Raw genomic sequence first — 65061 nt, forward strand, 5'->3', positions numbered from 1 at the left:
TTGACCTGGCTAACCAAGTTTTTTATTTGGAAAGATGAAGCCAATTTGTGAGTGCCATTCGTACGTGTGATATCGGTTGTGCGCTTGGAAGAAGGGGCGAGGAGAAAGGCAAGTCCAACACGAGGATCGCAGGTCAACAGCACCAAAATTTGCAGGGAATCAGGGATCCACATACCATCAACTTCACGATCAGAGATCATATGATCTATCAGATATATAAATATACAAGTTAAGTGGGCTGTTATCAACTTGCTAATGCTGCATCCTGCATTGATACGTGAGACTCATTGGATGTTCCTCCAGGAACGAGGGAGAAAAAAAAATGCTACTCCAACACGGTAGCAGTTGGTACAAGCAACAGCCACTCTCTAAAAGCGGGCAGAATATTCAACCTGGCAATGAGTAAAGGGTTGCCACCATTACAAACACTGAAGCAGCCTGATTTCCCAAAACACAATCTCAAACACGCAACCGTAGCGCTCTAGCGCGACCCAGCTCTCCCTCCTCCTCTCCCGCGACCATGCCCACACACCTGAGCCCATGCCCCACCGGAGACAAAGAAGAAAACGGCGGTGGCTAGGGTTCCGACAGGTTAGGGATCTGCTATCCGACGAGCTTAGAAGGGTTTTTAGGGTGGAGGCCATGATATGGCGGTGGAGGCGGGAGAGACAGCGGTGGGGCAAGGTGGCGGTGGCGGCGCCCGCTGGGACGACGGGAGACGGCGGTTGGATGGGGCTTGCGGCGGGGGCGTCGTGGCGGAGCTCATCGATGCGCCGCCCTATGTGTCGGGGACCAATATTAGGGTACCCGAAGAGGAGTTAATGACCATCAACATTGATTCATTCGCGCGACCAAGAGCGCGACTACACCACTTGCCGAGCTCCGCCTCGCCCGACCCCCGAGGGCTGGCTCCGCCTCGCCCAACCCCCGAGGGCTGGCTCCGCCTCGCCCGACGTCTGAGGGCTGGCTTCGCCTCACCCGACGCCTATGACGACATTACCACGATACCGACCTAGGAATCAGGCGAAGCAGATAAGGCAAGACGCTCGAGTCAACCGCAATCCCGAGGATCGTGCCCTGCACGCCTGCAGGAAAGTACCGTCATGATATGACAAGAAAGGCGCTTTGCAACGTTCCAGGCATGTCAAAGCCCAAAATAGTGTTGTAGGCGCCAACATTTGCCTCATAGTGTTGTGGGCGCCGCCATTTGCCCTCAGGCACGGATCCTGACAGAAGCTCACGACAACCACTACAGTCCAGGAGGAAACTCACATCACCTACGGTAACGGACGTGCAGTCACTGCGCCGTCTGCTCCCTGTATGGCCACGGATCAGCACCTTGGTCCACCGCGCCGCCCACCGGGGCGGGATGGGACGTGACAACTCGCTGACAATGCCATGACATGGCATCATCAGCGGGTAGACACTTAGCGTGGCCTTATCAGGGTCAGCAAACATGCGCCTAGTGTGGGGCTATCTCCATCACCGTCTGCCATGTCAGGGGGCCCGCACAGAGGAAAAGGAAGACCCGGCATCCTTGAAAGACTTCTTTTGCCTCTCATTTTTCTCTTTTCTCCCATCTATAATCCATACTCTCCCTTGGCCTATAAAAGGGAGAGCGTAGCACCCCACTAAGGGGATCGAATCAACACATCACGCATCACATCACACATAGCTGAGCAGCAACCAAGCTCTCAGTACCCATTCGACCTCTCCATCAGAGACTTGGGACATATCCCTCTCTCGCCCGTTTGTAACCCCTACTATGAACTTTTCAATGCTAATAACACGAGCAACAGCCATGAACTGGACGTAGGGACATTCTGCCCGAATCAGTATAAACCTTGTGTCTTTTTAGCACACCATCCGGGCCAAACGCGCGATAACACAAATTTACTCGTTGGTGTTTACTCGAAACACCGACACTATGATTAGGAGAGGATGGGGCCGAGGGGTGGAGGCGGGAGGTGGGTGGCGCGATGAAGTAATGAGAGCCGCTGATGGTGGAAGACGGGACGGGGGCAGGGGCAGGGGCGCACGCAGGAGGTGGACGGTGCGGTGAGGTGGCGGGAGCCTTCGGCCATCGGTGGTGAAGGGCAGTGGAGGAGGGGTGCCAGGGGGAGGGTGTCGTCGTGAGGAAGACGACGGGTCACGCGACCTGTCGCGCGTTAGCGGGTCCTTCTCAAAATGGGTTCTCCCCATATGCAACTTATTTAGCCATGCTGGCCTTCTCCATTCGCTACATCAAGAGCAGTAGAATATAAGGCAACACAAGTTGACAAGAGTCATTATAATCTACAGCTTTGTGATAGAAATAACCAAACATAATCAGGGATCAGTTTTGTTTTCTTTCCCTTCCCAGCTAAGAGTCCTACCTGACTACTGGATCCAAGGTTTGCGATTACATGCCCAAAGAATTTTGCGACCAATACAGATGAAGCGCGGCTAGAGGCGCGAAGGCCGCCAGCGCCTAGTCTTCGCCTTCCTTGATCGCCGCCCTGACGACATCGAGCACCGAAGATGGCCCTCTACCAAAGACTCGACAATTTCTTTCCTTCCAAATTGTCTAGGCGACAAGGAGCAGCAATGAGTCGAATAGGGGCCTGGATGCCAGGTCGATCCGACCCCTTTGTTGTATCCACCACTCGTTGAGTTCCTGTACACCGTCCGGTAATAGGGCCAGCAGATGTATGGGCTCCAACAGCGCGTGCCAGACTTGTCTAGAGAAGACGCATCTAAGGAACAAGTGGCACACTGTTTTGGGTGCCTAATCACATAGAGCACATGTGTCATCGTCTTGAAGGCCATGCCGCTTGCGACGGTCGCCGAGCCAGAAAAAGAGCTTTACCCGTGGTGGCGCCTTGGTACACCAAAGCTCTTTGGCTCCCAGGAGCCTGGTTGATCCTGCAAAGAAAGCCCAGTACGTCGAGGAGACCGAGTACGCCCCAGAGGAAGACCATCTCCACACAAAACGATCCGGTTGCAGCGGCTGCAAGTTCTTTCCCTTCCCCTTTGCTGTGGAATCTGCAACATGGCATCGTATTATGCCCCGACAGACTCTATCAGCATATGATAACTTGCAATTGCAACTCCACATCAACACTCAGAATCAAATTCAATTACATGATGAAAGGTCACAGTGTAATTCACAATTGATCTTCCAAGAGTAAAACAAGTGACCATCATAAAGTCACAACCATTAAAAAGGAATCTGTCAATTTCAAGCAAGTTCTCATTTCCACTACACCATCATATTGGAATGATTCCACCCCAGCATCCAAAGCAGCACGTGGCAAAATTGCGCAACAGCAGCTCTATTTCAGTGAAGTGAAGTTGACTTCTAATGTGAGATTCACATTCTGAAATGACTGATGCACAAAGATCGTGCTAAAGAGGAATTGCAGAAATATGCTTTTTTAGCAAAACAGGAGGGGCTTGCGCCCCTACTGAAATTTATTAGAAAAAAACAGGCAGAACAGAAAGTTCAAGGACTACGAATTACAAGCTACAGAGGACAGAGAAGAGCTCAAGAGACAAAGAAGGAAACAAAGAAAATAAGCATGATTACACATTCTGAAATAGGCATATTTATCTCTGCAAGAAAAAGGAGCTCCATGTTTTGAAAGATAGGAAATGGAAACATAAATATAAACACTTTGCAAGATTCCTTCTTGCCATAGCTCACAAAAAACAGTTACATTACTTTCTAAGCTAAAAGAATGGCAAGAAATGAAGCAAAACTACCAGCATTCCGAATGATAATTTGTTCCTCTACTCACAATAAAGTCACATCACATTACTTTCATTACATTTTCACAAGAGTGATTCATCTGCCTTCCATTGAACAGATTTATAGCCTTCCAATGCCAAAAGAACAACAGAGAATCAGCTATTGGAGGTCTCAGTCTTATGTTCTCTTGCCCACATCTAGAGCACAAGCATCAAGTTGCAAAAAAACTATTAGAACCTTAGTGTTTGCATAACTTAGCCCTACAAGTTCATTCGACAAAGAGATTGTATGATTCAGATTGTGAGATTATCTTTGTGTAGAAGAGTTCGCAAGGAACAAGCTAAGCTAAATTCATAACAAAGCATGCGACACCAGTCTGTTTCATGGTTCCAAATCCAACCAACCATTTGCATAATAAAATGTTCATCTAGATAAACATACTATCAACCCTCTAAACAGTGTAGATTTGTGCTACAGCATTTGCAAAAATTAGCAGAACGGATGAAGGTGAGGATTTTGGAAGTTTACATCAACCTCATGGCACATTTGATGGTGATGATGGTACATGTTCAAAATTATAAAAATTTCACCAGAACTCTTGTTGCATGGCATTCAAATACTCCATCCCTTTCACAATACAAGTCCCACTTGCATACTGTTGACAACAAAAAAATGACCATTTTGTGGAGTTGTCAAAATGGGAAACAAACTTCACCATTGCGTTCCTCTCATCGAGATGGTCAAAAAACATATATCGAATGTCTAATTCGAAGTTCGGATAAAGAAGTTATGCCCTCGGAAAGATGCCACGTTGTCGGAAGTTCCGACCCAAGTCGAGACTTTCGACTGTCGAAAGTTCCGACGGGTGTCGGGACTTCCGGGAAGCCTGAAGAAATCTGCTCGGGTGTCTGGGGTTATCCCTACGTTGGGAGTTTCGACAAAAGTCGGAAGTTCCAACTATCGGGAGTTTCGACCCAAGTCGGGACTTTCGACATACCTGACAAAAAATCTTATTCGGATCTGGCCTTTTGGATTCCGATCCGAACTGTTCCAAACTCATGGGAAACTTGGAAAATAAGGTTTGGAGAGGTTTCCTACTGGGATAAGACCACCCCCTCTATATACATGAGAGGATCATGGCCGATTGAGTTCCCATCTATCCAATGGACAAACAAATAAATCTATTACCTCTACCCCAACCCTTTTACCCTCTTCTCCAAAACCCATACTGTTCATCCTTTGATCCGACGACCAAGGATGGCGCCCTAGGCTTGCCGGCCGGCCTAGGGCAACCCGGTGACTTCCTTGCCCTAACGGGGTCTGTGGGGGTATTAACCCCTATACCCTTATGGCTAGGCTTGGGTCGGCCTGGATCAGGAGGTCCGGTCCACTAGAAGACAACGCACGGCCCGGCCAACCTATTTGGAGTCCTGCGCAAGGAGTCAAGGTAGATTTAGAGATCAAGCAAGATCCTGGTCGGTTAGAATAGGAATCCTTATCCGGCCACCTATGGCAATTGTAACTGGCTAGGATTAGTTTTTAGATCTGTAACCCTGCCCCCCAGACTATATAAGGCGGGCAGGGGACCCCTCTAAAAAACATCTCTCATTAACATATAGCAATACAATCAAACGCATGACGTAGGTATTATGCCTTCTTGGTGGCCGAACCTGGATAAAACCTCATGTCTGTCTTGCGTCACCATCTTATTTGTAGCTTGCGCATCTGTCTGCCGACAATCTACTACCTTGGGCATACCCCTAGGTAGACTGCTGACCATATTTCGTCGACAATGGCGCGCCAGGTAGGGGGTGTGCGTACTGCTCTCCAAGCGAACAAGATGGTCATCACCTCCGGCTCCATGGCTACACCGAATGGCCTCACGTTCACTGTCGGCCAGATCACCTGGACCACCGGCTCTGACGACTTCATCACCATGATCACAGAGGAGGCGCGGATTTAATCTGCGTCGACCACTACTTCACCTGCATCGGCTACGGCTGCGACCACAATGGACACAGCTCTGACCACGGTGCATCTGGCTCCGACCATGGTACATCTGGCTCCGACCATGCCCGCATCATCTTCAGCCACGCCGACAACCAGTCGTCTGCTTCCTCGCTACAAAGGGAAGCAGATCGACAACATCTACCTGCTCGACTCCATCGATCGGGTTGGCACCAAACTTGCTGAAACCCTAGCTCTGGTAAGTTCAATTCAAAGTTAACCTAACGAGCAGGTAACCGCTACCCACAACAGATCTACCCAACCAGCTTGGGCCAGTCGTCCTGCACAACTTGATACGGATCTCGTGGTCACATCTACTCCTAAAGGGCATTTCGCTCGTCGCCGGCCAACCCCCATGACAGGCCTCTGGCTCTCCGAGTACAAAGCCTCGACGGAGAACTACCAGGCCTAGCCCTACGGCCTGCAAAACGCTACCTCCAACTACGCGTATAATGTACAACGCTGCTCGGATCTATGTTTTATACATCGACCTCGGCCGAATCCACGCAACTTCGTCAACATGGTCCGGATTGAAGATTATCAAGAAGGATCCGTCCACACAGTCCAAGAGGGCGACTCCAGCTCCTCGTCTGACATCGCATCTAATGCCTCTATCCACACCGAGCTTCAGCATCATGAGGATGAAGGCGTCGAATACGATCTGGATATCCCAGACTACGCCCCAGGGTTCCCACAATTCCTGCCTTTCCCACCAAGGCGAGGGGATTTGATCAATGTTGTCAGTAATGATGAACCACCAGCAGTTGGCGAAATAGAACAAGAAAGGATCGCACGCGAAGCACGCAATATTGACTGATTTAATCGCCGACAAATCGAAGCCGAAGCAGAAGAGGAGGCACGACGCATAAGGGTCCAGCCATGCGACCTCAATAATGCTTTCGACAGGGTGGGAGACAAACAGGTCTTCAGGACTCCAAGCGCCAACGTAGCCATCGCTATGGCGCCAATGCAACGGCTACCCAATACCCCGGAAACCCAGGTGATTCACGATGATATACAAGCTTATCTGACGACTGCTATGGCTTAGACCGCAGAGATTGTAAATCAAGCCTAGGCTCCATCCGTCTCAGTCGAGTCAAGCCACAGCCGCTAGTACTCGAGTCGCTCACAGCCACCCAACCAACGTGGTTCACGCAACAATGACCCATCAGACAACCGTCAAGGCAGAAACAGTTGCCATGATGGTGGTCGGGACGACAACCGCCGTCGGGAGGACAACCACCGCGATGTTCAGGACGACAACCGCCGAGATAACCACGATAATCACCATGGAAACCACGGTCATAGGGTCAATTAGGATGGCAACTGGGATCACCATGATGGCAATAACGATCTCCATTGTTATCTCGGAGAACGCGATCTGCGCGATCGCATCAACCAGAGAGCCCAAGATCGTGCATCCCATGAAAGTCATCGCCGTATGGAGTACGATACTACCCACGGCCCTCCAGGCTTGAAACAGTTTACTTCTCACCTTCGCCAAGTTATATGGCCCAAGAACTTCAAGCTCGAGAAGCTTCAAAAGTACAACGGCAAGGAGAACCCCGAATTATGGGTTATGCTCTACGAAACCACGTGTAGATCAGCCATGGCTGACGAGCACGTCATGTCCAATTACTTTCCAATCGCCGTCGGCTATGCAGGCCACCAATGGCTGGTCAGCTTGCCGGCGAACTACTTTGATTCTTGGTAGGAGCTCAAGCAGGCTTTCATTGACAACTTCATTGCAACTTGCGAGCAACCAGGAAACAAATATGATCTGCAACGGATTCGAGATCAGAAAGATGAGCCACTGCGTGAGTATGTCCGGTGTTTCTCAGAGATGCGCATCAAGGTCCCGTCAATCTCCGACAGTGAGGCAATCGAGGCTTTCATCACTGTCCTCTGCTTCCATGACGCCTTAAGGGACAAGCTCCTCCGCAAGAGACCCGAATCGGTCACAGCTCTCCTGGCCATCGCTAAGAAATATGCGGACGCCGACGATGCTAAAAAGATAATTATCGAAGAAGCAGCAAGGGTTCCACGCTCCGACCACCCCCACACCACGACGACTACCGCGGCAACCGTGGTCGGAACGACAACTTTGACCGCCGCAACCAACGCAACGACTCCCGCGACTACCGCGACCAACGTAATCAGCGGCGTAACCGTCGTGACGATTACAAGGGCAAGCGTGCTCGGGAAGACGATGGCGAGGTCAACACCGTTAAAAAAGGTGGCAGACGTCGTAACTATGAAGACGACTACACCAAGGCATTGAAAGGGCCCTGCCAGCTCCATCCCAAGTCAAACCATACCATGGAGAATTGCCGCGTTCTCAAGTCTATCTACACGCGTCAACAGGCTCTGGATACATCCGACAAGCCTAATGACACCGAGGAACAGCGCAACGAGGACAATGATGATGAAGACGCGGATCCTCGTCACAAGTACATCAAGCCAACCGATCACGTGCACACCATCATCGGAGGCAAAGTGTCCGTCGAGACCAAACGAGAATGCAAGCTGCTTGCCCGCGCTTGTTTGAACGTGGCCAACATCGACAACCTCCTCACCGATCCGCGGCTCCCTCCTTGGTCTCACCGTGAGATCTACTTCAGCAGAAAGGACCAATGGACTGCAATACCTGAGCCAGGACATTTTCCCCTGGTCCTCGATCCTTGTATCAACAAGGTTTAGTTCGATAGAGTACTGATCGACGGTGACATCTCCATCGATATACTGTTCAAGAATAGTCTGCCCGCCCTAAAGATAACCTAGGCGGATCTCTAGCCATACGAGGCACAGTTCTGAGGTGTTCTCCCCGGACAGAGCTCTACACCTCTCGGGCAGATCATGCTACCTGTGCAATTTGGGACCCCGGACCACTTCTGCACTGACTACGTCAACTTCATGGTCGCTGACTTCGACGACACCTACCATGCTATTCTTGGCCGACCATCGCTCACCAAGTTCATGGCCATACCTCATTACAGGTATCTGGTGCTCAAGATGCCTACAGAGAAAGGAGTTCTAACCCTCAGGGGCAACGTATACGCAGCTTATACCTGCGAGGACGACAACTTCAAAATAGCAGAGGCTCACGACCTCTCTATTCGCATGGCCGAGACCATGCTCGACGCTAAGAAGACCTCAGCTGACCACCTAGAGATCCTAGAGCTAGAGGCTCCACGCAATAACATCAAGTCCAAGGAGCACAAGGTGATCTAGCTGGTCGACGGCGATCCTAGCAAAACGGCCCTTATCGGGGCCAACTTGGATCCCAAATAGGAAGATGCGCTCGTCAGGTTCTTGAGGAGCAACGTGGATGTGTTCGCATGGAAACCTGCCGACATGCCCGGTGTACCTCGGAACTTGATCGAGCACTCCTTGAATGTCAACAACAAGGCCAAACCTATCAAGCAGAAGCTACGATGGTTCGCTCACGACAAGGAGGCGATTAGGGTAGAAGTTACACGACTTTTGGTAGCCGGATTTATCAAAGAAGTGTATCATCCGGAGTGGTTAGCCAACCCAGTTCTTGTATGCAAAAAGAATAATGAATGGCGAATGTGCGTTGATTACACTGATCTCAACAAACACTACCCTAAGGACCCCTTCGGCTTACCTTGCATAGACGAGGTCGTAGATTCAACCACCGGTTGTGAGCTGCTTTCCTTTCTCGATTGCTACTCTGGTTATCACCAGATCACTCTCAAAAAGGATGATCAGATCAAGACATCTTTCATCATGCCTTTCGGCGCCTACTGCTACATGACTATGTCGTTCAAGCTCAAGAATGCCGGGGCTACCTACCAACGCGCCATACAGGCCTGCCTCACAGATGAGATAAAAGACGACCTTGTAGAGGCTTATGTTGATGACGTAGTTGTCAAAACCAAGGAAGCACATACCCTTGTTGACAACCTGGAACACACCTTCGCGGCCCTCAATACATTCCAATGGAAATTAAACCCAAAGAAGTGCATCTTTGGTGTTCCTTCTGGTATACTGCTTGGCAACGTCGTCAGTTACAACGGCATACGACCTAACCCAGAGAAAGTCAAAGCTGTCTTAGACATGAAGCCTCCCAAAAAGGTGAAGGATGTCTAGAAGTTTACCAGATGTATGGCTGCTCTCAGTCGTTTCATATCAAGATTAGGAGAAAAAGGACTACCGTTTTTCAAACTGCTCAAAGCATCCGAGAAGTTCGAGTGGTCGGAGGAAGCAGACGCTGCTTTCACATAGCTAAAACAATACCTTACATCACCTCCGATCCTCACTACTCCCAGAGAAGATGGAACTCTCCTACTTTACATTGTGGCAACTAATCAGATGGTCTCCACTACCATGGTGGTCGAGCGCGACAAGCCTGACCATGACTACAAGGTACAGCGACCAATTTATTTCATCAGTGAGGTACTTAATGAATCCAAGACCAGGTACCCACAGATTTAGAAACTGCTCTATGCCATACTGATAACATCTCAAAAGTTGAGACATTACTTCGACGGATATCGTGTGGTGGTCATGACCAAGTACCCTCTGGGAGACATTATTCGCAATAAGGATGCAAACGGGCGCATCGTCAAATGGGCAATGGAGCTATGCCCTTTCTCCTTGGAGTTTGCAAGCCGTACTACAATCAAGTCTCAGGCACTTGTCGATTTTATCGTCGAGTGGATAGACTTAAGCACGCCTACCTCTCAGGGGCCCGATGAGTATTGGAAGATGTACTTAGACGCTCTCTCAACATCAACGGCGTAGGAGCAGGAGTTCTTTTCATGTCACCATCCAAGGAGCAGCTCCGATACGTCCTCAGGATTTATTTCCCAGCATCTAATAACACCGCCGAATATGAAGCATGCCTACATGGTTTGTGCATTGTGGTCGAGCTCGGTGTTAAACGTCTCTATGTCTATGGAGACTCGGCTCTGGTCATCAACCAACTCAACAAGGACCGGGACACGACCATCAAAAAGATGGATGCATACTGCAAATCGATTAGAAAGCTGAAAGGCAAGTTCTATGGCATCGAGTACACACACGTGGTCTGGGACAAAAATCAAGCAGCAGATGCGCTGTCAAAGTTAGGATCATCCTGAGCCAAAGTCCCACATGGCATATTCGTCCAAGACCTGCTCACGCCTTCCATCGAAGAGGAAGATTCCATGGTCGACAAGCCTCCAGACCAGCAACTGGTGGCTACGGTTCCGGCGTCGAGCACCACCGAGCCACCTCCGACCACTCATGAGCCTGATTGGAGAGTACCTTTCATCAAGTACCTGACAGATGGCAGCGGTTACACTGATCGGACAAAAAATGAGCGCCTGATGCATTGCAGTAAGCAGTATCTGCTCGTCGATGGCAAGTTATGGCGCAAGAACGCAAAGGAGGAAATCTTGATGAAGTGTATAACCTAGGAGGATGGCGAACATCTCCTGGACCAAATCCACTCTGGCTCCTGCGGCAACCACGCGGCCTCAAGAACGCTGGTTGGTAAGGCTTTCCGAGCAGGGTTCTATTAGCCGTCAGCAGTAGCCGATGCAGAGAAGCTAGTCCGCCATTGTGAGGGTTGTCAGTTCTTCGCCAAGAGAATCCACGTACCAGCACATGAGATCCAGACAATACCAGCCTCTTGGCCCTTCGCATGCTGGGGACTGGATATGATCGGGCCCTTCAAACCGGCTCCTGGGAAATTCACATGTGTCTTTGTGCTGATCGACAAATTTTCTAAGTGGATAGAGTACATGCCTCTGGTATAGGCATCCTCAGAAAAGGCTGTCACGTTCCTCGACCAGGTCACCCACCGCTTCGGCATACCCAACAGCATCATCACTGATCTGGGTACTCAGTTCACCGGGAATGTTTTTTGAGACTTCTACGATGAAAGGAGCATAGTAGTAAAATATGTCTCGGTGGCACACCCTAGAGCTAATGGACAGGTCGAGCGGGCAAATGGTATGATTTTGGATGCATTGAAGAAGAGGATGTACAGGGAAAATGACAAAGCTCCCAGAAGATGGCTCAAAGAGTTACCAGCCGTGGTCTGGGGCCTCATAACTCAGCCCAGTCGTAAGACCGGCGTCTCACCATACTTTATGGTTTACGGCGCTGAGGCAGTCCTCCTAGCACGGGTAGAGAACTTCGACGAAGGCAAGGTTAATGAAGTGCGGGAGCTAGAAGTGAATAGTGCAGAAGAGAAGCGGCTCGATTCTTGTGTACGTACAGCCAAATACCTTGCTGTTTTGTGCAGGTACTACAACAAGAACGTTAAAGAGCGGTTCTTCGTGGTTGGGGACCTGGTCCTGAAGTGGAAGACGAATCAGGCTGGTGTCTATAAACTAGCAACTCCATGGGAAGGGCCCTTCATGATCAAGGAAGTCACATGACCAATGTCTTACAGGTTAGCTCACCTGGACGGTACGGACGTACCCAATTCATGGCACATCGACAAGCTTAGGTGTTTCTATGCTTAACTACTAAGATATGTACTCTTCTTGTACTTTTGATTTAATTCAATAAAGCTATTATGGTTTCTCCGACCACTCTGATGTGTCACTTAGAATTTTACGGTTATTCTAACTTAGCCAGTCAAAGCCGACCACCATTCCTTCTCGGGTTTTTGGAGCAGGCCCTGTCTTTGGTTCCTCCCAACATGTGCATGAGATCCGCTCTCTACGCTATGGGTGATCGGCAAGTCCCCCCTGGTTTGACTTATCCACGTCTACGTGTGCACAGGTCACGCACCTCACACTCCGACCACATGGCAAATCGGGACCGTACAAACTTTTCAGGATGACGTGTCGAGTAAACTAGTACAACTAAATAGAACGCTAACATGTTCTCATTTAGTTACACCAACACGAGTTTCAAGCTTAAATACGTTTTATACAAAGCGAACAAGCTTGTGATGATATACAGTTACATTATTACAAGCTTGCCTGAAGAGGCCTAAGTTTACAATAACACAACTACGTCCTTCTTCTACAGCTCTAGCCTATCCTGTTGACTGGTCGGGGCACGCGGTACCTGCTGCTCGCTGCTTCCGACAACCTGCTCGAGTCTTAGGGACTCTTGTACTGGTTGAGCTGAAGAGGATGGCCCCACCAATGTCTGGCTGGTCGAGACCGCAGGCTTCGCCTGTTGGCTCGCAACTGATGGCGTTTCTAGCTGACTTGTTGATGGCGTACCCTGTACAGGTGCTGTCCCACCTCCACATAGGTTAATGTCGCCAATTATCTTTGAAGACAGGTCCAGCTGGGTCATCCGAAGCTCCTCAGCCTTGTCTGGATCTACCTCCTTTGGGTACCCAGCCTCTAGGTGCTTGAGATCAATCAGGGGTTAGTGGGCACGCACCATGCATAGCACATATGCGCCTGTGTACTCACCCGCCTCCTTCACAAACTCTTGGAACCATCCCCAAGCCTTTCGGCATCTCTCGACCAGTCCGAGCTACGGCGTCCTTGGCACTTCCTCTGTAAGCGCTGGGTCGATAAGGTTGAGGACGGGCAAAATGTCAGTTGCCACTTCCCGGCACCGATTCTTCCATGTGTCCTGATCCTCGGTGATCTCTAGGCATCACGCCTTCCAGCCGTCACGATCTTTCATCACAGCTTCTAGATGCTTCTTGGCATTGACTTTTAAAACTGCAAACCGCACAATACATTAAAATATCACGCCACAACAAGATAAGGCGGGCAACAGTGAGTGAGCAAGGTGGTATAGAACACTTACTTTTCAGTTCCTCCTTCATCTTGGTTGTGTGGTCCCGGAGTTGCGACTGGTCGTGCACCAGTTTCTTGTTATCCTCCTTCAGGCGACCACACTCTATGGCCACATGGCTATTCTCCTCTTAGAGATGGACTACTTCGGCTTCTAAGCCTGCACTACAGCTGTTACTACCAACAATGCAACAACACGTGTCATGCACTTGTTGTGATAACAGGACAACTTACTTGTTTTTTCCTGCTCTTTGTTACTGAGCTGGACGACTAGGTTCTGGTTCTGTGCCTCTTGCTCCGTCCTCTCCTGGTTGGCGGCTTCAAGTTGGTGGCGCAAGCATTCCACCTCGGCCGCCAGTTCTTTATTGGTTGCTGTGATCCCCTCAATCTGGTCGAAGCACTTCTTTCGGTACCTTGCGGTCTTCATTAAGTCCTGCATGTAAAAAAGTTAAGTCAGACAGTTCGACTGGATAGCAGGATCAAGTGGTCAAGCAAAACATACCTGGACTTCCGTCACCAGACGTTTTGCTGCTCGTTCAACTTTCATGGTCTCTTCGACCTCTGGGATTTCCTCATGCATAACCCATTAGTCATTTCGCCAGCGCGACACATATACATGTTGTCGCTTGTCCTGGGGACAGCCCAGGACCTCCTCTACTTTGTCCTCTTCGGCCTCTTCTTCGGGCAGCGGTGCTGGTCTAGAGTTTGCAGCTTCTGCGATCACTATGGCCTTCCCACGGGCCGTAGCATAGGCAAACATGTTCTGTGCCACCTCCGGCTGCTGCTCCTCGGTTTGGTCTGTTACTCTTGGCGCTGAAGTATCCCCTCAGTAGGGTTAGTGTTCGGAGCACCTGTACTTGGCTCGACTCTCCCCTCGGCCAACTACTCAGGGACTGTTGTCTGGCTGCTCGTCTACTGAAGCTCCGGTAGACTTTCTGCTATAGGTTCCTCCATAGCTGGCTGCTGGGCAGTTTTCTCTGACACTGCTGGCGGAGCCATGCCGCTCCCAGCTAGTTGGTTAGGATTTTTGGTGGACGCCGACCTAATATATCTGAGATAAGTTCAGAAGACAACAGTAATCACTATAAATTGTAAGCTTATATCAAGGATACAAATACTTACATGTTGGAAGTACGAAATGATGTGGCGAAGGCGCATCTCTTCGACCGTGCCTGCTCCACGTGCTCTGCGGGTGCCACCTGGTCTCCCTCTATGACCAGCACCGGCGATGGGGCTTGGTGCTCAACCCTTTTGCTGCTTGTCCTCCACGCCGCAGTGGTCGACGATGCGAGTCCCACTGGCACGGATGAGCCACCCTGCTCCGTCGACTCCAGTTGCCTCCTCCTCTTTCAAGGGATGAATCGAAAGATGTCTGCATCCTCTGTTTCATCATTTGATAATGTAAAGATGGCCTGACGATGCTTGCTGGTCGCCAGCCGCTTACCGGTAGCTCTGACCGTTGCCTCCTCCCCAACTCGGAGTACGGCCTAGTCGACGTTTTCGATCCCGACGCTGGTCTAGGTGGTTGGGCCGACAACTTGTGGCCAATCCACACCAGGGGGTGGAGACACGAACACTACTACTCTATCACGACCATTAATCTGGGAAACATAAAGGCGATAACACAGTAAGCTTCTATTACAACATAACACTACGGGTACAAGGCAGCATAATGTACCTTTGGGGGAGGTCGGGCCAGCTTGAAAGCGTGCTCGATGTCGCTCAACCTAACATAATTCGGATCAGCTAAGTTGAATAGCTCTCCAATCTTGGCTTTGACTTCTATCTTGTCAAGTGCCTCTTGCCTGGTCCTCGTTGGGTCTATGCTACCTTGGTACTCGTAGCCGGGATGTACCCTCCTCTGGCAGGGTTGGATCCTTCGGCTGATGAAGTTCCCGACCACGCTCGGACCGTCCAGTTTCTTCCATGGGATCATCCCAAGAAGTTCTTAGATCTATTCCAAGTGCTCGGGCTTCTCTGACCAGCTGTTCTTCTTCTCCGGAATGAACCCCACGTCGCACAGTGTGATCGTGTTTGGCTCTTCGTGGATGTAGAACCACTTCTTGTACCAGTCGTCTAGCGATGTGTTCTAGGGGCAGTGCAAATACTGGGCCTTCATCCCATCATGCAGATTGAGGTACACACCTCCGGCTATCTTCGAGCCACCGCTTCCTTTCTTCCACAGACAGAAAAGATGACGAAAGAAGTCGAAGTGGGGCTGGAAGCCACCATATGCTTTGCAAAGATGAATGAAGGTGGAGACAAGAAGAATCGAGTTGGGATGCAGATTGCAAATCCCAATCTCGTAATACAAATAGATCCCCTGAAGGAAAGGGTGCACTGGAACCCCAAAACCCTGCTTGAAGAAATCTTCGAAAACCACAATCTCACCTGGTTGTGGATCGGGGTACCCTTCTCCTCCCGGCGCGTGCCATCCTACGAGTGCCTTGTTGTGGAGTACTTCCATGATGACGAGGTCTTTGATGGTCTGCTCGTTGCTTCTTGACTTCCACCACTCCTTCACCATGACTCTGGCTTTCTTCTGGGCGTCACTCTTCGCCATGAATCCGCCCTTGCTAAGGAGGTGGATATGGTGGAGGGGTGATTGGTGATGATCTCAGAGGTATTAGGGTTGGCAAGAGAAAGAAGAAGGCTGTGGTGGCGAATGGTAATGGGGATCAGTAAAAAGTAACTTCCCAGTTCTATATTATAAATAACCAAAAGTTCCACCGTTTCGTCTGTCCGAGATTCTTGGGGGACGTGTGCACGCGCCACAGACGGTTGTTTTCACAACCTTGAGATCTATGCCAATATATGCGCCCCTTCGTTATCAGTGTATGCGCGTCTTCGTTGCTAGTGTGAGAGGGCCCACACTGACGCACCTCCTTATAGATGCCAAGCGACTGTTTGCTTAAAAGGACAAGAAGACAGTATGACGTGCTATACCTGTCTGCTTTTTTGACTAGACGTGTTAGATTGGACTTGACAGAGTAAGAAGATGAATAAATACACCAAATAATAGTACAAGCGGCATTCGTTTCTTCGCTGCATGAATCATGCTTAGGGATGGTCCAAACACTGTAGTGCTCAGGGACTGCCCAGACCACTACCATGCTCGGGGACTGCCCAGACCACTACAATGCTTGGGGACTGCCCAGACCACTACTATGCTCGGGGACTGCCCAGACACTACAGTGCTCGGGGACTGCCCAGACCACTATAGTGCTCGGGGACTGCTCCGACCACTACCGTGCTCGGGGACTGCTCCGACCACTACCATGCTTGGGGACTGTTCCAAAGAGTGCTCGGCGACTGCTCTCCTCGGCTACATGTGACGTGTACTCACATATAGTCGAGAGGCATTTATTTGGACCTTGCTACAAGGCTTATACTTCTCCTTCCAGCAAGCTTGGGGACTATATCGGTACGATGCACCTGCCGGTGCATCTCATATTGATTATACGATGACTGGATTCTTAACTTTAGTGGAAATTCTTTTTAGACCCTAGCACCACGTGCCTACGTCACCTACTACCAGGCTCGGGGACTAAGTGGGCACACTTCACCTTGCGGTGAATGTGTTTATTTTATCGACCCCTACGCTTTGACCGATTGCTAGAGTTACTACTGTTCAAGGTCACTTACATTTCTTATCAGAAATACAAGTGGGCACACTTGATAAGGAAAGAAATCTTTTTCTTTTTTCTTTAAGAGCACCATGCATTCTTCGGACAACCAGAATCTTCGGCTATAATCGTGGTCTATTGCTCTCTGTCCTGATCAGAATGCTGACGCATTTGATTGATCAATGTTTCAATCAGTTGGAGATGACATGAAGACGGATCGCATTAGTCGAAGGAGATCGAACGACATGTCGCAGCATAATACATAGTGCTCGGGGACTAGCTGTGGGGGTATTAACCCCTATACCCTTACGGCTAGGCTTGGGCCGGCCTGGATCAGGAGGTCCGGTCCACTAGAAGAAGACACGTGGCCCGGCCAACCTGTTCAGAGTCCCGCGCAAGGAGTCAAGGCAGATTTGGAGATCAAGCAAGATCCTGGTCGGCTAGAATAGGAATCCTTATTCGGCCACCTATGGCAATTGTAACTGGCTAGGATTAGTTTCTAGATCTGTAACCCTGCCCCCCAGACTATATAAGGCAGACATAGGACCCCTCTAAAAAACATCTCTCATTGACATATAGCAATACAATCAGACGTAGGACATAGATATTACGCCTTCTTGGCGGCCGAACCTGGATAAAACCCCATGTCTATCTTACATCACCATCTTGTTTGTGGCTTGCGCATCTGTCTGTCGACAATCTACTACCTTGGGCATACCCCTAGGTAGACTGCCGACCATATTTTGTCGACATGGTCCCTCTCGGGCGAGAGCTTTGACGGTTTCTTTGCTAGTTTGCCTGAAAACTAGTCGGTTCTTCGTCACGTAAGCACGTTGGTTATCCTTTGGTGGTTTGCTTGTAAATCTCTCCGTTCTTCACCACAAAAGAGTGACATCCTTACTGCGTTCTTCGGTCCATAGCGGCCCGTGCGTTCAAGGCCCTACTGGTGTTTAATTTGGATCACTTCTGACGTCAACACACTTTTTGGCGACTCCACTGGGGACGATTGGTTCGGCTATCTCTTATAGCCGATCTCTCTGACCTAGCCTTACTCCTCGTTAATATATCTTCTTGAGCTTGCCATTACCATTGCATCTGGCCCAAAAGGCCGATCGCATCTGGTTTTGACCCCTTGTGATCTTGTTTGCGATTTTACAACAAGTTGCATTGCTTGTCAAAAAATTCAGCAAGACAGTCAAGTTATAAATCATGAAGTACCAATGTGTTGCATCACAATATTACTACAATCACCCTAAGGTACAACTTGCAAATGTATCTTATGATCCTAATAGTTATTTTGCAAGTTCTATGTGCTCTCATGTTGGTGTTGCTAGCTGTTATGATACTAGATATGTTACATCGGCTAATACTTTTGTTAATGCTCCTCATCATACACATCATAATTATGAATATTATGGTCAAGAGCCGATGCATGTTATAAATTCTTTGAGTTTTGATGCTACTAGCAACATACAACACGTAAATTGTTATTTATCGGCTATAAGTTCACAATATATGGTTCCACCACAAGATATGCTGATGAATGAGAGAATTGGCTATAACAATGCTAATTATTTAGCCAATTGCTCTGAAAATTCAGCACCATATGCCAATGCTCCTATTCATAATTCGGCTCCATATGTTACTTCCAACTCGAGCCAAATTAATGAAAATTCAGCAAGGTGTTTAAGTGCTAATACTTATGATTTGGCTTCACGTGTTACTAATAACCATAGTCGGCACCTTATGCAAAGATCAATGCTCACAATTCGGCTTTATATTTCGCTCATGACCATAGCCGAATTAGTGAAATTTCAGCAAGGCCTTCGAGTGCTAAAACTCGTGATTTGGCTCCACATATTGCTAAGAATTGTAGCCGAATCAATGAAAATTCAGCAATGTGTGCACTTGCAAACAATCATGATTCGGCTTCATTTGTTGCTCTCAAATCAAGTCGAATCGATGAAGATTTACCCATGCTAGGAATCCATATGGTTCCTCTAAATGGAAGGTGCCCACTTATCATAGACCGTACCCATTATGCTATGATTACTTGAAAACTCCTAATGGTTGGTGGGTACCTGATTTTTATGAATTTAGTGGTGAAGATGATAAAACCACTATGGAACATATTAGTATATATCTCTCACAGCTAGGTTTTACCGGTAAAGAAGACTATATGAGAGTGCGAAATTTTCCTTTATCTCTCATCGGTATTGCCTTTGCATGGTTTACATCTTTGTCGCAATGTACTATTAGTTCATGGTCTCAATTAGAGGAGCGATTCTATCAATATTTTGGAAAGACTAATGAGAAAAGGCCGATCATAGTTGAGTCATCGGTTAAAAGAGGATTGCTAGTGGGCATGAAAGAAATAATTGATTTGGATGTAAGCAAAGGTTCGGCTACAAAAGCCAAACAATACAATATCCTTTCCGAATCAATCATATCTCAAAAAACAAGTCTTGCTACAGAAAAGCATGGAAAACACCAGAAACGAGCTAGACTTATTTTTTTATGAGTCAAAGGGGTTGTACACTTATCTAGTGATTACCGCATCATTGAAGGAGATCAAGCCCCTACAAGCAACAAAGAAGGGTTGCCTGCCTGCTCAGAATCGGCTGAGCCGACTTCAAAGTCAGCTGAGCTGATTGCTGCTTGCCCTGAGTCGGCTAGGCCGACTACCTCTGCTGTCTTCCCTGAGTTGGCTAGGCCGACTTCCCAGTCAGTCAAGCCGACTACCCCTGCTAGTGCCCAAGTCGGGCTCGCCGACTTTCTCGGTCTCGGCAGCTGTCGATGCATCTTCGGATGATTCAGCATCTATTGTTGATCATTCTCTAGAGATGAAAAGCAACATCATGCAAATCAAGGACGTGCACTTTTCCAACATGATCAACAAGGTAGAAAACACAAATATTTTGCTTAAATTCCAATCTGGTCATACTATTTCAATTTCTGCATCTACTAGAGATATCCTTGCTAATTATTGTAATAGACCGATTGAGAATATCAATTTATTTGTTGATGATAAAATAAATTCAGATTCTATCGGCCAAGACATTGTTCCATATGGCAAGGCCGATAGTGGTAATTTGTCAAAGCTAAAGCTCCCTGTAAGCAATTGCAACGGTGTGGCTGAATGGATTGATAATAAATCCGATCCATTCGTTTGCCTAGCTTTAAAGCCAACTCCACAAAAGAATCAGCTAAAGAAATCAAAGTACACCTTTGAATTTACTTTTTGTGATCATGTCTTTGATGTCTTGCTCAAGAATAATTTTATTAGAATCATTGATCACAATGCTTTGCCATCTGTTAAAAATTTAGAAGAGCTTACATATTGCAAATGGCACAATTCTTCTAATCATAATACCTCTAGTTGCAATATGTTTCGTCGAGTGATCCAATCGGCCATTGATAAAGGACGATTGAGATTTTCTAAAGCTCAACACATAGACCAATTGGATTCAATTAGTCTTGATGACAAACAGGTTTCGAATCGGCTTGTATTAGCCGATTCACTGAAAGCTCAAAGCTTGAACGCCCAAGAGAGAGATGTGGAGCCCTCAAGTGAAGGCAAGGTTGTTGTTGATGAATTGCAAATAGAAGATATTCTAGAGGACAACAAAGTTATCATAGTTCCAGAAGACACTAGGGGGCAGCTGAAATCTCTCCAACCAAAGCAAAAGCCGATTGATCTCATTGAGCAAGGGGAATCGGCTAAGGATCCTCCTTTGGAGCATGTATGTCAAGATGGGGAGAAAGAGGATGCTTGTAAAGCTAATAGAGGTAAAGGCCATGACAAACAAAGAAGTAAAAGGCCAAAACTCAAGTTCGAGGAACTTCTAGCTAAATATGAGAAGATACGAGAAGTAAATATCACCAAGCGGCCAAAGAAAGTCCATTCATCAAAATTGCCTCCAAAGCGTAAGTCTCAAGAGTGGAATCGGCAAGGAGATAAATCTTACGCAGCAGTAACATATTCTCCTTTTATGCAGCCAATTCCCATGTCGTATGGACCACAACCCACATATTTTTATCCTTATTCATCTTGGGACTGGTTTGATAAAGAGGCACATGTTCCACCATATTTGAGGCCAGAATATGTAGAGTATGCAGCTCCTAGACATTTAGAGAGATCATCATCTTGTAAAGACCATTTTGCTCAAAATCGATCTGGAGCTCAACCAAAGAAGAAAGCGGTAAAACAAGTTTATCGCGTGAAGTATGATGGCCAAAAGAAGAAGAGTTCAGATCTGAATTCAACTATTGAAAAGCCAATTATATTGCTGAAAAATTCAGCTATTGATGGCAAAGAAGTGGGGAAATCATCTATTGATATTGTAGGTGCCAAATCTAAACAAAAGAAGGTGGGAGTGCCCAAAATCAAGAAAGATTTGTCGTTGTCCAAAACAGAAATAAAATCGATATGCTCAGTCAGTTTACCAAAGTGGCAAGAGGAGAAATTACAGAAGCTTAGTGCAAAGAAGCTGAAGGGAAAAGGCTTGGCATGGGTTTCTAAAGGAAGTATTCAAGCCCAGAAGGATGATGTTCAAGCAAGTGGTGCAACAAAAACAAAGGAGAGGAGATTCAAGAAACAATTGCCAAGTTAGAGGTTTGTACCAAATCATCAAAATCATTGGTTATGGCATCATCTGTATTCTCTACCTATGCATATGTGGAATTCATCCCCTGGTATACATGGTTATCCCTCAGCTCCTTATTTTGATCCTTAGTGTGGATCTTTATGTTATGGGGGGTTGCCAAATTATTTTACTTATCAATGATCAAGAGCCAAAATATTTTGTTTTAGCTATGCACATTTATGTGGATGAATTCATATGGCCGATATTTTGATATCGCCCTTAGTGTAAAAATATAGCCGATGAATGCTTGCGACCATCGTGCTATTAGAAAGCCCCCATGGAATTTACTTTGATGGCCTTAAGGCCCAGGGGGCATGATATATGCATTTTGATTTACTTCATGGATGTGACAATATGATTAGTCGGCTTGCAAATAAGGCCAAGGTGTTGGCATAATCATTATTTCTCACAATGGTGCTATTAGAGACATCAAGCCGATTAGAATTATATCTGCAACAACATTTGAGCCGAATATGAAGTTTTCTTATTCGCTTGGCCATATTGCAATCCATGGGGTATAACATGTTGAAGCCTATGGTGATTCCTTGCTGGTGGTACAGCAAGTTGCTATTGAATTTCAATGTTTAGAAGGGTCACTAAGAACTTGTCTTGATGCTTGCCTTGATATTATTGACTATTTTGTCGAATTTCAAATTCGGCATATTCTAAGGCATAAAAATCAAAAGGCCAACATGTTAGCTCAACAAGCATCTGGCTATGATGTCAGTGGACATAATTTCCATATTAAAAAACAGCCGATGCATGAAGATTTCAATTTTTCCTGTGTAGGTATAGACCAGTCAGCTAAGCCGACTGACCAAATCGGCTCAGCGACTACTCTTCTGCTATGGCCAAGTCGGCTAAGCCGACTGCCCTAGTCAGCCAAGCCAACACCTCCAAATCGGCTACGCCTACCGACCCAGTTGGCTCAGCCGACTCACCTGTGACCAGCCCGGTCAATTCGCCCGAAAAGCTATCAAATCGGCCCGATATAACTTCCAATGATGTTGGGGCTGATTTAGAAGATTGAAGGACTCCCTTGTTGAGATATCTACGTGATCCAAGTGCCAAAATTGATAAAAATATTCGGCGGAGCGCTTTCAAATATGTATTGCATAATGATAAGCTCTATCGAAGAACCACCGAAGATTTGCTGCTTAAGTGCTTGGGATCAGGGTAAGAGTGGCTATGGAAGAAGTCCATGAAGGCATCTATGGTACGCATCAATCTGCCCCAACGATGAAGTGGTTATTGTGTAGAGCCAATTTCTATTGGCCTACTATGATGGCCGATTGTTTTCGCTACTACAAAGGTTGCGAAGAGTGCCAGAAGTTTAGGAATATTCAGCTTGTGCCTGCTGCTGTGCTTCATTCTATCATCAAACCATGGCCTTTTCGTGGTTGGGGGTTAGACTTCATTGGCCAAATATATCCCCCATCTTTGAAGGGACACCGATTTGTGTTAGTTGCTATGGATTACTTTACTAAGTTGATCGAGGAAGTTCCTTTGAAGAATATGACACACAAGGAAGTAATTGAGTTCATTACTTAGCATATTATTCATAGATTCGGCATCCCTCAAACATTAACTACAGATCAAGGGACATCGTTTGTATCTAAAGAGGTGAGGGAATTTGCCGAATTATATAAGATCAAGTTGCTCAATTCATCTCCATACTATGCTTAAGCCAATGGCCAAGCTGAGTCTAGTAATAAGACTTTGATCAAACTCATCAAAAAGAAAATTGAGAAGAATCCAAGGAGATGGCATGAAGTTTTATCTGAGGCTCTATGGACACATCGCATTTCAAGGCATGGTGCTACAAAGGTTACTCCTTTTGAGTTAGTATATGGCCAAGAGTCCTTGTTGCCTGTCGAAGTGAATTTAGATGCATACAGGCTTGCTAAACAAAATGATTTATCAGTTGTTGTGTATCATGGTTTGATGATGGATAATATCGATGAGGTGACTGATGTGAGATTAAAAGCTCTCAAGAAAATAGAGAAAGATAAAGCTCGAGTTGCCAAAGCATACAACAAGAAAGTCGGGAGCAAATCCTTCTAAGTGGGAGAATTGGTGTGGAAAACCATACTACCAATTGGATCGAAGAGCAATCAGTTTGGCAAGTGATCGCCGAATTGGGAAGGTCCTTACAAAGTGGTCAAAGTTATATTCGAAAATTCATATGTGCTAGAGACATTGCAAGATGAACGTCTCACGAGAGCATTCAACGAAAGGTACTTGAAAAGGTACTTTCCAAGTGTTTGGTAAGAAGCCTAAGTGCTCACCAAACAATGGCCGATACATATATCGTCCTTAGAAAAAATGGCCGATGTATACATCGCCCTTAGCCACTGAACAACCGATGAGATGGGTATCGTCGTTGTTTGGTTTTAATTTATTTGATTAAGTGTTTTCAGGTTTATGCACCATTCACCTAAAAACAGGGGGGCATATGTTGACAACAAAAAATGTCCATTTTGTGAAGGTGTCAAAATGGGAAACGGACTTCACCATTGCGTTCCTCTCGTCGAGATGGTCAAAATATATATATGGAACGTCTAATTCAAAGTCCGGATAAAGAAGTTATGCCCTCGGAAAGATGCCACGTTGTCGGGACTTCCGACTGTCGAAAGTTCCAACAGGTGTCGAGACTTCCGGGAAGCCTGAATAAATCTACTCGGGTGTCTGGGGTTATCCCTACGTCGGGAGTTTCGACAAAAGTCAGAAGTTCTGACTGTCGGGAGTTCCGACCCAAGTCAGGACTTCCAACATACCTGACAGAAAATCCTGTTCGGATCTGACCTTTTGGATTCCGATCCGAACCGTTCCAAACTCGTGGGAAACTTGGAAAATAAGGTTTGGAGAGGTTTTCTACTGGGATAAGACCACCCCCTCTATATATATGAGAGGATCATGGCCGATTGAGTTCCCATCTATCCAATCGACAAACAAATAAATCTATTATCTCTACCCCAACCCTTTTACCCTCTTCTCCAACCCCATACTGTTCATCCTTTGATCCGACGACCAAGGATGACGCCCTAGGCTTGTCGGCCGACCTAGGGTAACCCGGCGACATCCTTGCCCTGACGGGGTCCCTCCCGGATGAGAGCTTCGACGGTTTCTTTGCTAGTTTGCCTGAAAACTAGTCGGTTTTCACAATAGCTTTCTTTTGAATCCAATTTCAAGTTCGATTAGAAGGATAGAAAGGCGATGAGAATGGGAAAAGAAAAATGCAATATTTTATTTTAATGAGTTCCCCTTTTTTGCATCTTCGTCACGTAAGCACGTTGGTTATCTTTTGGTGGTTTGCTTCTAAACCTCTCCGTTCTTCACCACGAAAGAGTGACATCCTCGCTGCGTTCTTCGGTCCGTAGCGTCCCGGGCGTCCAAGACCCTACTGGTGTTTGATTCGGATCACTTCCGACGTCAACATATACCTAGGAAGCAAAATGTTGAGTAATAATGTAATATATTACAGAATTGTATCATACCTGTAACTATTTAGATAGATCAGTAGGTTACGGAAAGCATGATTAAAGCAGGATTATATTTATTATTATGCTTCCGAGGTGGACTAATATTTTAAAATGGAGGGATTAGTTCTGAAAAGGAAACCAGAATTAAATAGCTCACCACATTTGATTGACTATTACTCGCATGGTGAGATGATATTATTATGTACATAAATCATACCTAGGTTTTAGTTCAGACTTCAGACTGATGCACACATTATGTAAGTTTGAGACAAAACGATTCCAAACTTGAAAGCAATGAATTGTGATCATGACATCTGTATTATAGTGCAATGGTGCCATTTGTTATGAAATAATTGTTGACCAGCAACTATTTCGGCTACCGCCAAAAAAAGTAAGAGAAAGAAAAGAAACCTAATTACAGGTAATATATGAACCTGTTGATTGTAACTGCAATCACTTGTCCCAGTGAAAGTTCAACCAGATACAGCCTAAAACTAACACAAGGGATAAGATACATGACTCATTGACAGTACCTGTATCCCGGCAAGAACAAAGATACATCCTGCTGTCCAGTCCATACTATCATGTGCTTAACTGTATGGCTGCCAATAAAATTTCTTGAATGCCCACCTTCTCAATGGTATACAGGGGCGTATGTGCCTTGACCATCTCTGTTGTAACTTACGTGACTTCTTGTTGCAGGAACAAAGATAGTCTGGACAGATGGATGAGCAAGTTATAAGGTTACATTTGATGATTGATGACACTCAGAACATGAAAAGCAAGTAAAGGAACTCTAGAAATTTTCAACAGACACCTGTAAATTGCAAAACTACCTTTTCCTTTCAGAAGGAAAAAACAACAGCATGTTTCTTATTGCGACTGGTCAAGTGCAGGTAACTAAATACTCCGCAGTACTGAAGACCTTGGTATATTACTGCTATAATTGAAACTTGTTTACAAGTATAAATTACTACTCATTGCACCCATCATGTGAAGTTTAACACTAGGGCTGGTTGTATTGGTAATTGATAAATGTACAGAGCAAATATAACATGTAGATCAAAAGGGACGAATGAAACGAAATCCTCACATACAGCAGGTTGCTAGTAGAGAATAGCAATCATTTAAAAGTGAATATACATCTCTTACCTTAATGCGTTGGGGCAGACCAATCCAAAATTCCAGGTTTGGAATGGCCTACAATATAAGAAAAGAGTAAGACAAGTAGTTCAAAAGCATCATGAAGTTGAAGTGTAATGGATGGAGTGGGTTCCTAAGTTAACTGCTCACAGAAATATCAGCACAAGTGAAGGCTGATCTAATCACAATTTCAAGGGAATGTTCATTGTTTACAAGGGGGAGCTATGATTCACTTGTATTTTTTATTAAAAAAATATTTGATTTATTGATAAATTTACATTCTTTATTCGTAGTTTGTTTTACCGTAGTTGTTTAATTAAATGCATTTACATTCTTTATTCGTAGTTTGTTTTACCGTAGTTGTTTAATTAAATGCATTTCTTTCACAATCCAATTAGAAATTGGGAAACCCAATTGAACAAACCAATTTCCACCAAATCCAAGTAGAATGGTCAAAAAATTTATTTCATAGCCAGGTGGACCTTGTTGTCCACAAGCAATCAATAGTTTCACTGCCGCTACGTATATTCAAGAAACATGAAGCTGGAATCAAATCAATTACAAGATTAAACTTGTGGTCTCACAGATTGATTTTAGTAAAACTTCAGTACAATTCAACATTTTGAGGAGCAAGTTGTCTCTAAACACTGGGCTCAACTACAGTCCAAATTTATTTTGAAATCGTGCCTTGAGGAGTTGGTCCAACTCAAGACTAATACAAATTTTAACAAATTATTAGTATAAGTTTTCTTTACCTAGAGATCTATGTTTGAATAGGAGTGCTTGGAAAGAAGCTATTGAAGTGCATGAACCGTGACTAGGGGCTCTTGGCGGGTTTCAACTCTAGCCTACCCCAACTTGTTTGGGACTGACAGGCTTTGTTGTTGTTGTTGTATTAGTAAAAGTTTTCTTGAGCCCATTCCCAGTGCTGGGAACATTAATCAAAAGTTATCTAGCACAAAGTTAGGACGAAATGGTACTTTTCCCTACAGATTTCGGGAAACAAAACTATTTAGAATAACCATCAATGCGCACACGCATGCAGATGTATCAGTGAAGTGGGAGTTGGGTTAATGAGATTTTTCATGTAACTCTAGTGATTAAAACTATGGATCGGAGCTTATTGATGAGAAACCATGAGAGTTACAACTAGCCTTACCAAGCAAATAACATCAAACTCCATATAATTTGACATAAAACGAATGAGGCATATAAATGGAGGACTCTTGAAAGACAAGCTTTACCTCTACAGAATGAATGCCAAGGAAATAGTATCTGTAAACTGCTCCAATCAAAATGTACCCTCCAAGAAGGCACAGAATTCTGCAGAAAAATTAGATATTAATCAAGCTGAGAACTGCTAAAAGAAAAAACTGTGAAACTCTGCGATGATGGGAAGTCACAAACAAGACTATAGTTTTGTATTAAAAAGAAATGGGCACCCAAATTCAAGGTAAAATAGACCTGAACCAGGGAGGTTAGGGGTGTATTACTCACCCCTTCCAGTAGCTGAGCTAGATTCAATTTCTTCCTACTGCAGATTAATTGTCTAATATAGCAGGTTCCAGGTTCACATAATTATATGCAGCTCAAAAGAACATACGTCATGAACGAAGTGCTTAACCATCCCCAGCCACTTCCAGAAGCAGAAACAGACCTTGCACAACCAGAAGGGTGTTTAAGTGTTGTAGCCTGTGAGGTACAATTATGTTAATGTCTTAAGGAAACAAAACTGCTGTAGAAAACTGCACCATTGCAATTTTTTTGGTACCCACATAATCACAAAGACCAGATACGACGAATTTGTCTGGTACCTATGAGTGAGAGGAAATAAAATAGCAAGGTAAAATAAGAGGTGGCAGAGAAACAAACAAAACAATAAACTTCAAGGAGATGTAAATGAAAGAATCTCCTCACTTGGGCTGCAGTTGACTCGCAAAGAACGGAAACAGAAATAGAACACTTTGATGAGAACATCTTAACAATGATACCCTTTTGAGGATTACTCTCGTCTATTATTTCCCCAATGAAACAACAATCATGTTAATTCGAGACATCGATACAGAAAGAATAGTTCTGAAAGAACTTTATGTCATTCTTACCAACTAGAGATATATGGGATTTAGATAAACTCCCAATAGTTGTGCAGACATCATACCCTGCAGACAGAAAATGCAGGTTAAAGTTACACACATTAACAATTTTTACCGATATTTGAAAAATGGAAATGGGGGACACCAATGGTCCCACAGGTACCATTCCTGATACACAATTAAGAAAATAATAGGGAAAGACTGCTGAAAACATATCCAATCAGGACTCAGGAGAGAAAAAAAGCAACCTCGAATATAATTTGACACAAGTGCACTGCACTGAGTTCCACACCTCGATGGACCACCACAGTCCTATTATGTTACATAAATAGTTTGATTATGGTACATAAATAGTTTGAAAAAACATAAATAAAGTAACAAACAAGAAAATATAATCTTTAACAGCACTCAATGCGAAGGTACAGAGGAGCCTAAATTATTAAAAAATAACGTTATTTCAATCAATTGGATCCCATGGTCTAAAGTTTAGCCACCAAACTTTAGACCACTTTTCTTGAGAATCCAAACGGGTGGTCTAAACTCTAAAGTGATGTCTAAACTTTAGCCAACCTCACAAAAATACTATTAGCTCATTAAGACCACACAAGTGAGCTAAAGTGGTCTAAAGTTTAGCCCTTAACTTTAGCCAACTAAACTTTAGACCATGGATCCAAACAGGGCCTAAGCTTGTCCTTGGCATGACAATTTTTCAAATTATTTAATAAAAGACTGTCACCTAGCACATGAATAAGCTAATTGCAAAGATGAAGTGAAGTATCACTTATAATGCGCCAATCTTCCAGTGATAAAACGTATCCTTCGTCAAATCTTACCAAATACAGCTAATGAAGTTGCTACTGAAACCGTGTCCACAAAAAAGAATACACACACAAAATAGCAAATGACAAGTAAATAAATTGTGCAGTATAATATAAATCCTATTTATAATACAATCAGGAAGTTCTATAGAATCAAAGCAGGGTGGATCAAGTGGCGACTATAACAAGAGGGTACCACAAAAGCTAAAAGGCAAGTTTTATAGAACGGCGATTAGACCGGCTATGTTGTATGGAGCAGAATGTTGGCCTACAAAGATTCGACATGTTCAACAACTGAGTGTTGCAGAAATACGTATGTTGTGATGGATTTGCGGTCACACAAGAATGGACCGAGTTCGGAATGATGATATACGTGATCGCCTAGAGGTAGCACCAATTGAAGAAAAGCTTGTCCAACATCGGTTGAGGTGGTTTGGCCATGTCCAAAGGAGACCTCCAGAGGCACCAGTGCATTATGAAGTCCTAAGCCAAGCTAATAATATGAAAAGAGGTAGAGGAAGACCGAAATTGACATAGGGGGAGGCAATAAAAAGATATTTGAAAGCTTGGTGACATGGGGGGAGGCAATAAAAAGATATTTGAAAGCTTGGATATACCTAGAGATCTATGTTTGAATAGGAGTACTTGGAAAGCAGCTATTGAAGTGCCTGAACCGTGACTTGGGACTCTTGGTGGGTTTCAACTCTAGCCTACCCCAACTTGCTTGGGACTGAAAGGCTATGTTGTTGTTGATAATACAATCAGGAAAGGCTGAGACAAACTCAATATAGTTCCAGATAAAGCAATGCAACAAGGGATGATGCTTTGCTTATTCAGCGCGAGCATGGAAATTAAATGCTGAAGTACAGGCGTGAGTGCCAAGTGTGCAAATGATCCATAATGGAAATCCTAGAGAAAACCTGAACATCTTGCGTTTAACTGATGGAATAGCTAGACCAAGGGAGTATACCTCACAATTAAGACACATAGGTGGGTCAAAGTTGAATAGCATTTCATCGCAAAGCTGCACGCATGGCACAAACAAAACTATCATTAGTGGAAGACCAAACCTTAAAAGTCTCACCCCTCCAGAAAGAGAGTGTTTTAGGAAACTCAAGAGTCTATTTTCAGTTATTAACCAGCTTATCATATTAGCTTTTGGAAATTTAGAAAGTACTATATGCCAGCATATGCAATACGCACTCATACATAAAGGAGTATACTATCTTAACCAACCTGGAACCAGAGTATGGAATCATTCACAGCCACCTTGTAAAACCTGAAACACAAGATGGGCATTACATTATTATTATATGGGACACACTCAACATATAGGTATAATAAACACAACAAATGCCATTCCCCAGAACAAATATTTCTAACACATTAGAATACAAGTATGCAACTGAGTCGAGCTGATTGAATTCAAATTTGGCGAGGCACACTTCTAAAGGCTGCCCTAGCCGCCAATGAGTCTGGAGGTCTTAGCTTCAACTCTCAGCAAGTAAGACAATCAGGCCCAGTAATGAATTCGCGGCAATCCCCATCCCGATGGACGCAGGGGAGCACTGTTTGAGTGTTTGGTACACTGGTCTTAGTATATAGTAGTTCGTCATGGGTACCTACGTCACGTACCCGTCCTCGCTGAGCACGCCGTGGCGGTGCGCCGGCGTCGGCGCCTCGAGGGCGAAGCTGTAGAGCTCGCCACCGCGCTCGACGGAGAACTCGCAGGAGCCGCCTTCCCCCGCACCGGTGAGGCCGCTGCTGCAGGCGGCCGCGAGGAGGAGGAGAAGGAGAAGCGGCGGCAGGCGGGGCCCCGGAGGCGGCATTCGCAGCGGCGGCGCAACCGAGGATGGGCGGGAGGGTGTGATCTTTTTCTGCTTGTGACCAAGGATGAGGGGAAGCGAGGAGGGAAGCCCTTTGGCGTTTGTTCCGCATCGACAGTCACGAGGCTCAACTGCTCAAGCGTCGGGACTCCGAGACCCGACGATTCCTTGGCCGGCCTCGGGGCTCGGCCGACAGCGGCAGCGTCCCCATCCGTCCTGCGGCGCGGCCTGTGTCGCGGCCTCATTCCTTGGCCTCGGGGCTTTCTGTCGCGGCCTTGTCGTGCAGGGTGACGGGTGTGATGTAGACGCCGAACCCACACACAAGGCCAGAACTGAATCGTCAGAGCACATACAGGTTTCTATGCAAAAATTTATACGAACATAGTCAAATTTAAATTATTTTTGAAAAACTTTTTTTTGTTAATAAAGCAAGCCGTGATAAAAGAAGTGGTGTTTAGCATAAATTTTTTAATAAGACCACTTAGGGTAAAAAAACGAACTATAATTTAAAACGGATTTAATACCAAAGTTCAAGGACAACATTCTGCAGCAGGGAGTAAGATTTATCACTATTATTCATATCGGCAAAGCCAAACTTTCTCGAGACAATTTATTTGGTGTATGTTATGTACAAAGCCAGCAAGATTGGACGTGGAAACGAACCACATCATGATCCATCTATCTATCTGTGCATCGAGCTCTTCCTTCCCGCAACGGCAGCGACGCTCTCGCGGGCAGCAGCACCGACCGCGTCCGCACCGCGCGGCGGCGGCGAGCCGCTCTGCCCGCCGCCGTCGTTGTCGCCACCCGCGTTGCAGTACCCCTTGAGCATGTCCCCTTCCTGCGGGGTGAAGCCGATGATGGACAGCACGGAGTCGGCGGCCCAGCAGCTCTGCTCGATGACGCGGATGGCGCTGCAGCACCCGGGCCCCAGGAACGCCTCGCCCTTGATGAAGAGGATGATGATCTCGCCCGTGCACGACTTGATCTCCACCAGCGCCTCCCAGCACTGCTGCGCCTCCGCGCCCTCCAGCCGCTCCGCCAGTGCAGGCAGGCCCCGAACTGAAGGCGACGACGACGGGGCAAAAGCCATCGGCGGCGCCCGTTGCGCGGCCGTCGACGCGGCCAGCAGCGCCAGGCAGGTGAGCGCGGCCAGCAGGGACAGGCGGGAGAATGTCATGATTGGTGGTGGTGCCTTTTGCTCTAGTAAGAGTAAAACTTGGGACGATGAATGAAGGTTAAGTAAGATATGCGCTAGTTAATTTATAGCTGAGGCTCGCGGCTGTACTTTATAGAAGGTGCAGGCAGTAACTGCAGGCAAGCCAAGAGTCACAATTTTTCAGAATGTGTAAAAGCCACGCTTTTTCCCTAATGGAAAAGAAAGTGGACAGTAAATTAAATTCTCTGGCACTACCGCACTAACGTAAAATTCCACCGTGCCATACTGCCGTGGAGCCACGGACACAGTCATGCCTGCTTATCTTCCAATTTTATGTATTTTGATTTAGAGGGTGTCTACTGTATAACCATGTGTTTTATACCATTTCAATATATTTTTTTACACCATAAGATTAAGATCCAACAGCCTCCATCCTTCTTCTACCTATAGCCTTCCTCTACTTCCAGACAATCACAAGATCACAAATCCACATATCACAAATCACATATCACATAAAACAATTTTTTTCTATGGAAGAACAAAATACAGAGGGGTTGATTCCCTTGCCCGTTCTTCATGGGTCGTCGCGTCGTGGTCCCCTGGCCAGTGCTGGTGCTACGCTGCTGGTGCACTGCTGCCTCTGCTGGTGTCGCGTCATGGGTCGTCGCGCCGCGTCATGGGTCGTTCGAAGCGCAGATCTGCTAGTGCGCCGCTAGTGCCGCTGGTGCCTGACGGACGCATATTTGACGGACGTGGATAAACCGAGCCAACGATCCGGTGAACTAAAATCCATGTGTTTTTTTTTGTGCTAAAACACACGTATGTTGGATAGCATTTTTTATTTTGATTTTGATTTGAAAACAGGGTATTTTGCACGCCAATTTGATTGTCAACCTTGAACTATAAAACCAGATCCGAGAACGTGTCCTCCTTGCTGATTTCAAATGTCGTTTTTTTTATTTTGTAAAAACTTGATAGCTAATTTACTTTAAATAAATAAAAAAAATATGAAACTCATAGTCATGCTTATTATTTATCTATCTATCTATATCTCTTATAAAACAAAACCCCACTAATCCTATTTTTCTACTTCCACGTTGTGCCACGTCATCACCATTGTTTTAGCCATCGTATCTTAAGCAGTCATTTCCATCCTGGCTATTAATTGTTTGTGCAATTTATAACTCCACTTATTTTCCATCCGCTTTCATGGCCATTAGTATCTGCCGCGCAGCCATTACAGACCTCACGAAGAGGCACAGAGGCAACAAATCATTGATCTGATGTTATTGATCTCAGATGCTGCTTTGCAAGTGATTGATAGGATTCCTTGATTACCGTGGCAATAGGTTTGCAAGAATCCTCTTCTTTGTCTAAAAAGAATTGAATATATACTTATCAAAGTTTTTTTCTTTTCCTTCAGCAACATCCATACCTTCTCACCTCTCATTAGTAATTTCATACCTCATGCCCATTGATAATCATATGAGGTCCTCAATCTTCTTGCTAATTATTTCCTTTCCAGGGCAGCTAGCTATTACTTCATGTTGCTTCTACGGTCAATTTTTTTAGGTATAAATCTCTCGAGCCTTCAGTCACTGGCCCACATAGTGCACACTGCACAACATTTTCCTAAATTTTGGTATTTCTATTTTTCTACGCAACGAAGGATGGCCTGCTTTAGTGGATTACTGTTATATTCTCTTCGTGACTATCCTGAAGTTCTGCAAAGTGTTTAACAACAATGTTGTAAATGATACACTGATGGAATCAGTTGTAAGAAAGTTGATTATATAGGCCCTGTTCGCTTGGGCTTATTTGGCTGATAAGCCATGACTGAAAGTACTGTTAGCTGATTTGGTGTAAGAGAAAAATATTGTTCGTTGGCTGAAAAAGTACGGCTTATAAGCTAAACAAGTCCAAGCGAACAGGGTGATAATTGGCACGAATTAACAATTAGATGAGTATTTATCAGTTTACCTCACCCACTTACGTGTGCAACATGTGCAGCTTTCACCTGAGACATGGAATTCATCCTAGAGTAATGTATATTTCAATTCATAATTTTTTAAATAGTATTGTTTGTTTCATCCAATAGACATCTAAAGTTACTCTAAAAAATTCCTACGCGCGTAGGGAATTCTTCTAGTTTAAAACAAATAAGATCCAAATAAAACACCGGTAGATAAACAACATTTTCAAAAAAATTCGGTGCTACTAGTTTCATATCTTTTTTTCAAATTCAAAATAAATTTGTTATGTATTTTTTGAGATTAAACTAGATTTTTATTATTTCTAAAAATAGAAAAACACCTTTGAAAATAGCTAAAGGACTAAACTCGTCCGCTTTCAACAGTTAGAAGACCTTTTAAGTAATATCCGATTTCATAATTTGAGGTTGAAAAACAAACTGACGTACAAATTAGAGGTTGAAAATGAACTTATACCTTTTGGTTATGATTGGTGTTATATGTATCTCTGAACCAAAAACATCTCATACAGTGAAGAGTGCACCCCTGACTTATGCATGCAAAAACAAACAGATTTTCTTTGCGTGACAAATTTTAAACACTATAAGGGGGCCATTTGGATCTCTTCGTTCTGGAAAAATTGAAACCTACATAATGGATTAGGTTATTTGGCTAGAAATTTAACATTCCATAACTTGCACAAGCTCATAAATAAGCCTATCTCAAATTTATAGGGTGAAAGATGGAAATTGATTCTATAGATCACTATGCTATAATTTTATTCTCCAACTTATAACATATTCTTCAACTCATTTTCCTACAATAGAAATGTAAACATATAAGTATGTCCATTGTATGCCTAACAATAAATACAACAACAACAACAACAACAACAAAGCCTTTAAGTCCCAAACAAGTTGGGGTAGGCTAGAGTTGAAACCCAACAGAAATAATCAAGGTTCAGGCACGTGAATAGCTGTCTTCCAAGCACTCCTATCTAAGGCTAAGTCTTTGGGTATATTCCATCCTTTCAAGTCTCCTTTTATTGCCTCTACCCAAGTCAACTTCGGTCTTCCTCTGCCTCTCTTCACGTTACTATCCTGACTTAGGATTCCACTACGCACCGGTGCATCTGGAGGTCTCCGTTGCACATGTCCAAACCATCTCAACCGGTGTTGGACAAGTTTTTCTTCAATTGGCGCTACCCCTAATCTCTCACGTATATCATCGTTCCGAACTCGATCCCTTCTTGTATGACCGCAAATCCAACGCAACATACGTATTTCTGCGACACTTAGCTATTGAATATGTCGTCTTTTCGTAGGCCAACATTCTGCACCATACAACATAGCAGGTCTAATCGCCGTCCTATAAAACTTGCCTTTTAGCTTCTGTGGTACCCTTTTGTCACATAGGATACCAGACGCTTGCCGCCACTTCATCCACCCTGCTTTGATTCTATGGCTAACATCTTCATCAATATCCCTGTCCCTCTGTAGCATTGATCCTAAATATCGAAAGGTATCCTTCCTAGGCACTACTTGACCTTCCAAACTAACATCTTCCTCCTCCCGAGTAGTAGTGCCGAAGTCACATCTCATATACTCAGTTTTAGTTCTACCAAGTCTAAAACCTTTGGACTCCAAAGTCTCCCGCCATAACTCCAGTTTCTGATTCACTCCTGTCCGGCTTTCATCAACTAGCACTACATCGTCCGCGAAAAGCATACACCAAGGGATGCCCCCTTGTATGTCCCTTGTGACCTCATCCATCACTAAAGCAAACAAATAAGGGCTCAAAGCTGACCCTTGATGTAGTCCTATCCTAATCGGGAAGTCATCCGTGTCTCCATCACTTGTTCGAACTCTAGTCACAACATTGCTGTACATGTCCTTAATGAGCTCGACGTACTTCGTTGGGACTTTATGTTTGTCCAACGCCCACCACATAACATTCCTTAGTATTTTATCATAAGCCTTCTCCAAGTCAATAAAAACCATGTGTAGGTCCTTCTTCTTCTCCCTATACCGCTCCATAACTTGTCTTATTAAGAAAATGGCTTCCATGGTTGATCTTCCGAGCATGAAACTAAATTGGTTCATAGAGACCCACGTTATTGCTCTCAAGCGATGCTCGATAACTCTCTCCTATAGCTTCATAGTATGGCTCATCAACTTAATTCCTCGGTAATTTGTACAACTTTGAATATCCCCTTTATTCTTGTAGATCGGTACCAATATACTTCTCCTCCACTCATCAGGCATCTTGTTTGATCGAAAAAATGCCTAACAATAAATATATAAATATATTTCATATACTTAATTAATCTATGCCTAAATTGTAATTATTATAATGAATTCAATTCAAGGATCCAAACGGCCTCTAACATCTTTGTTTATGGGACCGAGGGACTACAAGGCATCTCAGCAAGTCAGCATCCGTTTACCGGTATCTGAACGAAGTTCTTCTACATAAGTCAGTGTTCATTGACTGAAAGATGAATAATTGACCGTGTATAACTGTGTAACACATTTTCTTAGGCACTGACAATTGCACAAACAAAAAGACATGCTCCCCTCTGTGGCAGGCCCAACCCCAGCTCACAGAGTCACAGCTGTGGATTAGACTTTGTACACTGCTGCCTAGGTCTCCAGCTAAACTGCGCGGTTCACTTGTAGTTAAAATGCATAACGTGCAGCACCTTCTGTTGATTGGACTTTCTAAGATGTAGTGAAACCAAGAATGTATCTATCATGAAATGGCAACATTACCAGGTTCAAATTTTTGAACAAGAGAAGAGCTGCTGGTTGACTCAGCCAGACTATTTTAAAGCACATCATTACATTTGGACTAAACCTACCAATTCTGATAGCCACTCTAAGAGACATCAGAAATTGTGCCATTCCAGGAATAATATTATCTGATGGTGCACCGAGACTTTGGAGTACATTCAACAAGAGGCCCAAAGAAACAGTTTGAAGGCTCACAGCCTGTTCGTTTGGCTGTGGCTTGTCATAAACGATCGTAAATTTCCAGCCGGAACAGTATTTTTCTCTCACACAAACCAGCCAGCAGTATTTCTTAACGAACCAGCAACGATATGAACCAGCCAACCGAACAGGCTGTCAATCTAGCCTCACCAGACTATATACAGACAATGCAAAACCACAAAACTAATGATAGCAACATGGGCAATGTTAGGTGCAAAGAAGTGGCAGCAGAAGTGCAAATTGCGAGAGGAAACAAACAACTGTCGACAGATGGATCAACAGTAGTTATCAAACCTAGGCCATTGAAGTAGCAACTATCCTCACTCTGATCATGCTGCTGGTAGTAGTTGTTGAACGCATATGACACATTACCAGGCCAGGCAAGACCTGAGCAGGAGCCACCAGGTAACAGAGAAGTGCAGTCGCCATTGGAGCAAGCTGACGAGAAACTAGAAGAAACATTGGACAAATCCTTATTGTTGTCTACCACACACCATTTTGATAGAAGGTAATTGACATCAGGGGTATTCTTGAGTGATTTAGGACCTTGACCTATGTTGGCATAGTACTTTGCCTGGCCATCAAAGGTAAAAATGCCATGGTGCCTTTCATAACCTCCACTAGCTATACTCCGTTGATCTTCATCTAAAAGGCTGAAGAGATACATCTCAATTGGAGGGACTTTTGGGCGAAGTGGAGTCCCAGACTTTTTGGCCAGGTGGTTGACTAGGCCAGTCATGAACGACTGAGCAATAGCAGGAGTTGCGTTCACAGCTCCATCTGTTGGCCATCCTGCTCTCCCAACAATGATGTCCATGTCACTGAAGCCAGCTTTGGTTAGAGAAGTGACCAGAGCATCTATGCTTGCATCAACGTAGTTGTCATACTTGTTTTGACCATCTTTTACAGGATGAGACATTAGTTGGAAAAGGTAATAGTCCAATGACATATTTTTGTTGTGTTGAAAGCTAAAAAATGGATCCAGCTCGACCATAAATGGAGAACTGCTGTTGGCAAGAAATGAGAGGAGATCTGCCATGGTCTTGTTAACATCAGATCTGAAGCTAGCTTTCGAGGGCAGGGTAGATGCATTCTGGAATGTGTCAGCACTACAAGGTACTACCACCTTCATCTTGCCAGACAATTTTGCATGGACTAATGCTTGTTGAACATTTTCTGCTGCATGAACTACAAAAGGATGAAAATTCTGTCCATGACATAGAAGAAAGGGCTCATCCCCAACAACAATATACCTGTGAAGTCAATTTGTTTGTCAATTTAAAAATATTATTAAAGATACAATTAAAAAACAGACTTGCAACATAGATGCACAAACAGATTGAACACAAATAATGGCATTATTTAACGCATGATTCCCTTCATCTATGCAGTGGGATATACAATGTCGTCATGATACTTGCTCTATAACACACCGCAAATTATTATTTTTTTTGCAGAAATGAAACATAATCATCTGCCACAAAAGGTACACATCACTGAAGACCCAACTATGTACTCTTTTCGGCTATTTAGGGTCTAGGCGCAAGCGAACGCTAGACCAGTTGGTTTGGCTGTGCGCTTTGCACCCTGCTGGCCAGAGTTCGAACCCCCTCGGGGACGGATTTGTTGGCCGGAGGAGGCGCAGTTTATCTGCGCGTCGAAAAAAAATCTCCTCGTCTGTCCCAGTCTCACGGGAACTGCGGTGCCGCTGTGTATGGATGGGGTAGAGGTTCGGGGGTTTTCTCGACCTGCGTGAGAAGGTCTTCTTCTTAAGCACAATGCCCGGGGGCTGTCTTACCCCCCGCGGGTTGAGTTTTTATTTAGGCTTTGACATAGCAGTGAACGTAAAATACAACTCTATTATTCTGCTACTTTTGAACCTGATATACGAAATGAAGAATATCAAAAGATAACCTAAATGTCCTCCCAGGTTCAAAGTTGTAACCTAAGAGGATTATATTCACATTCTGCCCATTGAAGTTCTACGAAATGGTAAATTCTACCTCCAATTGTTTACTTGGCATAGATAAAAGTCATTGTAGCATCCCTCAATTGCATTCACCAATCAGGAACCTGTCACTACCAGCATATCAGTAGTGACATTTTGTGGATTTTTCATAGTTTAAATTTCACAGAAGAGGTTCTCCAGGTACTACTACTACCTAGTTATAAGAAAATTCCAGTGAACTATTGCAAGGCAGAAGCACCAAGTTATCAACTGAAGCCAACTAATACATTCAGTAAAGAAATGGTTCCCTTCTTCGATTCAGATTGATCAGCCACACATCCGACATAATATCCAATCTTATTATAGAAATAAGGTAACAAATGCACAGGCAGCACAGCCCACTTTTCCGTGGGATCCAGCCATCCACAGTAGAACTGCAGTGACTACTGTAACGGGTTGTGAGTACGAAGACTGCAGTCATATTGATTAATCGAGTCAATTGGAAGTCAGCTGTGCCCAATTGGTCCTTTTCTGTCGACATGAGAATTAGGTCAACTAAAACCATCATCCGTGCTTCGTTTTCTCTCAGAACATTCGACTAGCAAAAGACTCCGAGGCACCTAAAAAGCGTGCATTGGAAGGGAGCTCTTACTCGAACCGCACGCTGGAGGAGTAACGGGTGACATTGTCGTGGACCCAGGCGGTGGCGGCCTTGGTGGAGGAGGCGAGGGGCCGGAGCAGCGCGTCAGGGACCCCGACGCTGACGGCGATGCGGGTGCCTGCAAGCACCGCGAGCGCGTCGGAGGAGGCGGCGGCGAGGCGGACGCGGGGAACGGAGTTGGGGAGGAGGAGGCCCCGTACGACCTGCGCCGCCGGGAGCGAGTGGGAGGACGCGAAGCCCCAGTTCACACCCACCGCGAGAGCCGGCGGTGGAGGCGCCATGGCGAGGAGGAACAGGAGGAGGCCAGGTACGAGCGGCCGCAGCGGGCGGCGGCGACTGGAGCTGGACGGCATTGCCTCGTGTTCCGTGCGCGCTGTAGCCACTAGTAGTGCTGCTATGCCGTCTGCGGTGTGCAGTTGCGGCGGCCTCTCTCAGGCTCTTTGTCTCGGCCCTCTTTCTTCCCGTGCTGCCGTGGGCAGAGACGACTACGTCTACGCGTAGCTGAATATATATACTATTGTTTTACTTGTTTTATTACCTACCAAATCTCAATATATTTACATAAAGTAAATTTCTCATGAAAGGGAAATTGAACATGAGGGTTTTTAGGAGGGCAGAAAGTTGACACGAGTTTATCTATTTTCTTGACCCTCCACACTATAGTAAGACTAGGGGTCCCAGGGACCGGTCGGCTGTATGCCTTATATTTTCGAGAGATTTTCTTATTTGACACTGGGAAAATAGGTCGTTCCTTTTTTGGCCCTGAAATTTTCTTCGTTCCCTATTTGACACTCACTTCAACTTTCGTTCCTAATTTAACACTGCTGTCAAATCCGTTAGCTAACGGTGTTAACTGGCCGTTAAAAAGACGTTTTTGCCCCTAGAAAAAAACGGCGAAGCAAATTTGAGAGGAAAAAAAACCTGCGCCCGCCTCTGATGCATGCGCCCAGCTAAAAAAAAAGGCGCAGGTTTTTTTTCCTCTCAAATTTGCTTCGCCGCTTTTTTTCTAGGGGCAAAAACGTCTTTTTAACGGCCAGTTAACACCGTTAGCTAACGGATTTGACGGCAGTGTCAAATTAGGAACGAAAGTTGAAGTGAGTGTCAAATAGAGAACGAAGAAAATTTTAAGACAAAAAAAAGAACAACTCATTTTTCCAGTGTCAAATAAGAAATTCTCTCTATATTTTCAGCAACGGTGGCTTGTAAGACAATTAAGAATGTTGCTATTGAGTAAACCGAAAGATAGAGCCGTCCTCTGCTCCTTCCTCGTCGGCAATAGCCATCTTGTCTCTCACGTCTCCGGCGATCACCGTCGGTTGCCACGTTACAAGTGGTATCAAAGACCATCTATCCTCGGCCCGCTGTCCGATTTACTTTCCGCTTCCGATCTCGATCTCGTTTGCTTCGATCTCAGATCGTAATCCCGGGTGGTTGGTAGATCCCCGACGGCATCCTTGCGGTGCTGTGCTAGAGGTCTTGTAGTTCCACTCTTTGGTTGATCCGAGGTCAGCAGCGTTTTCGTTTTCGTCCACCTCCAAAGTCACCAAATTGGCGAGCTCGAGCACCGTGGCACGCATCCTCAGCGGCAGATCGTGGTGAGCGGCTTCAATCGACGAGATCCGGCGGTGCGTCAACTGTCAGCAGCGCCGTCATCTTCGGCTACACCTTCTTCGACTAGGGTTCTGCATCGACCAGATCCGATTCAGCGGCGTGTACTCTATCGCTCACCCTTTCTTCTCTAGCTAGCATCGTTTACCAACCAAGGGTTGCGAAGCCTCTATCTCCGTGTAAAATTCCGTAAGCTGCGAGCGATTGCTGAGCGGTGGCGTACGGCGGGGAATTGTCCTTCGGTTTGGGTTGCGGGACGCGTGTTTCCGTGTAAAATCCCTCGATCGAGCCTCAGTTCCAGGAGTTGGGATTCAATGTAGCACACGATAAGAGATGTTTCGACTGAACCTGTTGCTACACTACTTGTTCATTGCTGTTTCACAATAAGTTTTGCATCATGGCGCCTTCCAAGCAGCCTAAACCTTTAGTGCAGACGCAAATCTTGTTGGAGCAGATGTCGACGAGTGCTGAAGGGGATCGAACCCGTGGGGGCGAGTGATGGACAATTTCGATCTCCTATTCACCAGGATGAACGATATTGGTATCATTCAGCAAGAGGTTAAGCAACAGTTAGCTGACACCAATCTGAAAGTGGCTCAATGTACAGCAGACCAACAGTTCATCGCTCAACAAATGTGTGCTAATGGTCAGGCAGTTGCTCTACTGACTCTGAGACACTTTGAGAGGGAGGCTGGTTCTGTCAGTGCTGGGTCAGTCATAGCTGATGATGAGATTGAGTTTGAGAATGTCTTTGCCAATGGGAAACAAAAAGCTAAGCCAGAACCATCTCACCAATACAAGTCCACCAAGCCACCACCAAAACCAGAATCATTGCCTCACCACACCTTGCCCAAAATGCATTTTCCCTCTGCTGATGGTACTCAACCAAAGATCTGGCTGGACAAATGTCACTACTATTTCTCCATCTATTCAATTCCTGAAAGTTTGTGGGTGGAAGCAGCAACAATGCATCTGGAAAGGAATGCTGCCAAATGGTGGCAAACTTATAAGTTAACTCATACTGCAGTTACTTGGCAGCAATTTTCTGCAGATGTGCAAGAACAGTTTGGCAGTGATGATTATAGATCAGCCATCAATGAGCTTTGAGATCTCAAGCAAACATCTACTGTGGAGGAATACACTACAAAGTTTCAGTCCTTCCAATATGATGTGACTATTCATGGGCCTAGTTATGACTTTCTGTTCTTTGCCACTCAATATGTGAGAGCTCTCAGGGATGATATTAGAGCTGTGGTGGAACCCCAAGTCCCAACAACTGTAGAAGGAGCTGTTGTCATTGCCAAAATCCAGCAAAAAATTGTGGACAGGAGCAACCTTAAGTATCAACAGAAGCAACCTAATCCCAAAGTTCAGCATGCAAAACCTGAAGCCAAACCTCCATCCATATATGGCAATCTCTGGAGGCACAACCAATTGAGGGACTACAGAAAGGCTAACAATCTATGCTATCATTGTGGAGAAAAATATGAGCCTGGTCATGCCGAACATTGTGCAAAAAAGAACAAGCCCCAGCTCAATGCCTTGGTGGTTAATGATCTGGACAAGGAAATCAATGAAGACCTGTTGAATGAAATGGCTATCGATGAAATGCTCACTGAAAATTTTGGTCAGTTGTCTATCAATGCTATGGCCGGTACTGAAGCTGCTAATTCAATCAAGTTGAAAGCAACAGTGAAGAACAAAACTATGCTCATCTTAATCGACACTGGCAGCAGTCACAATTTTTGTTGGTTCCCATTTTGTCAATCTCACTCAGCTGCCTACTGTTCCCATGAAGCAGCAGAAGGTCAAGCTAGCCAATGGCAACTGGATGACTACAGCTAAACAAGTTAAGGGCCTACAGTGCTACATTCAAGGCCATACATTTACCACTGACATGGTAATGTTGGACTTGCTACCATATGATGCTATTTTAGGGTTTGATTGGCTCCAAACCTTCAGTCCCATGCAATGTGATTGGGCAGCTAAGACATTACAGTTTCATATCATCAAGGGAAACTCATTACTCTCAAAGGTCTACAGCCAACCCCACTGTCCCTAAATATTATCTCTGCTAAATAGATGTTCAAATCCATTCAAGGGAATGATATATGGGCCTATGTCATTGTGGATAACCCTACTCCTGTATCTCCCGGTACAACCACTTCTGCACAACAACCAGCGGAAGATATTCAAGACTTGATGCTTCAGTATTGTAACACCCTCGGTGTTACACCGTAAATCATTTACTAAAACATGTCATGAGCATCATGTTTATGTGTTAATGCATGTGATAAAGTGTGTAGATCAATTTCAGTAGCTCGAAACGATCAACTAAAATGCGAAACGAAAGTTGATTCGATAGTCATGTTATATCACTGAGGGTTTAAAACCAATTTTTATTAAGCAAAAATGCTATAGAACATATATGTGATGCTTAAATAAAGTTTGAAGTACAAAATTTGTAGATGACAATGAAATACTTGTGGTCGAAAAATGATATTGCTAGCTAATATTTCCATGAGCTTAGAAATCGCAAATTGGAAATCAAATTCAGCTAAAAAACTTAGAAATTTTCAAGTCTGCCAACGGTTAGATATTGCTATGTTTAGCAATTTATTATGAGAGATTGGGTTAAGGAGTGGTGTAGTGTTATAGGTCAATTTGGTAGTCTCATGTGCCATCTTGAGCATGGTGAAGATGGTTTAGGTCCTAAAGCAACCGTTTGGTCATGATGAACGCTTTAAAATTTGTGCATATCACTGTCTCGCGTTGGTTGGCGCCGGGTGCGCGGTCACCGCGTGGCCTTCTCACGCTGCGCACATGGCTGCGTCCCGCGCGGTCAACCATGCCGCCGCACTTGGCCGGTCGAGCCACCTGGGCTTGGCCGAGGCCGGCCGCAGCGAGACGCTGGCCCCGCGCCCTGCTACTCTGCCTCGCGTTGCTCTCTTGGGTGCCGCCGCGGCCACGCTGCGCTGTCGCTACCGTCGCATCATCGTCGTGTCCGCGCCGGTCCACTGCATCTCTATGCTATTGCCGGTCCTGTGCGTGTCGCCTCTGCCACGCGCACGTGGGCGAGCCACCGTCGCCATGCCATTTATGGCACTGCGGCGCACGGGCCATGCCGGTCGAACGCGGGCACACGTTGTCCGTAGCGCTAGTGCGTGGGCCTCCCGAGCTCGCCGCTCGCGTCCCGCCGAGGCAAGGACGAGCTGAACCCACTGCCGCGCTCCATTTCTTTCTTTCTCTCTTCTTTCTCAGCTTTCCGCCACCGTCGTGTCGCGTCACGATGAGCCAGAGAGCGACACCTCTCATCAATTCCTTGTACTCGTGTCTCCGCCTTCACGTCCCTTCTCCAGCCGACACCCACCCCGCTTTGATTGTGGCTCAGCTGAGCTCCAATTTTGGAGCTTTGCCCGCCACCGTGCTGTTAAGGCCATCGCCGCCCGCGTCATGGCCAGCCTTAACTACTTCACCCCGCGCAAATTCCTCTACACTACTAGCTCGCCTTGGCTCCCTCTCTACCATACGCATGCCAGTGGGAGCGCTACCACCTCCCCGCTGCCGCTGACGTGGCTATGTCCGCCGCGGCTTGTCGCCGTGCTCGTCGAGCACACGTGGCCAGCACTGCTTAGGTAGTCGTCGGCCAAACCACAACTTTGGCCTATTAGCGTTGTGGCTCACCAGAACGAGGTTGTCGTTGTTGCAGGTCGCCCGCCGCCGGGGAGAGCCCGCTCTGCTTCACCCTCGTTTGTGCCACCACCGCCCATCGCTTCGCGTTAAACCCTAGGTGAGCATTGACCTCGTAGATAGGTCAGTGTGGGTCCCGTGTGCCGATGCAAGCTCCAGTGCCATCGCTCACTGCGCCGGAGCGCGCGGGGAGGATAGGGACCTTGCCGTGTAAAGAGGAGAAAGATCCGAGGGTTCCGTTGCAAAGTCATTGTCTATAGAAATAGTACGTGTAGTGTTCGCGCTATTTTCTGATAACGCGAGGGCGTTTTTGCTAATGTGCCAGCGCGCGTGGGCTTCCTCACCACGGGCCGCCTTGCGTGCGTGGGCCGGTGCTGTGTGGCTCGCACCGCAGGCCGTCGTGCGCTCTCACGCGCGTGAGCTGCATCTCGTGTGGGCCGCGTTGGGCCGAAATTAGTTTAGCCTTTTCGTGTAGAATAGAAATAGCTTTTTATTTTAATTCTGAGCTGAACTTTGGTAATTAATATAAAATAATGTTGGTATCCAGAAAATATAAAACAAATTTTGTTAAGTTCCTAAAATTGTGCTCTATCTATTAGTGTATTTAGTTCGTATATATATACTTGTTGATACCAGGAGTTATTAAATTATTTGATAGTGCTTAATATTATTAAGTTAAATATTGTAGGAATTTTTGTGGCAAAATGGTGATAAGTTTAGCTTAGAAATTTTTACAGTAGCTTCATGGTATTAATATGTGCTCACTGTAATTTTTGTAGCTTTGGAATAGACTTAACATAACGGTAGTTAAATGCTCTTTGTTTCAAATATACATTAAATCATTAGTAGAAATAGAGATATATCCTTCATTTGTAAAACTAGGTGTTTGTTAGTTAAACCCAACACTTTACTTGATAAAGATGATAGTTAGCTTAGTATCTTAGTCATTAGAGCTAGCTTAGTAATTTACCATATGTATTCTTATTTTAAGAGTTGTTGTTGCCGAGATACTAAGTGTTGCATCATCATCGTATGCATGTAGAGAACGAGTTCGTGGAGATCATGAGTTTGAGGAGGTGATCTAGGAGTACGAGGAGAAGATCCTCATGCAGGAGGTGGTCCTAGAGCTACCACTGATTGACTAAGCTGACACCGCGCCTGCCCTAAGTAAACCCCGGTACATAACCCTTATTTTGAATAATCACTATATATATATATATATATATATATATATATATATATATATATATATATATATATATATATATATATATATATATATATGTGTGTGTGTGTGTGTGTGTGTGTGATGTCCATTTATTTTACAGGTTTATTGTTGAAACTACATGGATAGATAACCCTAGCTATGAGTCCTACTAGCATAGGTCGAGTAGCTGCTATGCTTAGGCTATCGGTAGCGTGAGTAACCTATCATTACTCGCAATAGGTGATTATTATTATTATCACCCTCATAATAAAATGGTGAAAGGAAAAATAGAGACCGGACAGGGATATGGCATGGGTATTGGTGGGTGTAATAGGTTGTGTCCCGTGGCCAATGAGGCATAGCTTGGTTACACTGTTTTTCCTGTCCGTGTTGGTTAAAGACCGGCCATTGCATTGGATTCTAGTCAGGTCACAGACTTATTATCATGAGCACATACTTGCTTATGGGAGCAGGAAGGCTTGTTGCTCTCTTGTCGTGTGTTTCGACTCTTTTCAGACCGACTGATTAGAGGCGGAGATGGTGGAGGTTTAAGCACCATACTGAGTCCAGGACTCAGGTGTGGGTGCTTAGAGTCTATGTTCGGACGGGGACCTAGACCCCTTGATAGGAGAGTGGTGGGTTGGTCCTGCTAGTGCCTAGGGTACAAACGGGGCGTGTGTTTCGAGGTACCCAGCTGGGCTATATTGATTCATGAATCGCCGTGTAATACGGTATGACTTGTCTATAATCTAGCACCATAGTAAGAACTGGAAGATGAAAGATGGTGAAATGGATATGATTGCTTAACTCTTGCTTGAAAGTAGAACAGGTACTTATATAGAATGGTTAGATAATGAACTAATCATGACTACTAATAAGAAACATACATAAGGATGCACTATTAGTAAGGCTTTTCACAAAAAGGAAACCCAGCAAACCATAAAGCTTATCATATCCTTTGGAGTCGGGAAATTATTCCCACTAGTCGGGTAAGTCTTGCGAGTACATCATATACTCAGAGTTTATTTATCCCTATTGTAGATGCAGCTTGAGGAGTAGCTGTTGTATGAAGGATTCTTCTGGTGGGCATAGACGGATCCTTGTATCTTATCGTTAGATGTTTATTTTAATTCCGTTGTTTAAATTCCGCACTCTGAACTTGGTATTGTAATAATGTATTTCTAAGAACTCTTGTTGTATGAAATAGACTAAGTATTGTAAACTCGTTCTCATTATTGGATCCTAGAGGAAAAACATGGATTATTCGAGTTCTCCCTTGGGGTGTGCTCGATGAAACCGTTCGATGTAGCTTACCTTCAGGGTGCTTAATGTCTGGTGGAAGACGAGCGCCTTCAGAAGCGTGCTATTTTAGGTGGTTCTGCCATAGGTGGTACCAGAGCCAATAATGAGTCTATGAGTTTCATAACTTTTTTCAAAACCTAAAATTTGACCAACAAAAGTTTTGCAAAAAGTAGGATGCGATAAAATTATGTAAATAAGTATAAGCCTATAAGCCCTAGCAATATGGTCTAAGATAGCGGCACTGGTTTTATCTAATCAAGTTTCTGTAGGTACACTAACTTACGCTGCGTAAGAATCGTTTAGTGTACGGAAAGTGAGTGTGTGATGTGACAAAAAATTTTATGAATACCGCTATATTCCGGCTTGAGTGAACGGGTAGACCGATGCATGCATCATGAAAAGAGAATCGTGTTTAAACTAAACTTCCCCCACACGTATAATATGGATTAGCAAATTGATAGGATAACATAAAAGAATGCTTTAATAAAAGTGTCGGGTACCATAAAACGGGGTCCCTTAAGCAAAAACCAAAAAATCGCTTAGACTCTGTCAAAATCAAAGCCAAGAGACAAACTATTGGCTAACCCCTGGCTTTGTCCGAGGCCATCGACTCTCCGCCTTGCTCGAGGCCTCGCACGAAAGGCCTCAGATGGCCTACCGAACCTCTGCCTCGCTCGAGGCCTCGCACGGAAGGCCTCGGACGTGGTATCAATTTTCCGTCTCGCTCGAGGCCCCGCACGTAAGGCCTTGGACGTGGTATCAATTCTCCGTCTCGCTCGAGGCCGGCTCGGCAACGGCCCCGTTGCCTCTGCCTCGACCGATCTCTCCGACAGAGCGTCGCATCCAATTAATGCGACCAACCACTCCTGTGACATCAGTCGGATGATGGCTCGACACAGCAGAGCGGCCGACGAGACGGGAAGTCGCATCAACACCATACCGTCCGGGATGGGATAGGGCAGGGGTTACCGGCTGCTGTGCTCGGTACTGTGCCCACAACCGACGCTCGCACTGCACTGTGCTAGCTAACCCCTGCTCCAGGAACAACGCGACGTGGGGAGTCAAGTCTGGGTCACTATAGCCTCGGAATCAGTGTACAGAACCAACTGCTCCCTCCAAGCCTTGGCAATCCACTTCAGGGTCTCGGCAACCTCGAGATTCGCGCTCGCCGAGCCCCCATGGTTGCTTGGCCTCGACACCAACCGGGCCTTGGATCTTCATACTGTTAACGCACAGCAACCGGCACATCGTCCGCCATGCCCTGGGTCAAGCTATCACTAGAGCTCCTACAACGCACAGGATCGGGTGTGACCGGCACGTCACCCCAGTGCATTAAGGACAGGACCACTCTGTCAACCATACCGCCACAGTGATAGGCTACAGGGCTCAGACATGCCGCCTCTGTTCGCACGATGCTATGTAGTAACCCCATGTATCACCCATGTCCCCCTTCAACTATAAAAGGGAGGGACCGGGGCCATTTCTAGGGAGGAGTTCAATAGATAGATGAACACACGCTCAACACTCTGTAACGTGCATGCTTCCCCGCTGCCTGAGATCAACATCTCAAGCAATCCACACCGCTTCACACAGAGACCTAGGATTCGCTCCCTCTCTCGCCCTGCTTGTAACCCCCTACTACAAGTACTTCGGTGCAAGGAATACAAGATCGATCTCTCGGACTGGATGTAGGGCACCTTTGCCTGAACCAGTATAAACCTTGTGTCTCTTTGCATCACTATTCGGGATTAGGGGCATATAGTACATTTTCACTAGTTGGTTGAGGGCTCGTCGGTCTGAAACACCGACAGTTGGCGCGCCAGGTAGGGGATCTACTGTGTGTCATCTTCATCATCCCGACAAGTTCCGGATGGCAGACCCCGTGCGACCACTGCGTCTCGGTATGATAATCTAGTTTGGGAGCCTAGAGTTCATGTCTCTAGGACATGAGTGTGATATGGTACTCCTCTCACCTAGAGTCCCGCTGACCATCGACGACATCACGCCCCAGATGCCTAGGTGCAGGCAGCGCCTAGGCCACCGCTCTCATCATGCTCGCTAGGCACAACATGGGCGGGACCACCTCGACACTGCGCAAGCTCAGGGCAACGCACCGCGCTCCACCGGTATCCCATGCCCAGCTATTGGCACAAGGTCCCTGGTTGGGGACCTATCTAGCCTGAGCCTGGATAAGGGAAAGACGCCGGTGGCGTGCGATGACACCCCATCATCAGGCTCTGCCCTACCACATCTTGAGGAGTTGACTTCGGTGGAGCAAAGCCTGGCAATGGCACCATCCCCGTACCCCTTCGGGTTGAGAAATGCTGCCGCCACATATGCTTCCGCCTACGCTTCCGCTCACGCGGAGCCCTCAGGACGCCACCAATGCTTCGCCCTTGACTTCGACACCACGACTTCGGCCCACACCCATGCTGACTCCTTGGAGGAGGACGAGGCATGGGCTGGAGCGGACTTCTCTGGACTTCGCGACCCTGAAGCCATGCATCGCTTCCTAACCACGAGCGACTACTACTTCAGCTACTCTGACTCTGATGACAAAGGCACTTATGACCCTACTCATGAGTGCTTCCATGTCGAGCTTGGGATGCCGAGCACGGGCGATGAGGACGAAGGGGCAGACTCTCGCTCCTTGCCCCTCGGTGGGGCGAGCGGCTGAAAGGTCCTTGTTTGGTTTTGGTAATTGAGTGATAACCTAGGTGGACTAATTGTGTTTATGTGAGATACACAGGTGATTAGTCCACAGGTACATGTGTGTGAGCAACATATGCCATGAAGGTGAAAATGGCTTGGAGATGTTGCAAAGCTCACACATGTGATGATGAAGGAGCTTAAATGCACATGAGACATGACATTGAGTCATGTGATCAAGGTGGAGAAGATCAAGACAAGACTTGGCTTGATGGACCGGCTGCAAGCGTGAAGGGCAAGTCGAAGGCTTTGGAGTGATGGACCGCGTGGCGGTGAAGCTTGAGCAAGACTTGGCGCCGATGGACGATGGCAACGGTGAAGAGCAAGTAGAGTCAAGATCGATGAACCAATATGATCATGTGATGATATGGAGTGGATCATATCATTGTTGATCGTGTTGGTGCATGCGTTGCATCGACATTGGAGGAGATGGAATGGAATGCGCAAGGCAAAGGTATAACCTAGGGCATTTCATTTCACCGGTCATAGGTGTGTAGAGAAGTTTATGACCGGGTTTAGGATAGATGGCCGTACTATCAAGAGGGGCAAACTTGTTTGCATATCGGTCATCTAGTGCCACTCGAGTGATCTAACTTTGCATTGTCGCTAGGATCGAGTGGCGTGGCAAGTTGAGTGGCTAACATCCTTTGAGAAATGATTGTGAAAAGGTAACACACATACACATTGTGGTGTACACTTGGTGGTGTTGGCACATTTACAAAGGAGGTGGTGTTTGCAGGGGTGAGATGGGTTTTGGGTCCCTCTCTCCCTCCCGCCGAGCTTGCGAGGCGGGATTCGGCGCTTTCGGGAAAATGGAATGTCTATTTTCTATTGTGCCGGATGCAAATTCTTGTGGTTAGCACACTTGAGCAAGGGTGAAGAAAATAGAGAAGATGCTGGCGTCGGTCAACTGACCGGACGCTGGATCTGAATGCACCGGACGCTGGCAGGCTGCGTCCGGTCGCACTATCGTGGAGTGTAGTAGTCGCTGGAGTGTGACCGGACGCTGGCTGCGTCCGATCGCGTTCGACCGGACGCGTCCGGTCATGCTCGGGAGCTTACTGGAAACGACCGGACGCTGGGGGTTCAGCGTCCGGTCAGTTGAAGCTGGAGCGTCCGGTCAGGTCAAGTGACCGTTGGAACCGGGACGCGTGGTCGTCTGTGGGCGACCGGACGCTGAGGTCCAGCGTCCGGTCAACACGACCGGAGCGTCCGGTCGTCCCGACCGTTGCCCAGTGAAGGGGTAACGGCTAGTTTAGCCCTTGGGGCTATAAATAGAAGTGGCCCTCGGCCATGGCTGGGGTGGAGCACCTTGGGGGACTTTGTGTCCATGCTTGAGAGTGCTTGGGAGCCCTCCATCACACATATACTTGATAGTGATCATTCGATTGTGTGAGTGAGCGATTCTAGTGCGATTGCATCGTGAGGTTGCATCGAGTGGCACTAGGTGATCGAGTTGCAAGCCGGTGGTGCTTGTTACTCTTGGAGGTTGCCACCTCCTAGACGGCTTGGTGGTGGTCTCCGTCGAAGCGCGCAAGAAGCTTGTGCGGCGCTCCGGAGAAGTGCTTGTGAGGGGCATTGTGCTCGCCCCGCGGGAGTCGCGAAGAGCAACTCTAGTAAAGCGTGTCATTGAGCTACCCTCACTCAAGGGGTAGGTTCTTGCGGCGCCCGACGTGCGGGCTTAGCGGGTGATGCTAATTAGCCGCCGAACCACCAAGTGAGCGGTCGACACAACGGGGACTAGCGTGTTGGCAAACACGTGAACCTCGGGAGAAAAATCATCGTGTCAACCTTGTTCTTCCCGTTGGTTTGCATCCCCATTACACAAGCTTGCAATTACTTCTATACATATTAAGCTTGTGTAGTTGCTCTTGTAATTAGATAGCTTGTGTAGCTTGCTTATTACCTTCTTGCTTGTGTAGCATAGAAGTAGCTCCCTTGCGTGGCTAATTTGGTTTTAGTAACCTTGTTAGTCACATTGCTTAGTTTGTGTAACTAAGTATTTGCGCTCTCTAATTAGGCATTGGTTGCCTTGTTATTGAGCATTGCTAGTGAGCTTAGTTAGCTTTGTGCTTTTGCTTACTAGCATGTGTAGGAGCTCCCTTGTTGTTTAAATTACTAGTGGCATAGGTTTGTGTGACCTTGCTCCTAGAATTATTTAGGAGAGCTCTAGCTAGCCCGGCACCTTTGTTGCATAATTGTTATCTTTGCAAGGTGCTAGTGAACATATATAGTGGGGTGTAGTCTTGGCTAGACCGTTAGTTTAAATTCCGCATTTGTATCGGTTAGCCAACGCGATTAAGTTTTAGAAAAGACTATTCACCCCCCCTCTAGTCGCCATCTCGACCCTTCAGCGGCGCCGCACCTCCGCGAATCGAGCCCCGAGCAGTGCGGAATGAGAAACCTGCCCCCGAAGGGCCTCAACACCTAGACCTGGAGCAGCTCTATGAACTTTAGGACAAGGTCGAACAAGACCGACTCCTTCTACAGCAGCTCTGAGACACTCTCAAGCAAGAGCAGCGGGGTCGCGGTGAGGGCGGAGTAGCCTGGCGGAGTGCTCGCGACGTCCACTGTCGCATCAACAACGATGGGGGGGACGAGCAACCCCCTATCTTCCATCGCGCTAGCCAGAACATTGTGGCCACAGTGATGCTTCTTCGAACGATGCCCGAGCCCTCTACCACGATGGGGCGATGGGTCCACGGCGAGCTCCGAGACCTCCTCGAGACTATCGTGGTGTAGCAGGCCGAGAGCTCCACCTTGCGACGGTGTGGGGGCGCTTTGGAACTACCCGTGACATCGCTTCAGCGAGACAGAGAGGCCTCGGTTCATCCTAAGCCTGCTCGGGCGCCAACAGCCAATAGGGCCCCCTTGGTACATGACCGCCTCGGCGCCTGACGCGAGGCGCAAGGCGACCATGATGTGGTCAGTAGGCGACGACGCCACGACAACAAGGGGCCCGCCCGAGGCTACCATCTGCACCAGGGTGCCCACTACGACAGTGGGGAGGACCGCAGTCCTTCTCCTGAGCCGCCTGGCCTCGAGTCTTTAGCAGAGCTATCCGCGCTGCTCATTTCTCGGCCCGATTTTGGCAACCGACCAACCTCACGAAGTACAACGGTGAGACCAACCCCAAACTTTGGCTGGCCGATTATCGCCTGGCCTGTCAGCTAGGTGGCATGGACGATGACCTGCTCATCATCCGCAACCTCCCGCTGTTCCTGTCAGACTCGGCGTGAGCCTGGCTCGAACACCTCCCTCCCTCATAGATCCACGACTGGCGCGACTTGGTCAGGGTCTTCGTTGGAAATTTCCAGGGCACATACGTGCGCCCCGGGAACTCCTAGGACCTTAAAAGTTGTTGCCAGAAGCCAGGCGAGTCTCTCCGAGACTTCATCCGACGCTTTTCCAAGCAATGCACCGAGTTGCCAAGCATTGGCGACTCAGAAATCATCCAGGCTTTCCTCTCTAGCACCACTTGCCGAGACCTGGTCCAGGAGTTAGGCCGGAACATACCGACCTCGGCTGCCGCACTCCTTGACATCACCACCAACTTTGCCTCGAGCGAAGAGGCTATCGGAGCCATCTTCCCCGATAATGAAGCCAAGGGGAAGCGGAGGGACGAGGCCCCTAAGGCCTCGGCTCCCCACCTCCCCAAGAAAAAGAAGAAGGGTCGCTAGGGCAAGCAAGAAGACCTTGAGGCCAGCCTAGTCAAGGCCGCAGAGTGCAAGAATCCTCGAGGCCCAGAGGCCCTGGGCTCTTCGATGATATGTTTAGAAAACCCTACCCTTACCACCAGGGCCTGATAAAGCACACCCTCGAGGAGTGCACCATGCTCCGGCGTTATTACGCCAAGCTCAGGCTCCCCAACAACAACGCTAAGAAGAGAGGCGCTGATGACAAGGACGATGACAAAGACGACGGGTTCCCCGAGGTGCATAACACCTTCATGATCTTCGACAGGCCTTCAGCGTGCCTCACGGCGTGCCAGCAGAAGAGGGAGCGCTAGGAGGTCTTCTTGGTGAAGGCGGCCGCTCCCTAGTACCTCAACTAGTCTTGGGAGGCGATCACCTTTGATCAGGATGACCACCCCGATTATGTCCCAAACCCTGGGCAATACCCACTTGTCGTCAACCCCATCATCGGCAACACCCAGCTCACTAAGGTGTTGATGGACGGAGGCAGCGGCCTCAACATCCTCTACGCCAACACCCTAGAGCTCCTAGAGCTCGACCAGTCGTAGCTCTGGGGTGATGCCGTGCCTTTCCATGACATCGTGCTGGGGAAACGCACGTGACCCCTCGGGTGCATCGACTTGCCCATTTGCTTTGGTACTCCCTCCAACTACCGCAAGGAGGTCCTCACCTTCGAAGTGGTTGGGTTCAAAGGGACCTACCACACCATCCTAGGGTGGTCGTGCTACGCCAAGTTCATGGCGGTCCCCAACTACACCTACCTCAAGCTCAAGATGCCGGGTCCCAATGGTGTCATCATGGTTGAGTCCACGTACGAGCATGCATACGACTGTGATGTCAAATGCATCGAGTATGTCGAGGCTCTCGTGGAAGCTGAGGCCCTCATCATTGATCTCGACCGGCTTGGTAGCGAGGCGCCAGACTCCAAGCGTCACACTGGGACTTTTGAGCCCACGGAAGCCATCAAGCTCGTCCCGGTCGACCCGACCAGCTCCAACGACCGGGAGCTAAGGATTAGCGCCACCCTCGACAGCAGATAGGAAGCCATGCTCGTCGACTTTCTTTGTGCGAATGCCGATCTATTCACATGGAGTCCCTCAGACATGCCGGGCATATCGAGGGAGGTCGCCAAGCACGCCTTGGACATCCAGGCTGGTTCTAGACTGGTGAAGCAGTGCCTACGCCGATTCGACGAGGAAAAGCGCAGGGCCATCGGTGAGGAAGTACAGAAGCTTTTGGCGGCCAAATTCATCAAGGAAGTGTCCCATCCAGAGTGGTTAGCTAATCCTATGTTAGTTAAGAAAAAAATGGGAAGTGGAGAATGTGCGTAGACTACACTGGTCTAAATAAGGCATGTCCAAAAGTCCCCTTCCCATTACCTCAAATCGACCAAATCGTTGACTCCACTACGGGATGTGAAACCTATCCTTCCTTGATGCGTATTCCAGTTAGCATCAAATCAAGATGAAAGAGTTCGACCAGCTCGTGACTTCTTTCATCACACCATTTGGCATGTACTGCTATGTGACTATGCCGTTCGGCCTCAGAAACACAGGGGCCACATACCAGCGGTGCATGACCTAGGTCTTTGGCAAACACATCGGGCGGACCGTCGAGGCCTATGTGGACGACATCATGGTCAAGTCTAGGAAGACCAGCAATCTCATCGATGACCTAGAGATAGCCTTCAAGTGCCTTAGAGAGAAGGGCATCAAGCTCAACCACAAGAAGTGTGTCTTTGGGGTCCCCCGAGGCATGCTCTTGGGGTTCATAGTCTCGGAACGTAGCATCGAGGCCAACCCGAAGAAGGTCTTGGCCGTGACCAACATGGGGCCAATCCAAGACCTCAAGGGAGTATAGAGGGTTATGGTATGCCTTGCGGCCCTAAGCCGCTTCATCTCGCGCCTTGGCGAAAAAGGCTTGCATCTGTACCGCCTCTTGAGGAAATTGGAACGCTTTTCTTGGACTCCTGAGGCCAAAGAAGCCCTTGTCAAACTCAAGGCACTGCTCACCAATCCTCCTGTCCTGATACCGCTGGCTGAAGGCAAAGCCCTCTTACTCTACATCGCCGCAATGACCCAAGTGGTCAGCGCGGTCGTGGTAGTCGAGAGGCAGGAAGAAGGGCATGCTCTACCCATCCAATGACCTGTTTACTTCATCAGCGAAGTGCTCTCTGAGACTAAGACATGCTACCCTCACATCCAAAAACTGATCTATGCCATAGTCTTGGCTCGACGCAAGCTGTGTCACTACTTTGAATCCCACCCGGTGATCGTGGTGTCATCTTTCCCCTGGGAGAGATAATCCATAACCGGGAGGCCTCGAGTAGGATAGCCAAGTGGGCCGTCGAACTCATGGGGGAAGCTCTATCCTTTGCGCCTCGAAAAGCAATTAAATCTTAGGTCTTAGCCGATTTTGTGGCAGAGTGGACCGACACCCAACTGCCACCTGCCCAAGTATAGGCGGAATGCTGGACCATGTACTTCGACAGGTCCCTGATGAAGACCGAGGCAGGCACGGGCCTGCTCTTCATCTCACCCCTCAGAGTACACATGCGCTACATGATTCGGCTCCACTTCGCCGCCTCCAACAACGTAGCCAAGTACGAAGCCCTCGTCACCATTGAACTTGGAGCATGGCGCCTCGATGTGTGGGGCAATTCATAGCTCGTTGTCGACCAAGTAATGAAGGAGTCGAACTGCCATGACCCTAAAATGGAGGCGTACTACAAGCTAGTACGCCGCCTTGAGGACAAGTTCGATGGACTCAAGCTCAACCATGTCACGCGAAAATTCAACGAGGCCGCAGACGAACTAGCAAAGATGGCATCGGCATGGGCCCCGGTCCCTCTGAATGTCTTCGCCAGAGACCTCCACAAGCCTTCCATCGACTATGCCTCAGTGGCAGAAGCGGGCTCACCGGTCGAGCCCACCGCAGGGCTCGAGGCCCCCTCTGTCACCGAGACTCCTTCGGTCGAGCCTGAGGTCATGGAAGTCAACGTGGAGCCTCCTGAGGCCAACCAGGGCATAGACTGGTGAGTCCCGTTCCTTGATTGCCTCATCCGAGGAGAGCTTCCCGTAGACAGGACCAAAGCCCGATGGCTTGCTCACCAAGCCAAGACTTACGTCCTCAGCAACGCTGAGTTGTATAGGCGAAGCCCATCTAGCGTCCTCCAACGATGCATCACCACCGAGGCAGGTCGAGCCCTACTTTGGGACTTGCACACGGGAGCCTGCGGGCACCATGTAGCGCATCAGACGCTCGTCGGAAATGCTTTTCGCCAAGGGTTCTACTGGCCAACGGCTGTTGCTGACGCCACCAAGCTCGTACGCTCTGGTGAGGGATGTTAGTACTATGCACGATAGACGCATCTCCCGGCCCAAGCACTCCAAACCATCCCCATCACATGGCCGTTCACCGTGTGGGGGCTCAACATGGTTGGGCCTCTACAAAAGGCCCCCAGGGGCTACACCCATCTGCTGGTAGCAATCGATAAGTTCTCTAAGTGGATCAAGGCTCGTCCGATCAATCAAATCAAATCCGAGCAAACGGTGTTGTTCTTCACTGATATCATCCACAGGTTTGGGGCTCCGAACACCATCATCACTGACAACGGGACGCAATTCACTGGCCGCAAGTTCCTGATGTTCTGCAACAACCACCACATCCGTGTGGCCTGGTTGGCCATAGGACACCCTAGGATAAACGGCGAAGTAGAATGTGCCAACAGCATGATCCTACAAGGCCTCAAGTCAAGAATATACAACCGGTTTAAGACTAGCAAGAAATGACTTGCCGAACTCCTATCAGTCATCTGGAGCCTGACGAACACTCCGAGCTAAGCCACGGGGTTCACACCGTTCCTCCTAGTCTATGGAGCCAAGGCTATCCTCCCCACTGACTTGGAGTATGGTTCCCCGAGGCTACAGGCCTACAACAAGCAAAGTAACCACACCGCTCGCGAAGACACCCTCAACTAACTGGAGGAAGCCTGAGACATTGCGCTGCTACATTTGGCCAAGTACCAGCAAGCCCTACGATGCTATCAAGCCCAGCGCATTCAAAGCCGAGACCTAAAAGTGGGTGACCTGGTGCTGAGCCTAAGGTAGAGCAACAAGGGCCACCACAAGCTGACCCTGCCATGGGAAGGATCGTACATCGTCGCCCAAGTGCTGAAGCCATGACCTACAAGCTAGCCAACGAGAAGGGTGAAATCCTCACCAATGCTTGGAACATAGAACAGCTACGTCACTTTTACCCTTAAATTTCCAAGCATTGTATACATTGTTTCTTGAAATACAATTAAGAAGCGTTCTTTAGTTGTTCTAATCTTTCGAGAAACCCTTCGGGCCCATCAAGGGCCTCAGCGATATGATAACTCCATTAGAGAGACTCGGCTCTGCCTCTGCAAAACCGAGCCTCCCTCGGGGGCTAGAAGGGAGGACTCCCCCTAAGTCCCATGCATCATTTTTTAGTCGTTTTTCAAAAAAAAATTCTACGCCAAACTCTCTAGCATGCTCTGACAAATCGATTGTAAAAAACCTAAGGACCAAAAGACTATCTCAAGGCCAAAAGGCCGGCCGAGTCGCGAGACGGCCTACGCCTCTGGGCTATGGCACTCCCTCACCACCTTTTGCCTGAGTGGCAGCTTAGGCTCCAAGGAAGTTTTTTGCAAGAGATATGTTCAGAGACGAGATAGAGGGCAGAGGCTCGGAAATACAATAAAAATGATTAAGAAACGTAGACACACGAGTACTTTAAAAAGGCCTCGATGGCCACCAGCGTTATGATATGGTAACATAATTCCTAATCTATTTACATGGCCTCTTGGGCCCAGGTCAAGGCTCAGGGTCTCCAGCATTGGCGGATGGCGTGGGAGGGACCACCTCCTCTTCGAACAGCTTTGCCAGCACCGTGTTGGGGCCCTCAGCCGCCTCCATCAGCTTCACTACCTCCTCGTCAGCCTCCTCGTCATCCTCGGGCAAGACATAGCCATCACTAACGGCCTTGAGGTCGATGCCGACGTAGTGCGAGGAGACGACGGCCAGGGCATGCTTGACGCCCGCGTGCAGTACCCCTCGGAGTTGCTTGCGCACTTGGCCACTCAACGCGACCAAGCGGCTCCTAAGGGAGCTACCCGACTGGGCCCCCTCAACCTCTAGGGCCTCGCACATGGTACGGGTGGCACTCTGCAGCGTGTTGTGCTCCTTGATCTCGGCCTCGAGCACCACCTACACTGCGACAGAGGCCTCAGCTACCCGGGTGACCTCCTTCTCCAACCCTACGCCAAAACAAACAGGATGGGGTTAAGCGTAAAGGAAAACAAGCCAAATAGGGGTGGAGGCCTACGGGACTCACCCTCGGCTTTCTCTTCCCAATGCTGGGCCTCGACCCGAGAGGCCTCGGCTTTCTCCTTCCAGCCCTAGACCTCGACCCGAGAAGCCTCGGCCACCCTAGAAGCCTCCTTCTCCAGCTCTGCATCACACCAGGGAGTTAGGAGTTGAGCGTAAGAAAAACAAGTAAAACGAGGGGAACAGGACTCACCCTCGACCTTTCCCTTCTAGGCCATAGCCTCGATCTGGGAGGCCTCGGCCACCTTGAGGGCCTCTGCCAGGGTGCCTTTCATCAGTAGGTGCGCACCCGGCTCCGCCCCCAGCTACCTAGTAAGGGCCTTGGCAGAGGCCGTCGCTTCTTCAGCCTAAGACCTAAAGGTGTCCTGATCGCCGGCCACCCGGGTCAGCTCCTCCTCCAGCTCCTTGACCCATGCCGCCAAAGGGGCGACCTGCTCCTAAGCCGTGGCTGCCTCGGCCTTCATATCGACACAGCGAAGGCGAAGGTCCTCCACCTCCATGCTACACGTCGATAGAAGCTCGTTGGCGTCGGCGAGCAAGCCCTTTTGCTATTGGAGCTGGTCCCAGACGTCCCTCTCCTGTCGGAGGAACAATGACTTCCCGAGGGACTGGGTCTCGAGCTCCTGGATAGGCAAAACAGGGGTCATTCACTGTGAGAAAACTTGGAAAAAGATGACACCACATGAGAAAAGAAGGCGTGAACCTGGGCGACCCTGGGCAGATCATCAGCCATGATGGACAGCGCTGTCCACAGTGACTGCTCTGCCAGCTAGCGGTATTGCTCAAAGGTGTCCCAGCGCCCCCCCCCCCTCGGCTGTGTCCTCGAGGGTGAACAGAGGCTCCCTGTCAGGGTTGTCCTGGCTCTACCACAAGACACATGGGTGATCCCACCCACGGGGCTCAGGTCATACCCGCATGAGGGCCGAGTTTCCCTCGCCAGAGGTCGAAGCCGGCTACTCCATAGTGCCAGCCACCTCAGCATCGACCACCTCCTTCGCCCAGGAAGTATCATTGGAGGAGATCGAATGGACCTCCACTTCTCGGGCACTCTCCTACAACGGCAGTGGGCCTTGGACCGGTGGTGGTATTGAGGCTTGCCCCGCCTTCGCCTCCACTTCCTGGGCCACCGGCTTTGCCGCGCTCACGCTGGCTCCTGCCACCCCGGCCTCGGTGGTCTCGGGGGCTCCGGTCCCCGCCACTTCGGCCTCGGTGGTCCTAGGCGCCCCAGCCACCATTGCCTTAGCCTTGGAAGTCCGAGGGGTCTCTGTCTCACCCTCGGTGGCCTCAGCAACTGAGGGCGCCTCGATCCCATCTGACTCACGAGCCTCGGCCTCACGGGGCATAGGCGTTTCCTCCCCTGCTCACTTCGTGGCCACCCCGGTAGCCTCCCCCTGGGCGACTAGCTCCTTCGGGTCGGCCCTCACCGACGCCACACCATGCTGTACGGTGGCCTGCGCCTCCACCACCCGTTGAGCGGTGGAGCCCGTGCTCACCTTGAGCGACTTGCGCGACGCCAGGGCAGGCACCTCCGCCTAACGCTTTCGGCTGAAGGCAAAACACCCACCTAGTCAGCATATGACCATAAAGCGAGCGGGAAACGATACGAACTCCACTGAAAAAACACTCACCTCGAGCGAGGATGCAACCGCTTTGGCACTGTGACCCTCCTCTACAACGGCGGTGGTGGCAGCGGTGGCACGGCTTCTGTATCTGCTGGTGCTGGCCGACCCTCGCCGAACTCCAGCGCCCCCTCGGTCCTCTGCGGGGCAGTTGCATCACCCCCACCGCCACCTGCTCCACCTCTACCGTCGAGCCCACTGGGCTGACGACGTGCTTTCCTAACGCCCATGCCTTGGGCGTGTCGGCCTCAGCCTTAGGGCAGGCGGTTGCTGGCCCCAAGGCGTCCTCTCCTCCTCCTCCTAGAAGCGTCAGGCTACTCGCCGACGCCCCGGGCGCTGTCCCCCCGACGTTAGGTAGATGGTCTAGGGGACCCCGCCCCATCTTGCTCTCGTCATCTCCACCCAAAGAATCCTCCGACAATGACGGCGATGGAGACACCTCCACTGGAAGACCATCCTGCCTCTGCTCCCGGTGGCGCTTCTCTAGCTCCTCGCGCTCGAGGATCTTCCTCTTGCACTTTGCCTCCACGGTGTCCTTCTGCCTCTTCTACGCCTCGACGTGCGCCCGGTTCACCGCCCGCTGCTCTACGTCCTCGGGAACGGGCGGTGGGGAGGCTCGCACGTCCCTCATCCCCTACGGGGATGGCGAACACAAATAAGGGACCGGAAAACGGTGAGAAACAAGGAGGCCTCAGGGGCCGCAGCAGCGTGTGACTTACCAGAGAGAGGTACCCCTGCGATGGGCACATCGCGAACGGGGTCAGACCACCGATCTTCAGCCACCCCTCCACCATCTCTCTCACCCGCCATAGAATCTCCTCATCAGAGAGGGAGACGACGGACATCCGGATGCCCTCGATCAGCTCATCTAGTCTCATGTTGAATATGCACCACCGCCAAGCCATCAGCGGCAGCACCCTCCAGCGGTGGAAGGCAGCCATGACCACAGCCGCCGTAAGGCTGCAGTTCCACAACCTCTCTAGACCCTCTAGGAGCGGCTGTAGCTTGGGCTGATCCTCCTTTGGGACGCCATACCTCCACTTCTCCAGACAGTTCTCCACGATTCGTCTGGTGTAGGGGGGAAGTTCGCCATCATCATTGCGGAGGTAGAACCAGCTGGTGTACCAGCGGCGATTGGTTGACGTGAGCTAGGCCGAGATGTAAAGGTGCTGCCGGTCTTGGTGCACCTGGAGAGTGCAGCCGCCGGCCCTCATCGTCTTCCTCATACCCGTCGTGCCTGTCGGCTTGGTGGTATACCCCGCCAGGAAGAGGTGGAGCCACAGCACCCAATGGGGGGCAATGCCCAAGTACCCCTCATAAATGGCGACAAAGATGGCTGCCTGTGTGATGGAGTTGGGGTTGAAGTTGTGCAGCTCCATGCTGTAGTAATGTAGGAGCGCCCGCATGAATCGGTCTGCCGGCAGGCCGAGACCACGCTCGTGGAAAGACATGAAGCTCATGACGTACCCATCGCGTGGCCTCGGCTCTGGCTCGCCCGACAGAGCAATCCACTCTGGCCTATCGAGGTCGGTGACCGGGCGGAGAAGGCCGTCATCGATGAGCGACCGCAGTGTCTCCACAGACATGTCGGACGGACCCCAAGGATCTACCGGGTGGATGATAGGGCCACCGGCCATTGCGCGGTGGAGAATGCTGCTACGGTGGTAACTCTCTCTCTCTCCCTTGCCCTTCTCCCTTCTTCTCCCCAGTGCTCTCTATTCCTAGCAATGGCTCGAGGGCGGCAAAGGCGAATGCAGGCAAGGTAAGGAGGGGAGGGGCGAGGCTCATTGTGTATTTATGCAGGAAGGGGGAGAAGCGGATGGGTGACAAAATCAAGGGAGTTTCCCTCAAATCTGATACAGTTAATCGAGATCTAATTTTACAACCCATGTACCCACCTTTTCCTTATTAATCGCGTGAACAGTTATGTCCCATCCGCTGACACAGCATCATGTCTAACTGCAGCAGCGGCAGGCACCGTTCTGCCTCCTCGAGAAATCCGCCTCAAAAGGCGCACCTGTCGTTATCAGCCGATGGGAGGGGGGAATATCCCCCACTCGATTCCTTTCAGACGAAGGAACTGGGCACCGAGCCTGTTATGGTCCAGGGGTTCAATGGCTGGGCCCCTGAGGGTTTCAACAGCTGCCCTAGGGCAATAGAGTCAGGGATGACTATGGGCAAGCCCATATGTGGCCGAGGCACAAGCAAGTGAAATGCTTGGGATGCCCTAAGTCGTGTCCGAGACCTATAGGGAGGTCTCCGAATGGGATCCCACCATAGGGAGGCATCGAGCCCCTGGGGCCAATCGAACGGCCCTAGGACCCACTAGAGAAGCCCTCTAGTACTTTTGGAGTATGTCTCTGGACCGCTAGCCGACCCCTATTGAATGGGGCATGGGCCTCCACTCGGACTTACCTAATAACAGCTCATCGGAAGTGTCACCACTCGCGCCCACCAAGGGTAGCCTAGCATATTCCACCCCTCCTTCCGAACGAAAAGGATACACGAGGGTCACACAAAAAGCTAGGGGAACTCTTGATCGCCCTCTCGCTCCATGCAGAGGCTCGGGGGCTCTTCCTACAACCTTGCCGAGACCTAGTGACCCAGGCTCGCACTCGAGGGCTCGGCAAACAACCCCTCCTTCCGAACGAAAAGGATGCGTGAGGGTCGCACAAAAAGCTAGGGGAACTCCTAACTGCCTTCTCACTCCGTGCAGAGGCTAGGGAGCTCTTCCTGCAACCTTGCTGAGACCTAGCGACCCAGGCTCACACTCGAGGGCTCAGCAAACTACCCCTCCTTCTGAACAAAAAGGATGCGCGAGGGTCACATAAAAAGCTAGGGGAACTCCTGACCACCTTCTCGCTCCGTGCAAAGGCTAGGGAGCTCTTCCTACAACCTTGCTGAGACCCAGTGACCTAGGCTCGCACTCGAGGGCTCAGCAAATAACCCCTCCTTCTAAATGAAAAGGATGCACGAGGGTCGCGCAAAAAGCCAGGGGAACTCCTGACCGCCCTCTCGCTCTGTGCGGAGGCTCAAGGGCTCTTCCTGCACCTAGGACGAAGACAAGCTCACACTCGGAGGCTCAGAAAATGCGATAAAGGGCATCAAGCCCGTTACGGTCCAGGGGTTCGAAGGCTAGGCCCCCAAAAGGTTTCAACAGCCGCCCTAGGGCAACAGAATCAGAGACAACTATGGGTGAGTCCGTACATGGCCGAAGCCCAAGCAAGCGATCGCTCGGGACGCCCTAAGTTATGTCTGAGACCGGCTGGAGGTCTTCAAATGGGATCCCACCATAGGGAGGCATCGAGCCACCAGGGCCCATCGAACTGCCCTAGGACCCACTAGAGAAGCCCTCTGGTACTTTTGGAGTGCGTCTCTAGACCGCTAGCCGACCCCTATTGAATGGGGCACGGGCCTCCACTCGGACTTACCTGATAACAGCTCACCAGAGGTGTCATTGCTCGTGCCCATCGAGGGTAGCATGGCATCCTCCACCCCTCCTTCCGAACGAAAAGGATATGTGAGGGCCGTACAAAAAAGATAGGGAAACTCTTGATCAACCTCTTGCTCCGCGCAGAGGCTCGGGGGCTCTTCCTACAACCAAGCCAAGGCTCAACAACCCAAACTCACACTCATGGGCTCAGCAAACACAATGTAACCCCTTGCACAACGTAAGAAAAGCCCCTGGAGGAATAAATCCACTCCTCCAGGGCCTCGGGGGCTACACCCAGCGGGTGCGCTCGCGCACACCCACCGAGGCCTCGAGTATGAAACACCATCTTGCCAGGAGTCACCGCGAGCTGAGTCTCATCAAAACCTCAAGGAGAGCACTCACGCTCTCCCTAAGGCTCAGGGGCTACTATCGGGTACCATAAAACGGGGTCCCCTAAGCAAAAACCAAAAAAATCGCTTAGACCCCATCAAAATCAAAGCCAAGAGACAAACAATTGGCTAACCCCTAGCTTTGTCCGAGGCCACTGACTCTTTGCCTCGCTCGAGGCCCCACACGAAAGGCCTCGGATGGCCTACCGAACCTCCGCCTCGCTCGAGGCCTCAC

The 65061-nt window shown here is 48.1% G+C and overlaps 3 protein-coding genes and 1 pseudogene across 7 annotated transcripts; 1 reads left to right on the plus strand and 3 right to left on the minus strand.

Moving 5' to 3' along the window:
* Positions 1 to 25003: 25003 nt before the first annotated feature.
* On the minus strand, positions 25004 to 31344 carry LOC136540827 (uncharacterized). Of its 5 annotated transcripts, XR_010780025.1 has the most exons (12): positions 30905 to 31344; positions 30506 to 30548; positions 30240 to 30293; positions 28700 to 28763; positions 28461 to 28517; positions 28276 to 28370; positions 28134 to 28172; positions 27962 to 28050; positions 27603 to 27681; positions 26368 to 26415; positions 25749 to 25930; positions 25004 to 25176 (listed from the first exon to the last, which is right to left on the minus strand). XR_010780025.1 is itself a non-coding variant. In XM_066532842.1 (11 exons), exons 1-10 carry the CDS (start codon positions 31096 to 31098, stop codon positions 26369 to 26371), a joined length of 726 nt encoding a protein of 241 aa, XP_066388939.1. In that variant the 5' UTR covers positions 31099 to 31344; the 3' UTR covers positions 25369 to 25930; position 26368. The 5 variants fall into 5 exon arrangements, 4 of the variants coding, with proteins under 4 accessions (XP_066388939.1, XP_066388938.1, XP_066388937.1 ...); XM_066532842.1 differs by lacking the exon at positions 25004 to 25176 and having other exon boundaries at positions 25369 to 25930; positions 27962 to 28015; XM_066532841.1 differs by lacking the exon at positions 25004 to 25176 and having other exon boundaries at positions 25369 to 25930; positions 27962 to 28015; positions 28110 to 28172.
* Positions 31345 to 31698: 354 nt separating this feature from the next.
* LOC136540829 (egg cell-secreted protein 1.3-like) lies at positions 31699 to 32288 on the minus strand. The gene has a single exon (XM_066532843.1). The coding sequence runs from the start codon at positions 32273 to 32275 to the stop codon at positions 31778 to 31780; it is 498 nt and encodes a 165-aa protein (XP_066388940.1). The 5' UTR covers positions 32276 to 32288; the 3' UTR covers positions 31699 to 31777.
* Positions 32289 to 37360: 5072 nt separating this feature from the next.
* Positions 37361 to 40288, minus strand: LOC136537511 (glucan endo-1,3-beta-glucosidase 9-like; annotated as a pseudogene).
* Positions 40289 to 54771: 14483 nt separating this feature from the next.
* On the plus strand, positions 54772 to 55074 carry LOC136537512 (uncharacterized). Its single transcript, XM_066529459.1, has one exon. The coding sequence runs from the start codon at positions 54772 to 54774 to the stop codon at positions 55072 to 55074; it is 303 nt and encodes a 100-aa protein (XP_066385556.1).
* The last annotated feature ends 9987 nt before the right edge of the window (positions 55075 to 65061 follow it).

Source organism: Miscanthus floridulus, chromosome 2, assembly GCF_019320115.1.
Source record: "Miscanthus floridulus cultivar M001 chromosome 2, ASM1932011v1, whole genome shotgun sequence".
NCBI lineage: Eukaryota > Viridiplantae > Streptophyta > Magnoliopsida > Poales > Poaceae > Miscanthus > Miscanthus floridulus.

Excerpts from the sequence above, each read along its gene's own strand:
- LOC136540827 (XM_066532839.1), bottom strand. The coding sequence starts at position 31,098 with ATGCCGCCTCCGGGGCCCCGCCTGCCGCCGCTTCTCCTTCTCCTCCTC. Across the intron at positions 28,518-28,699 it reads TGTGTCAAATTATATTCGAG|GGTATGATGTCTGCACAACT; the intron begins GTTGCTTTTTTT and ends TTCTGTCTGCAG. Across the intron at positions 27,682-27,961 it reads TTAAGCACTTCGTTCATGAC|AATTCTGTGCCTTCTTGGAG; the intron begins GTATGTTCTTTT and ends ATTTTTCTGCAG.
- LOC136540829 (XM_066532843.1), bottom strand. The coding sequence starts at position 32,275 with ATGACATTCTCCCGCCTGTCCCTGCTGGCCGCGCTCACCTGCCTGGCG.
- LOC136537512 (XM_066529459.1), top strand. The coding sequence starts at position 54,772 with ATGGCGGTCCCCAACTACACCTACCTCAAGCTCAAGATGCCGGGTCCC.